A 71,328-nucleotide genomic window follows, 5' to 3' on the forward strand; every position below is an offset into this window, starting at 1 on the left:
TAAAGCAACTTTTTTCCACATGCGTAGACATGGCTGTAACTGGTGACAGGAAAGAGCTAGACCAGAAGTGCAAGCTCCATTTAGTCTCTCTCCTCAAAACACACCAAATGGAAAAAGAAATTTGGTACTAGGAGGCTCCCTTCATGTGTTAGCCCCCAATGCTTTTCTTTGACTCTGTGCAGTTTGTAAAGCAGCTTTTTTCCACCTCCTTAGACATGGCTGTAACTCGTGACAGGAAAGAGCTAGGCCAGAATTGCAAGCTCCATTTAGTCTCTCTCCTCAAAATACACTAAATGGCAAAAGAAATTTGGTGCTAGGAGGTTCCCTTCATGTGTTAGGCCCCCCATGCTTTTCTTTGTCTCTGTGCGGCTTGTAAAGCAACTTCTTTCCACCTGCTTAGACAGCCCAGTAACAGGTGACAGGAAAGAGCTAGGCCAGAATTGCAAGCTCCATTTAGTCTCTCTCCTCAAAATACACTAACTGGCAAAAGAAATTTGGTGCTAGGATGTTCCCTTGATGTGTTAGCCCCCATGCTTTTCTTTGTCTCTGTGCGGCTTGTAAAGCAGCTTTTTTCCACCTGCTTAGACATGGCTGTAACTGGTGACAGGAAAGAGCTAGGCCAGAATTGCAAGCTCCATTTAGTCTCTCTCCTCAAAATACACAAAATGGCAAAAGAAATTTGGTGCTAGGATGTTCCCTTGATGTGTTAGCCCCCATGCTTTTCTTTGTCTCTGTGCGGCTTGTAAAGCAGCTTTTTTCCACCTGCTTAGACATGGCTGTAACTGGTGACAGGAAAGAGCTAGACCAGAATTGCAAGCTCCATTTAGTCTCTCTCCTCAAAATACACTAAATGGCAAAAGAAATTTGGTGCTAGGAGTTTCCCTTCATATGTAAGCTCCTAATGCTTTTCTTTGTCTCTGTGACACTTGGAAAGCAACTTTTTTCCACATGCTTAGACTTGGCTTTCACTGGTGACTGGAAAGTGCTAGCCTAGAATTGCAAGCTCCATTTAGTCTCTCTCCTCAAAATACACCACATGGAAAAAGAAATTTGGTGCTAGGAGGCTCCCTTCATGTATTAGCCAACAATGCTTTTCTTTGACTCTGTGCGGCTTGTAAAGCAGGTTTTTCCACATGCTTAGACATGGCTGTAACTTGTGACAGCAAAGAGCTAGCCCAAAATTGCAAGCTCCATTTAGTCTCTCTCCTCAAAATACACCAAATGGAAAAAGAAATTTGGTGCTAGGAGGTTCCCTTCATGTGTTAGCCCCCAATGCTTTTCTTTGTCTCTGTGCGGCTTGTAAAGCAACTTCTTTCCGCATGCTTAGACAGCCCAGTAACAGGAGACAGGAAAGAGCTAGCCTAGAATTGCAAGCTCCAGTTTGTCTCTCTGCTCAAAATACACTAAATAGAGAAGAAATTTGGTGCTAGGAGGTTCCCTTCATGTGTTAGCCCCCAATGGTTTTATTATACTCTGTGCAGCTTGTAAAGCAACATTTTTCCACATGCTTAGACATGGCTGTAACTGGTGACAGGAAAGAGCTAGCCCAGAAGTGCAAGCTCCATTTAGTCTCTCTCCTCAAAATACACTAAATGGAAAAAGAAATTTGGTGCTAGGAGTTTCCCTTCGTATGTAAGCTCCTAATGCTTTTCTTTGTCTCTGTGACACTTGGAAAGCAACTTTTTTCCACATGCTTAGACTTGGCTGTAACTGGTGACTGGAAAGAGTTAGCCTAGAATTGGAAGCTCCATTTAGTCTCTCTCCTCAAAATACACCAAAAGGAAATAGAAATTTGGTGCTAGGAGGTTCCCTTCATGTGTTAGCCCCCAATGGTTTTATTATACTCTGTGCAGCTTGTAAAGCACCATTTTTCCACATGCTTAGACATGGTTGTAACTGCTGACAGGAAAGAGCTACCCCAGAAGTGCAAGCTCCATTTAGTCTCTCTCCTCAAAATATACTAATTGACAAAAGAAATTTGGTGCTAGGACGTTCCTTTCATGTGTTAGACCCCAACGATTTTCTTTGTCTCTGTGCAGCTCGTAAAGCAACTTTTTTCCACATGTTTAGACATGGCTGTAACTGGTGACAGGAAAGAGCTAACCTGGAATTGCAAGCTCCATTTAATCTCTCTTTTCAAAATACACCAAATGGAAAAAAGAAATTTGGTGCTAGGAGCTTCCCTTCATGTGTTAGCCCCCAATACTTTTCTTTGTCTCTGTGCGGCTTGTAAAGCAACTTTTTTCCACCTCCTTAGACATGGCTATAACTGGTGACTGGAAAGAGGTAGCCCAGAAGTGCAAGCTCCATTTAGTCTCTCTCCTCAAAATACTCTAAATGGAAAAAGAAATTTGGTGCTAGGAGGTTCCCTGCATGTGTTAGCCCCCAATGAATTGCTTTGACTTTCTCCATCTTGTAGAGCATCTTTTTTCCACATGCTACACATGGCTGTAACTGGTGACAGGAAAGAGCTAGCCTAGAATTGCAAGCTCCATTTAGTCTCTCTCCTCAAAATACTCTAAATGGAAAAAGAAATTTGGTGCTAGGAGGTTCCCTTCATGTGTTAGCCCCCAATGCTTTTCTTTGTCTCTGTGCGGCTTGTAAAGCAACTTTTTTCCACATCCTTAGACATGGCTGTAACTGATGATAGCATAGAGATAGCCCAGAATTGCAAGCTCCATTTAGTCTCTCTCCTCAAAATACACTAATTGGCAAAAGAAATTTGGTGCTAGGATGTTCCCTTGATGTGTTAGCCCCCATGCTTTTCTTTGTCTCTGTGCGGCTTAAAAAGCAACTTTTTTCCACATGCTTAGACTTGGCTTTCACTGGTGACTGGAAAGTGCTAGCCTAGAATTGCAAGCTCCATTTAGTCTCTCTCCTCAAAATACACTAAATGGCAAAAGAAATTTGGTGCTAGGAGGCTCCCTTCATGTGTTAGCCCCCATGCTTTTCTTTGTCTCTGTGCGGCTTGTAAAGCATCTTTTTTCCACCTGCTTAGACATGGCTGTAACTGGTGACAGGAAAGAGCTAGGCCAGAATTGCAAGCTCCATTTAGTCTCTCTCCTCAAAATACACTAAATGGCAAAAGAAATTTGGTGCTAGGAGTTTCCCTTCATATGTAAGCTCCTAATGCTTTTCTTTGTCTCTGTGACACTTGAAAAGCAACTTTTTTCCACATGCTTAGACTTGGCTTTCACTGGTGACTGGAAAGAGTTAGCCTAGAATTGCAAGCTCCATTTAGTCTCTCTCCTCAAAATACACCAAATGGAAAAAGAAATTTGGTGCTAGGCGGTTCCCTTCATGTGTTAGCCCCCAATGAATTGCTTTGACTTTCTCCATCTAGTAGAGCATCTTTTTTCCACATGCTACACATGGCTGTAACTGGTGACAGGAAAGAGCTAGCCTAGAATTGCAAGCTCCATTTAGTCTCTCTCCTCAAAATACACCAATGGCAAAAGAAATTTGGTGCTAGGATGTTCCCTTGATGTGTTAGCCCCCATGCTTTTCTTTGTCTCTGTGCGGCTTGTAAAGCAGCTTTTTTCCACCTGCTTAGACATGGCTGTAACTGGTGACAGGAAAGAGCTAGGCCAGAATTGCAAGCTCCATTTAGTCTCTCTCCTCAAAATACACTAATGGCAATAGTAATTTGGTGCTAGGATGTTCCCTTGATGTGTTAGCCCCCATGCTTTTCTTTGTCTCTGTGCGGCTTGTAAAGCAACTTTTTTCCACTGCTTAGACAGGCTGTAACTGGTGACAGGAAAGAGCTAGGCCAGAATTGCAAGCTCCATTTTGTCTCTCTCCTCAAAATACACTAAATGGCAAAAGAAATTTGGTGCTAGGATGTTCCCTTGATGTGTTAGCCCCCATGGTTTTCTTTGTCTCTGTGCAGCTTGTAAAGCACCATTTTTCCACATGCTACACATGGCTGTAACTGGTGACAGGAAAGAGCTAGGCCAGAATTGCAAGCTCCATTTAGTCTCTCTCCTCAAAATACACTAAATGGAAAAAGAAATTTGGTGCTAGGATGTTCCCTTGATGTGTTAGCCCCCATGATTTTCTTTGTCTCTGTGCGGCTTGTAAAGCAGCTTTTTTCCACCTGCTTAGACATGGCTGTAACTGGTGACAGGAAAGAGCTAGGCCAGAATTGCAAGCTCCATTTAGTCTCTCTCCTCAAAATACACTAAATGGCAAAAAGAAATTTGGTGCTAGGATGTTCCCTTGATGTGTTAGCCCCCATGCTTTTCTTTGTCTCTGTGCGGGTTAAAAAGCAAATTTTTCCACCTGCTTAGACATGGCTGTAACTGGTGACAGGAAAGAGCTAGGCCAGAATTGCAAGCTCCATTTAGTCTCTCTCCTCAAAATACACTAAATGGCAAAAGAAATTTGGTGCTAGGATGTTCCCTTGATGTGTTAGCCCCCATGCTTTTCTTTGTCTCTGTGCGGCTTGTAAAGCAGCTTTTTTCCACATGCTTAGACATGGCTGTAACTGGTGACAGGAAAGAGCTAGGCCAGAATTGCAAGCTCCATTTAGTCTCTCTCCTCAAAATACACTAAATGGCAAAAGAAATTTGGTGCTAGGATGTTCCCTTGATGTGTTAGCCCCCATGCTTTTCTTTGTCTCTGTGCGGCTTGTAAAGCAGCTTTTTTCCACCTGCTTAGACATGGCTGTAACTGGTGACAGGAAAGAGCTAGGCCAGAATTGCAAGATCCTTTTAGTCTCTCTCCTCAAAATACACTAATTGGCAAAAGAAATTTGGTGCTAGGATGTTCCCTTGATGTGTTAGCCCCCATGCTTTTCTTTGTCTCTGTGCGGCTTGTAAAGCAGCTTTTTTCCACCTGCTTACACATGGCTCTAACTGGTGACAGGAAAGAGCTAGGCCAGAATTGCAAGCTCCATTTAGTCTCTCTCCTCAAAATACACTAATTGGCAAAAGAAATTTGGTGCTAGGATGTTCCCTTGATGTGTTAGCCCCCATGCTTTTCTTTGTCTCTGTGCGGCTTGTAAAGCAACTTTTTTCCACATGCTTAGACATGGCTGTAACTGGTGATAGGAAAGAGCTAGGCCAGAATTGCAAGCTCCATTTAGTCTCTCTCCTAAAATACACTAAATGGAAAAAGAAATTTGGTGCTAGGAGTTTCCCTTCATATGTAAGCTCCTAATACTTTTCTTTGTCTCTGTGACACTTGGAAAGCAACTTTTTTCCACATGCTTAGACATGGCTGTAACTGGTGACAGGAAAGAGTTAGCCTAGAATTGCAAGCTCCATTTAGTCTCTCTCCTCAAAATACACTACATGGAAAAAGAAATTTGGTGCTAGGATGTTCCCTTGATGTGTTAGCCCCCATGCTTTTCTTTGTCTCTGTGCGGCTTGTAAAGCAGCTTTTTTCCACCTGCTTAGACATGGCTGTAACTGGTGACAGGAAAGAGCTAGGCCAGAATTGCAAGCTCCATTTAGTCTCTCTCCTCAAAATACACTAAATGGCAAAAGAAATTTGGTGCTAGAAGGTTCCTTGCATGTGTTAGCCCCCAATGCTTTTCTTTGTCTCTGTGCGGCTTGTAAAGCACCTTTTTTCCACCTGCTTAGACATGGCTGTAACTGGTGACAGGAAAGAGCTAGGCCAGAATTGCAAGCTCCATTTAGTCTCTCTCCTCAAAATACACTAATTGGCAAAAGAAATTTGGTGCTAGGACGTTCCCTTGATGTGTTAGCCCCCATGCTTTTCTTTGTCTCTGTGCGGCTCGTAAAGCAACTTTTTTCCACCTGCTTAGACATGGCTGTAACTGGTGACAGGAAAGAGCTAGGCCAGAATTGCAAGCTCCATTTAGTCTCTCTCCTCAAAATACACTAAATGGCAAAAGAAATTTGGTGCTAGGATGTTCCCTTGATGTGTTAGCCCCCATGCTTTTCTTTGTCTCTGTGCGGCTTGTAAAGCAGCTTTTTTCCACCTGCTTAGACATGGCTGTAACTGGTGACAGGAAAGAGCTAGGCCAGAATTGCAAGCTCCATTTAGTCTCTCTCCTCAAAATACACTAACTGGCAAAAGAAATTTGGTGCTAGGATGTTCCCTTGATGTGTTAGCCCCCATGCTTTTCTTTGTCTCTGTGCGGCTTGTAAAGCAGCTTTTTTCCACCTGCTTAGACATGGCTGTAACTGGTGACAGGAAAGAGCTAGGCCAGAATTGCAAGCTCCATTTAGTCTCTCTCCTCAAAATACAGTAAATGGCAAAAGAAATTTGGTGCTAGGATGTTCCCTTGATGTGTTAGCCCCCATGCTTTTCTTTGTCTCTGTGCGGCTTGTAAAGCAGCTTTTTTCCACCTGCTTAGACATGGCTGTAACTGGTGACAGGAAAGAGCTAGGCCAGAATTGCAAGCTCCATTTAGTCTCTCTCCTCAAAATACACTAATGGCAAAAGAAATTTGGTGCTAGGATGTTCCCTTGATGTGTTAGCCCCCATGCTTTTCTTTGTCTCTGTGCGGCTTGTAAAGCAGCTTTTTTCCACCTGCTTAGACATGGCTGTAACTGGTGACAGGAAAGAGCTAGGCCAGAATTGCAAGCTCCATTTAGTCTCTCTCCTCAAAATACACTAATGGCAAAAGAAATTTGGTGCTAGGAGGTTCCCTTGATGTGTTAGCCCCCATGCTTTTCTTTGTCTCTGTGCGGCTTGTAAAGCAGCTTTTTTCCACCTGCTTAGACATGGCTGTAACTGGTGACAGGAAAGAGCTAGGCCAGAATTGCAAGCTCCATTTTGTCTCTCTCCTCAAAATACACTAAATGGCAAAAGAAATTTGGTGCTAGGATGTTCCCTTGATGTGTTAGCCCCCATGCTTTTCTTTGTCTCTGTGCGGCTTGTAAAGCATCTTTTTTCCACATGCTTAGACATGGCTGTAACTGGTGACAGGAAAGAGCTAGGCCAGAATTGCAAGCTCCATTTAGTCTCTCTCCTCAAAATACACTAATTGGCAAAAGAAATTTGGTGCTAGGATGTTCCCTTGATGTGTTAGCCCCCAATGCTTTTCTTGTCCTGTGCGGCTTGTAAAGCAGCTTTTTTCCACCTGCTTAGACATGGCTGTAACTGGTGACAGGAAAGAGCTAGGCCAGAATTGCAAGCTCCATTTAGTCTCTCTTCTCAAAATACACTAATTGGCAAAAGAAATTTGGTGCTAGGATGTTCCCTTGATGTGTTAGCCCCCATGCTTTTCTTTGTCTCTGTGCGGCTTGTAAAGCAGCTTTTTTCCACCTGCTTAGACATGGCTGTAACTGGTGACAGGAAAGAGCTAGGCCAGAATTGCAAGCTCCATTTAGTCTCTCTCCTCAAAATACACTAATTGGCAAAAGAAATTTGGTGCTAGGATGTTCCCTTCATGTGTTAGCCCCCATGCTTTTCTTTGTCTCTGTGCGGCTTGTAAAGCAGCTTTTTTCCACATGCTTAGACATGGCTGTAACTGGTGACAGGAAAGAGCTAGGCCAGAATTGCAAGCTCCATTTAGTCTCTCTCCTCAAAATACACTAATTGGCAAAAGAAATTTGGTGCTAGGAGGTTCCCTTGATGTGTTAGCCCCCATGCTTTTCTTTGTCTCTGTGCGGCTTGTAAAGCAGCTTTTTTCCACCTGCTTAGACATGGCTGTAACTGGTGACAGGAAAGAGCTAGGCCAGAATTGCAAGCTCCATTTAGCCTCTCTCCTCAAAATACACTAATTGGCAAAAGAAATTTGGTGCTAGGATGTTCCCTTGATGTGTTAGCCCCCATGCTTTTCTTTGTCTCTGTGCGGCTTGTAAAGCATCTTTTTTCCACATGCTACACATGGCTGTAACTGGTGACAGGAAAGAGCTAGCCTGGAATTGCAAGCTCCATTTAGTCTCTCTCCTCAAAATACACCAAATGGAAAAAGAAATTTGGTGCTAGGAGGTTCCCTTCATGTGTTAGCCCCCATGCTTTTCTTTGTCTCTGTGAGTCTTAAAAAAGCAACTTTTTTCCACCTGCTTAGACATGGCTGTAACTGGTGACAGGAAAGAGCTAGGCCAGAATTGCAAGCTCCATTTAGTCTCTCTCCTCAAAATACACTAAATGGCAAAAGAAATTTGGTGCTAGGATGTTCCCTTCATGTGTTAGCCCCCATGCTTTTCTTTGTCTCTGTGCGGCTTAAAAGCAGCTTTTTTCCACCTGCTTAGACATGGCTGTAACTGGTGACTGGAAAGAGCTAGGCCAGAATTGCAAGCTCCATTTAGTCTCTCTCCTCAAAATACACTAATTGGCAAAAGAAATTTGGTGCTAGGATGTTCCCTTGATGTGTTAGCCCCCATGCTTTTCTTTGACTCTGTGCGGCTTGTAAAGCAGCATTTTTCCACCTGCTTAGACATGGCTGTAACTGGTGACAGGAAAGAGCTAGGCCAGAATTGCAAGCTCCATTTAGTCTCTCTCCTCAAAATACACTAAATGGCAAAAGAAATTTGGTGCTAGGATGTTCCCTTGATGTGTTAGCCCCCATGCTTTTCTTTGTCTCTGTGCGGCTTGTAAAGCAGCTTTTTTCCACCTGCTTAGACATGGCTGTAACTGGTGACAGGAAAGAGCTAGGCCAGAATTGCAAGCTCCATTTAGTCTCTCTCCTCAAAATACACTAAATGGCAAAAGAAATTTGGTGCTAGGATGTTCCCTTGATGTGTTAGCCCCCATGCTTTTCTTTGTCTCTGTGCGGCTTGTAAAGCAACTTTTTTCCACCTGCTTAGACATGGCTGTAACTGGTGACAGGAAAGAGCTAGGCCAGAATTGCAAGCTCCATTTAGTCTCTCTCCTCAAAATACAAAAACTGGCAAAAGAAATTTGGTGCTAGGATGTTCCCTTGATGTGTTAGCCCCCATGCTTTTCTTTGTCTCTGTGCGGCTTGTAAAGCAGCTTTTTTCCACCTGCTTAGACATGGCTGTAACTGGTGACAGGAAAGAGCTAGGCCAGAATTGCAAGCTCCATTTAGTCTCTCTCCTCAAAATACACTACCTGGCAAAAGAAATTTGGTGCTAGGATGTTCCCTTGATGTGTTAGCCCCCATGCTTTTCTTTGTCTCTGTGCGGCTTGTAAAGCAGCTTTTTTCCACCTGCTTAGACATGGCTGTAACTGGTGACAGGAAAGAGCTAGGCCAGAATTGCAAGCTCCATTTAGTCTCTCTCCTCAAAATACACTAAATGGCAAAAGAAATTTGGTGCTAGGATGTTCCCTTGATGTGTTAGCCCCCATGCTTTTCTTTGTCTCTGTGCGGCTTGTAAAGCAGCTTTTTTCCACCTGCTTAGACATGGCTGTAACTGGTGACAGGAAAGAGCTAGGCCAGAATTGCAAGCTCCATTTAGTCTCTCTCCTCAAAATACACTAATTGGCAACAGAAATTTGGTGCTAGGATGTTCCCTTGATGTGTTAGCCCCCATGCTTTTCTTTGTCTCTGTGCGGCTTGTAAAGCTGCTTTTTTCCACCTGCTTAGACATGGCTGTAACTGGTGACAGGAAAGAGCTAGGCCAGAATTACAAGCTCCATTTAGTCTCTCTCCTCAAAATACACTAATTGGCAAAAGAAATTTGGTGCTAGGATGTTCCCTTGATGTGTTAGCCCCCATGCTTTTCTTTGTCTCTGTGCGGCTTGTAAAGCACTTTTTTCCACCTGCTTAGACATGGCTGTAACTGGTGACAGGAAAGAGCTAGGCCAGAATTGCAAGCTCCATTTAGTCTCTCTCCTCAAAATACACTAACTGGCAAAAGAAATTTGGTGCTAGGATGTTCCCTTGATGTGTTAGCCCCCATGCTTTTCTTTGTCTCTGTGCGGCTTGTAAAGCAGCTTTTTTCCACCTGCTTAGACATGGCTGTAACTGGTGACAGGAAAGAGCTAGGCCAGAATTGCAAGCTCCATTTAGTCTCTCTCCTCAAAATACACTAAATGGCACAAGAAATTTGGTGCTAGGATGTTCCCTTGATGTGTTAGCCCCCATGCTTTTCTTTGTCTCTGTGCGGCTTGTAAAGCAGCTTTTTTCCACCTGCTTAGACATGGCTGTAACTGGTGACAGGAAAGAGCTAGGCCAGAATTGCAAGCTCCATTTAGTCTCTCTCCTCAAAATACACTAAATGGCAAAAGAAATTTGGTGCTAGGATGTTCCCTTGATGTGTTAGCCCCCATGCTTTTCTTTGTCTCTGTGCGGCTTGTAAAGCAGCTTTTTTCCACCTGCTTAGACATGGCTGTAACTGGTGACAGGAAAGAGCTAGGCCAGAATTGCAAGCTCCATTTAGTCTCTCTCCTCAAAATACACTAATGGCAAAAGAAATTTGGTGCTAGGATGTTCCCTTGATGTGTTAGCCCCCATGCTTTTCTTTGTCTCTGTGCGGCTTGTAAAGCAGCTTTTTTCCACCTGCTTAGACATGGCTGTAACTGGTGACAGGAAAGAGCTAGGCCAGAATTGCAAGCTCCATTTAGTCTCTCTCCTCAAAATACACTAATTGGCAAAAGAAATTTGGTGCTAGGATGTTCCCTTGATGTGTTAGCCCCCATGCTTTTCTTTGTCTCTGTGCGGCTTGTAAAGCAGCTTTTTTCCACCTGCTTAGACATGGCTGTAACTGGTGACAGGAAAGAGCTAGGCCAGAATTGCAAGCTCCATTTAGTCTCTCTCCTCAAAATACACTAATGGCAAAAGAAATTTGGTGCTAGGATGTTCCCTTGATGTGTTAGCCCCCATGCTTTTCTTTGTCTCTGTGCGGCTTGTAAAGCAGCATTTTTTCCACCTGCTTAGACATGGCTGTAACTGGTGACAGGAAAGAGCTAGGCCAGAATTGCAAGCTCCATTTAGTCTCTCTCCTCAAAATACACTAACTGGCAAAAGAAATTTGGTGCTAGGATGTTCCCTTGATGTGTTAGCCCCCATGCTTTTCTTTGTCTCTGTGCGGCTTGTAAAGCAGCTTTTTTCCACCTGCTTAGACATGGCTGTAACTGGTGACAGGAAAGAGCTAGGCCAGAATTGCAAGCTCCATTTAGTCTCTCTCCTCAAAATACACTAATTGGCAAAAGAAATTTGGTGCTAGGATGTTCCCTTGATGTGTTAGCCCCCATGCTTTTCTATGTCTCTGTGCGGCTTAAAAAGCAACTTTTTTCCACCTGCTTAGACATGGCTGTAACTGGTGACAGGAAAGAGCTAGGCCAGAATTGCAAGCTCCATTTAGTCTCTCTCCTCAAAATACACTAATTGGCAAAAGAAATTTGGTGCTAGGATGTTCCCTTGATGTGTTAGCCCCCATGCTTTTCTTTGTCTCTGTGCGGCTTGTAAAGCAGCTTTTTTCCACCTGCTTAGACATGGCTGTAACTGGTGACAGGAAAGAGCTAGGCCAGAATTGCAAGCTCCATTTAGTCTCTCTCCTCAAAATACACTAATGGCAAAAGAAATTTGGTGCTAGGATGTTCCCTTGATGTGTTAGCCCCCATGCTTTTCTTTGTCTCTGTGCGGCTTGTAAAGCAGCTTTTTTCCACCTGCTTAGACATGGCTGTAACTGGTGACAGGAAAGAGCTAGGCCAGAATTGCAAGCTCCATTTAGTCTCTCTCCTCAAAATACACTAATTGGCAAAAGAAATTTGGTGCTAGGATGTTCCCTTGATGTGTTAGCCCCCTGCTTTTCTTTGTCTCTGTGCGGCTTGGAAAGCAGCTTTTTTCCACCTGCTTAGACATGGCTGTAACTGGTGACAGGAAAGAGCTAGGCCAGAATTGCAAGCTCCATTTAGTCTCTCTCCTCAAAATACACTAAATGGCAAAAGAAATTTGGTGCTAGGATGTTCCTTGATGTGTTAGGCCCCTATGCTTTTCTTTGTCTCTGTGCGGCTTGTGAAGCAACTTTTTCCACATGCTTAAACATGGCTGTAACTGGTGACAGGAAAGAGCTAGCCACGAATTGCAAGCTCCATTTAGTCTCTCTCCTCAAAATAGACCAAATGCAAAAAGAAGTTTGGTGCTAGGACGTTCCCTTCATGTGATAGGCCCCAATGCTTTTGTTTGCCTCTGTGCGGCTTGCGAAGCAACTTTTTTCCACATGCTTAGACATGGCTATTACTGGTGACAGGAAAGAGCAAGCCCAGAATTACAAGCTCCATTTAGACTCTCTCCTCAAGAGAGCGGTAGTGAAAAAAGAAATTTGGTGCTAGGAGGTTCCCTTCATATCTTAGCCCCCAATGGTTTTATTATACTCTGTGCAGCTTGTAAAGCACCATTTTTCCACATGCTTAGACATGGCTGTAACTGCTGACAGGAAAGAGCTAGCCCAGAATTGCAAGCTCCATTTAGACTCTCTCCACAAAAGAGCCTATATGGAAAAATAAATTTGGTGCCAGGAGGTTCCCTTCATTTGTTAGCCCGCAATGATTTTCTTTGTCTCTGTGCGGCTTGCAAAGCACCTTTTTTCCACATGCTTAGACATGGCTATAATTCCTGACAGGAAAGAGCTAGCCAGGAAACGCAAGCTCCATTTAGACTCTCTCCTCAAAAGAGACCATATGGAAAAAGCAATTTGGTGCCAGGAAGTTCCCTTCATGTGTTAGCCCCCAATGCTTTTCTTTGTCTCTGTGTGGCTTCTAAAGCAAATTTTTTCCACATACTGAGACATGGCTGTGTGTCGGTGTGAGCTGAAATCCCCCCCCCCCCCCACCGACAAGTAACCAGGCTAGCCCAGTCTGGAAGCAAATGAAGGCTGTATTTACAAGCAGAGTCTAAAAAATACAATGAAATGCAATGAATATGTACAAATATACAAAATTCACAACCTTTACAAGTATATATGTGGTGGTTTGAGCTCTGAGTTTAGGAGCTCAAATGATAATAGATATAAATTCCTCCCCCAGCCCTTCTCCCTTTTTTCTCGGCAGGGTGGAGAGAGAGAGAAGAAGAAGAAAAAATAAACAAAAAAACAAAAACTCGTGAAAGAAATATTCTGAAGTCAGTTTGGAAGTAGGAGGAGTAATTTTTTTTTTTTTTCACACAAGGGATAGGAAAAAAAAAATTTAACATATAAATATATATATCAGTAACAGGGGGTGGTTCACAGAGGTGAGGGATGAGGGTAAGTGGGAAGAAAAATATACAAAACCAAGCCTGGGTGGCCTTGTGTTCCCCTGGATGTCGTTGGATTCAGTTGAGAGAGAGAAAGGGCCCCAGCCACATGGTTCGGTGCAGGAGACAGTGACAGCAACAGCAGCAGGAAGTACTCTCGAGCAGACGAGGCAGGAAAAAGGGAAGAGCAGCAAGATGTCCCCCCTTTTTATAGGCTTGCTGGACAGGAAGGGGAAGTGGAATAGACCACCTCTGAGTCAGGGGACCACCTTCTCCCAGCAGGGGAGGGGCCAAAGCCCTCCCCAGATTAAATTTCTTTTGTCCACCTGGGGCTGGGTTCTTCTCAGCCCCATCCAGGATGGGTGTGCCCCAGCACAGTCCACCCCTTCTATTTCACTTCCACTTTCCTGTCGCAGTTTCTTTATCCAGTCATGAGCTGTGGTATTAGAGTTCATGTTGTGAGACCCTCTTTATCCCAGCTGTGTCTCTCTCTGGTGCCAGTTGATGCAGGTGGTGCTTGAGCTGGGCAGGAACGTGGAGAAGAATAAGAGCAAACAGGAAACCATCTTCACCTCTGAAGGGGAGTCAGGAACAGTCTATTGCTGCATGGGAAGCAGGAGCAGGTGTAGGCGAGATCATGCAGAAGTCCTTTCGAGCTGATGCTTGTGTGCGGTGGGTTCGTGCTGGATCCTGGACGCCAGGTTGTTATCAAACTCGGAGAGAAAACTTACAACGACTTATAACTATTATACAGTGATTACATTACATTAATTGGTGCTACCTTCAGAGGCTATACCTTTTCAGCCAACGTCACGTTTCGTTGTGGCACACACTGAATAACCCCAGTCTCTAGCATGACCCAGTGTGTCGGTGTGAGCTGAAATTCCCCCCCACCAACAATAACCAGGCTAGCTCAGTCTGGAAGCAAATGAAGGCTGTATTTACAAGCAGAGTCTAAAATCTACAATGAAATGCAATGAATATGTACAAATATACAAATTCACAACACTTACAAATACATACAATCAATAGAAAAGCACAACCAATCTCCCTTTGCTTCCCCCAAAGGGGACCCTCCCAAAGGGGCCTCCCTCTCTCCCAGGAGCTTCCCCCCAGACCCCCTGGACAGAGAAGCAGAGTTTGTTAAGCAGAAAGTTGTTAGCTGCCAAGGTCAGTACGTGTTATCTTCAGCCAGAAGAGAAGAAGAAACAGCAACCAGACAGCCCAGCAACTGCCCCCACTGCCGAACGCAGAATGTGCAGAGTGCCTACTTTGTTTTGGGTAATAGTTCTTAAACATTTCTATCTATCCAATGGAAGTGTTTAGAACAATCGTTATTTTGCTTTCTTACACCCAATAGTGACTTATTTACATTCTTTCACTTTCTCTGTTCTGAACTTTGTAAGGAAAAATTAAAAAGACAGTTTCAAACCATCACAGTCCACCCCTTCTAAACAATTCCATTGGCTGCTACTATCATTTCTCTAATCTAAAATAATAGCTACAACAATAGGTGAATAAAGACCATAGTCCATTCCGGCTATCTCAGATGTAGATGATTCAAAAGAGTCAAATCACAGGAAGAACAGCAAACAGCTTGTTTCCTCGTAGATGGAGCGAAGGAAGGAACAGGGACTCTCAGGTGACTCAGGGCTCTCAGGGTTCGTGCACCGTAGATCTCATGAACTCTCCTCTTGGGCGCGATGCTGTATCTGCGCAACACTCTGAATTTAACCTCTCTCAGCCAAAGTTAGATTTCTTTGTGGAATACACTGAATTTCACCATTTTCTTGCATCACCCAATAGGTGTGACCAGGACCTTCAGCAGAAACCACCCCTCGGACAGGTTTGGCCTCTCCTGAAGGAGAAAATACCCAAACAGTTTTGCCTAACAGATTCTTTTCTCTGATAACAGGAACTCTATCACCTTCTTCCTTTCGCAACAAATCTGATTGGGCAGGTCCAGCTCGATTCACTGAACCTCTACTATTCACCAACCAGGTTGCTTCCGCTAAATGTTTCTCCCAGTTTTTCAAAGATCCACCCCCCATGGCTTTGAGAGTGGTTTTCAGCAAACCGTTGTAGCGTTCGATCTTCCCTGCAGCTGGTGCATAGCAGGGAATGTGGAAATCCACTCGATGCCGTGCTCTTTGGCCCAGTTTTTTACAAGATTGTTCTTGAAGTGAGTTCCATTGTCCGACTCAATCCTCTCTGGAGTTCCGAGTCTCCACAGGATTTGTCTTTCCAGACCAAGAATGGTGTTACGTGCAGTTGCATGAGGAACTGGATAAGTTTCCAGCCATCCAGTGCTCGCCTCTACCATAGTCAGCACATACTGCTTACCAGATCGAGAACGAGGTAGAGTGATGTAGTCAATCTGCCAGGCTTCACCATACTTGTACTTGGACCATCGGTCACCGTACCACAAGGGCTTGATCCGCTTTGCCTGCTTAATAGCAGCACAAATGTCACAGTCATGGATGACTTGTGTGATAGCATCCATGGAAATGTCAATGGATCTGTCACGAGCCCATCGGTAGGTTGCATCTCTGCCTTGATGTCCTGACGAGTCATGGGCCCACCGAGCTAAGAACAGCTCACCTCGGTGTTTCCAGTCAAGATCAGGATCAGGATCAGAGTTTGTGTCCACCTGGGAAACTCTTGCAGCTAGATCTGCCTGATGGTTGTGTTGTTGTTCCTCAGTAGCTTTGCTCTTAGGAATGTGAGCATCGATGTGTCTCACTTTCACTGGGATTCTCTCAATGCGAGCAGCAATGTCTTGCCACAGATCTGCAGCCCAGATAGGCTTTCCTTTCCTCTGCCAGCCATTCTTTTTGCAGTCTTTCAGCCAACCCCACAAGGCATTGGCTACCATCCACGAGTCAGTGTAGAGATAAAGCTTTGGCCATCTCTCACGTTCAGCTACGTTAAGAGCTAGCTGGACAGCTTTTACCTCTGCAAATTGACTGGATTCTCCTTCTCCATCTCTCGCTTCTGCAACTCTGCGCGTTGGACTCCACACTGCAGATTTCCATCTCCGCTTGTTCCCAACAAGACGACAGGAACCGTCTGTGAACAAAGCATATCTCTTTTCATCATCAGACAGATCACTGTAAGGAGGAGCTTCCTCAGCACGAGTTACTCTCTCCTCTGGAGGTTTTGCACAGCTTGTGCCTTCTGGCCAGTTTGTGATCACCTCCACCAAACCAGGCCTTTCGAGATTTCCCATTCGAGCTCGCTGTGTTATCAGAGCCATCCACTTAGACCAGGTAGCATCTGTTGCATGATGTGGTGAAGAACCTTTGCCTTTGAACATCCAATTCAGAACTGGCAATCTAGGAGCTAGAAGAAGTTGTGACTCAGTTCCGATCACTTCAGAAGCAGCTTTCACTCCTTCATAAGCAGCTAAAATCTCTTTCTCTGTTGGAGTGTAGTTTGCCTCTGAGCCTCTGTAGCCACGACCCCAGAAACCAAGAGGACGTCCTCGTGTCTCCCTGGAGCTCTTTGCCATAAGCACCAGGTTGGACCATTGTCACTCGCAGCCGTGTACAGAATGTTCTTAATGTCTGGACCAGTTCGGACAGGTCCCAGACCCATCGCTTGGACTACCTCTCGCTTGATCTGGTCAAAGGCTGCTTGTTGCTCAGGACCCCATTGGAAACTGTTTCTCTTTCGAGTCACATCATAGAGAGGTTTCACAATCTGACTGTATCCAGGAATGTGCAGTCTCCAAAATCCCACTATGCCTAAGAAACGCAGAGTTTCTTTCTTGTTGATGGGATTTGCCATGGTGGAGACTCTGTTTATCACATCCATTGGGATGTGACGGCGACCATCTTGCCACCGCACTCCCAGAAACTGGATTTCTCTGGCAGGTCCTTTCACCTTGTCTCGCTTGATAGCGAAACCAGCTTGCAAGAGAATGTCAATGATTTTGTTACCTTTCTCGAAGACTTCTTCAGCAGTCTCACCCCAGACGATGATGTCATCGATGAACTGAATGTGTTCTGGAGCTCCACCTTTCTCCAAAGCATCATGGATCACTGCATGGCAGATGGTTGAACTGTGAATCCACCCCTGGGGCAAACGATTGAATGTGTACTGAATGCCTCTCCAGGTGAAAGCAAACTGAGGCCTGCATTCCTCTGCTATGGGAATAGAGAAGAAAGCATTAGCAATGTCTATGGTAGCATACCATTTGGCCTGCTTGGATTCCAGCTCATATTGGAGTTCCATCATGTCTGGTACAGCTGCACTCATGGGTGGAGTTACTTCATTCAAGGCACGGAAATCAACTGTCAGACGCCACTCTCCATTCTGCTTTCTCACAGGCCAGATTGGACTGTTGAAAGGTGAATGAGTTTTGCTGATGACCTTCTGACTCTCCAACTGATGAATCAAGTTTTGAATGGGCACCAAAGAGTCACGGTTGGTTCTGTATTGTCTGTGATGCACAGTTTGAGAAGCAACCGGCAGCTTTACATCCTCTATCTCATGTTGTCCCACAACTGCAGATTCATCTGAAAGCTCAGGTCTAATAGACAACTTCAATTTTCCTCCATCAATTTCTACAGTTGCTATTCCAAAAGCCCATTTGTAACCCTTAGGGTCTTTAAAACACCCTTTTCTCAGAAAATCCATTCCCAAAATACAAGGTGCATTAGGACCTGTTACAATAGTATGTTTCTTTCACTGCTTCCCAGTTAAACTTATATGAACCTCTATCTTAAACAACTCTTGAGATCCACCAGTGACTCCCTGTCTGCCCGTGTACTCCTGTCTGCCTGTGTAATCGAGTCTGTCTGTGTCGCCGAGTCTGTCTGTGTAACTATGTTTGCCTGTGTACCCGAGTCTGTTATCTCAGATTCTGGCAGAGGTCCCGCAGCTACTGCTGCTGGCTCTGAGTCAAAACTATCGGCAGCTTTCTCACAAACGTGAACTGTAATTTCCTGGTCACCGTAATCAGGATCAGAAACCAATTCCGAACCTCTCTGAGCTTTTCTATGTTTCCTCTTACATCTACGCAGGTCGGAAGAGCAAGTAGCCTTATGTCTTTCTTGACACAGTGCTATCAGTAGCCACATGATTATTCCAAGAAGCAACAAAATTAAGGCTAGCACAAGGTATCTAGGGTACCACTGGTTCCAAAGACCCTCTGTAGTTGTAAGAGGAGTAACAAACTCAAATGTGTCTGCTAGCAGATTCATAGTTGAGTTACCATATCTTCTAAGACCAATAAAACCACAACGGAATCCAACAACATTTAGTAACTTGTTCTTAACCCAAAGAAATGACTTATATGCCAGATATCTCACAATCTTGTCTATCATGCAAGAAATGGCCCATCTGTAGACAATTGCACCAATAACAGATGAAATAGAATGACTCAAAATCCAAAACAGCTTCATTTTGCTTCCTAATCTGAGCAGGAATAAATCATACAAGCAATCGAGCCCCACGTTGGGCACCAAAAATAAAAAGTGTGTCGGTGTGAGCTGAAATTCCCCCCCCACCGACAATAACCAGGCTAGCTCAGTCTGGAAGCAAATGAAGGCTGTATTTACAAGCAGAGTCTAAAATCTACGATGAAATGCAATGAATATGTACAAATATACAAAATTCACAACACTTACAAATATATACAATCAACAGAAAAGCACAACCAATCTCCCTTTGCTTCCCCCCAAGGGGACCCTCCCAAAGGGGCCTCTCTCTCTCCCAGGAGCTTCCCCCCAGACCCCCCTGGACAGAGAAGCAGAGTTTGCTAAGCAGAAAGTTGTTAACTTAGCTGCCAAGGTCAGTACGTGTTATCTTCAGCCAGAAGAGAAGAAGAAACAGCAGCCAGACAGCCCAGCAACTGCCCCCACTGCAGAACGCAGAATGTGCGGAGTGCCTACTTTGTTTTGGGTAATAGTTCTTAAACATTTCTATCTATCCAATGGAAGTGTTTAGAACAATCGTTATCTTGCTTTCTTACACCCAATAGTGACTTATTTACATTCTTTCACTTTCTCTGTTCTGAACTTTGCAAGGAAAAATTAAAAAGACAGTTTCAAACCATCACACCCAGTATGTGTGACCAGGCCCCTCAGCAGAGACCACCCCTCGGGTTGGTTTGCCCCCACCAACAGCAGGGAAAACCCATACTGATTTTCCTAGTAGGTTTTTCTCATTGATCACAGGAACTCCATCTCCATCCACTGTTTTCAGCAGATTGGACTGGGCAGGACCAGCTTGGTTTACAGACCCTCTGCTATTGACTAACCAAGTGGCCTGAGCTAGGTGTTTTTCCCAGTTCCTAAAGGTTCCACCCCCCATGGCTTTTAGGGTGGTCTTCAACTAGCCATTGTAGCATTCAACCTTCCCTGCAGCTGGTGCACGATATGGGATATGGTAAATCCATTCAATCCCATGTTCCTTTGCCCAGTCCCTTGTGAGATGGTTCTTGAAGTGGGTTCCATTGTCCGACTCGATCCTCTCTGGGGTGCCGTGTCTCCACAGGACGTGTCTCTCCAGGCCTAGGATGGTGTTGTGGGCAGTGGCATGAGGTACTGGGTAGGTTTCCAGTCACCCTGTACTTGCCTCCACCATGGTCAGTACGTACTGCTTGCCACTGTGAGATCGAGGAAGGGTGATGTAGTCGATCTGCCAGGCCTCTCCGTACTTATACTTTGACCATCTCCACCCATACCATAAAGGCTTCATGCGCTCAGCCTGCTTAATGGCAGCACAGATGTCACACTCATGAATAACCTGGGAGATGGCTTTCATGGATATGTCCACTGACCTGTCCTGAGCCCACCGGTATGTGGCATCTCTCCCTTGGTGATCTGAAGTGTCATGGGTCCAGAGAGCTAGGAATAGCTCACCCTTGTGTTCCCAATCCAAGTCTGTCTGGGAGATTTTAGCAGCCAGATCTGCTTGGTGGTTGTGCTGGTGTTCCTCAGTGGCTCTGCTTTTGGGAATGTGTGCATCGATGTGCCGTACCTTTATTGGCAGCTTGTCCAAATGGACAGCAATGTCTTGCCACAGGTCTGCGGCCCAGATAGCCTTTCCCTTTCCTCTGCCATCCGTTCTTCTTCCATTCCTTCAGCCACCCCCATAAGGCATTTGCCACCATCCAGGAGTCAGTATATAGGTAAAGCACCAGCCAGTTCTCCCGTTTTGCTATATCCAGGGCCAGCTGGACAGCTTTTACCTCTGCATACTGACTGGATTCGCCTTCTCCGTCCCTTGCTTCTGCCACTTGCCTTGTTGGGCTCCAGACAGCTGCCTTCCATCTCCGCTTGCTCCCTACAAGACGGCAAGATCCATCTGTGAATAGAGCATAGCCCTTTTCATTATCAGGGAGGTCATTATATGGGGGAGCTTCCTCAGCACGGGTCACTGTCCTCTCTGGTGGCATCCCAAAGTCAGCACCCTCTGGCCAGTTGGTGATCACTTCTACTATGCCAGGGCATTCAAAGTTCCCCATTCGAGCTCGCTGAGTTATCAGGGCCATCCATTTACTCCAGGTGGCATCTGTGGCATGATGTGGGGTTGAGCCCCTCCCTTTAAACATCCAAATCAGGACTGGAAGCCTTGGAGCTAAAAGGAGTGGTGACTAGGTCCCAATTACCTCAGAAGCAGCTCGGACTCCCTCATAGGCAGCTAGGATCTCCTTTTCTGTTGCAGTGTAGTTGGCCTCAGAACCTTTGGACCCCTTACTCCAGAAACCTAGGGGCCTGCCCCTTGTCTCACCAGGAGCTTTCTGTCACAAACTCCATGTACGACCACTCTCACCAGCCGCAGTATACAGCACATTCTTGATCTCTGGCCCACTTTGAACAGGTCCCAGAGCCATAGCATGGACCACTTCTCGTTTTATCTGGTCAAATGCTACCTGTTGCTCAGATCCCCACACAAAACTATTTTTCTTCCGTGTTACATGGAAGAGGGGTTTCACTATTTGACTATACCCGGGAATGTGCATTTTCCAGAAGCCCACAAGCCCCAAGAAGGATTGTGTCTCTTTCTTACTAGTGGGTTGCACCATAGTGGCTACCTTATTCACCACATCCTGAGGCATGTGGCGACGGCCATCTTGCCATCAAACTCCCAGAAACTGGATCTCTCTGGCAGGCTCTTTTACCTTGCTTCTCTCTATGGCAAAGCCAGCCTCCAACAGGATATCGATTATCCTCTTATCCTTCTGATAGACCTCCTCTGCTGTCTCACCCCATACAATGATGTCATCAATGAACTGCAGGTGCTCAGGGGCTCCACCCTGCTCCAGTGTAGTTTGGATCACTTCATGGCAGATGGTAGAACTGTGTTTCCACCCCTGGGGGAGACAATTCCATTGATATTGGACACCTCTCCAGGTGAAAGCAAACTGTGGCCTACATTCTTCTGCAATGGGAATGGAGAAGAAAGCATTAGCAATGTCTATTGTGGCATACCACTTGGCCGCCTTCGATTCCAGTTCGTACTGGAGCTCCAACATGTCTGGCACAGCAGCACTCATTGGAGGAGTCACTTCATTTAGGCCACAGTAGTCCACAGTCAATCTCCATTCCCCGTTTGCCTTCCCCACTGGCCATATTGGGCTGTTGAAAGGCGAATGAGCTTTGCTGATTACCTTCTGGTTCTCCAGTCATCAAATCAGTTGATGTATGGGGTGCACAGAGTCTCGGTTGGTCCTGTATTGCCTGCGATGCACTATGCGAGAAGCAATTGGTAACTTCAAATCCTGCACCTTATGGCTGCCAACTACGGAGGAGTCACCTGACAGCTCAGGCATGGCAGACAGCTGTTCCCTGTCTGCAGTCCCTACAGCTGCTACCCCAAATGCCCACTTGTGCCCCTTAGGGTCCTTAAAACATCCCTCCCACAGAAAGTCAATGCCAAGAATGCAAGGTGCATCTGGACCAGTCACTATGGTGTGTTTTCCCCACTCATTCCCAGTCAGGCTTATCTCAGCCTGCAGTACAGTCAGATCTTGTGAGCCCCCTGTGACCCCTTGAATGGTTATGGGCTCGGTCCCTCTGTAGCTTGATGGTATTAGGGTGCATTGGGTCCCTGTGTCCACCAGAGCTCGGTACTTCAGGGCTTCTGAAGTGCCAGGCCATTTCACAAACACATCCCAGTACACTCTGTTGTCCCCGACCTCCGCCTGGCTGGAGGCAGGGCACCTCTAATGCTTGAGGCGATGCCCACATTTGTCACAGGGCCCTGTGTTACTGGGAGAAGGGTCTCTTGAATGGGAGGAACCACCCTGGGAAACTGGGGCTGCCCTTCTCCTGGGTGAGTTATTCCCATTGGGGCCACCTTGCAGTTCCCGTACTCTGGCCCAGAGTGCAGAGGTGGGTTGGCCATCCCAGCGGTTCATGTTTTCCCCATGGTCACAGAGAGCTCTCCACAGAGCCACCCTTGACATCCCCTGATTAGCTTGGGGTGATCTCCTAGGGGGAGGAGAATGACGTTTATTCCTGATGGCTGAAACATGGATCCACTCTGATGGAGAAGGTGAAGGGGGAGAAAAGCTGTCATCCCCTTCCCTCAGTTCAGGCTTGGAGGCCTTAATCTCTTTGATGATGTCTTTAGTCATAGCCTCTGTGGCTGAGATTACAGGCCTATGACTGACACTGTCCTCATATTCCCTCAGGTCACTAGCAAACTCACCCACAGTTTTAGGACTTCCATCCTGTCCAGTCAGAAGCATCCCTTCTAGTGTGTGTGCATATCTTTGAGGGGCACCCTGGGTGAGTTTCTTTACTAAGGACCATTTCATGGACACCTGATCTGGGTCCAAGGGGAGCTGGCCATTTCCATAGATGATCTCCAGCACAGCCATCTGTCTCAGGTACCGAATGCCCTGTTCCATAGCCGTCCATTTAATTGGGGCCCAAGGCAAATCCTCTCTGGTAGGGTACCTGCGCTTTATAGCATTAGTAATCCAGGCCCAGAGAGTGTGTGCTCCATCGAGTTTTGCTAATTCTTTATCCAGACCGGCATCATGAGACAGGGAGCCTAGAAGTTTTGCCTCCCTCTTATCTAGATCTACAGTTTCTGCACCCTCATCCCAACATTTTAGGGTCCAGTTTAGTATTGTCTCACCCTCTCTCCGTGCGTAGTCCAGACGAGTTTGCCTTAATTCTTTTCTGGGCAGAGATGTGATGGTTATGATCTCCTGATCTGAGTCCTCTCCATCTGCTGGTGGGTTCTGAGATGTGCTGGGTCCTGCTGAGGTGCCTTCTTCACCATCCATATTTGGAGCTGATTTTTGCATCTTTTTCCTGCGTGTGGTAACTGGTGCTAGGGAAACGACAGGTGGAGGAGCATCAGGGGTTATGTGTGAAGCTGTTGGTGGGGGGTCAAACCCACGGGGCTGGGTCTCAGGTTTGGCCAGCCTCCATCGGGCTGGACAGCATTCACAGCAGCCAGACCCCTCCCTCCTGTTTTCATAAACATTATCACAGTGCCTGCAGTGCTTACAGCTCTCCGCCTTTGGGCCATTAAGGCTTACAAAAGAATTCCCTAAACCGATTGTCCCTCCACAGACCTTAATTGTCCTTAATGGGTTGGGACACCTCCTTCCCCACATGGCCAGAGCGAGTATGATTATCAAGATTACATTTAAGCCTACAGAGCATATTTTTACATAGTCCCATTCTCCTTCAGCAATATTTTTATCCACACGTTTAGGTTCATAATAGGTTTCAGAGAAGTTCTTTATGTCAGAAAAGTTTGAGAAGTGCCCACCGCCAGTAAGATTGATGGAATTCAAAAGGTACATGCAAAACTGCATTGGCAGAGTTTTTATCCAGTCAAGCAGCATCTCTATAATTAACCAAAGCACATGGTAAGTCAGTAGTTTATACACATACGTCCAAAAGATCCAGCCAACAGCCCATCCAAAAACTTGAACCATAAGAATCTGTAAAATTACCATCTCTACTTCCAAATCCTTCTTTCCCAATCAGGTGTTATTTTCAAGCAAAAAAAAAATTATTTCCCAAGCCTCACGTTGGAAGCACCAAAAAGAAATATTGTGGTGGTTTGAGCTCTTAGTTTAGGAGCTCAAATGATAATAGATATAAATTCCTCCCCCAGCCCTTCTCCCTTTTTTCTCGGCAGGGTGGAGAGAGAGAGAAGAAGAAGAAAAAAAAAACAAAACAAACAAACAAAAAAAAAAAAACTCATGAAAGAAATATTCTGAAGTCGGTTTGGAAGTAGGAGGAGTAATTTTTTTTCTTTTTTCACAAAAGGGAAAGGAAAAAAAAACTTTTACATATATATATATCAGTAACAGGGGGTGGTTCACAGAGGTGAGGGATGAGGGTAAGTGGGAAGAAAAATATACAAAACCAAGCCTGGATGGCCTTGTGTTCCCCTGGATGTCGGTGGATTCAGTTGAGAGAGAGAAAGGGCCCCAGCCACATGGTTCGGTGCAGGAGACAGTGACAGCAACAGCAGCAGGAAGTACTCTCGAGCAGACGAGGCAGGAAAAAGGGAAGAGCAGCAAGATGTCCCCCCTTTTATAGGCTTGCTGGACAGGAAGGGGAAGTGGAATAGACCACCTCTGAGTCAGGGGACCACCTTCTCCCAGCAGGGGAGGGGCCAAAGCCCTCCCCAGATTAAATTTCTTTTGTCCACCTGGGGCTGGGTTCTTCTCAGCCCCATCCAGGATGGGTGTGCCCCAGCACAATATACAATCAACAGAAAAAGCACAACCGATCTCCCTTTGCTTCCCCTCAAGGAGACCCTCGCAAAGGGGCCTCCCTCTCCCAGGAGCTTCCCCCTCAGACCCCCCTTGGACAGAAAGCAGAGTTACTTAGAGCAGAAAGTTGTTAACTTAGCTGCCAAGGTCAGTGTGTGTTATCTTCGGCCAGAAGAGAAGAAGAAGAAAACAGCAGTCAGACAGCCCAGCAGCTGCCCCCACTGCAGAACGCACAGTGTGAAGAGTGCCCCACTTTGTTTTGGGTAATAGTTCTTAAACATTTCTATCTATCCACTGGAAGTGTTTAGAAAAATCAGTATTTTCCTTTCTTACACCCAATAGAGACTTATTTATACTCTTTCACTTTCTCTGTTCTGAACTTTGCAAGGAAAAATTAAAAAGACAGTTTCAAACCATCACAGGCTGTAACTGGTGACAGGAAAGAGCTAGGCCAGAATTGCAAGCTCCATTTAGTCTCTCTCCTCAAAATACACTAAATGGCAAAAGAAATTTGGTGCTAGGATGTTCCCTTGATGTGTTAGCCCCCATGCTTTTCTTTGTCTCTGTGCGGCTTGTAAAGCAGCTTTTTTCCACCTGCTTAGACATGGCTGTAACTGGTGACAGGAAAGAGCTAGGCCTGAATTGCAAGCTCCATTTAGTCTCTCTCCTCAAAATACACTAACTGGCAAAAGAAATTTGGTGCTAGGATGTTCCCTTGATGTGTTAGCCCCCATGCTTTTCTTTGTCTCTGTGCGGCTTGTAAAGCAGCTTTTTTCCACCTGCTTAGACATGGCTGTAACTGGTGACAGGAAAGAGCTAGGCCAGAATTACAAGCTCCATTTAGTCTCTCTCCTCAAAATACACTAATGGCAAAAGAAATTTGGTGCTAGGATGTTCCCTTGATGTGTTAGCCCCCATGCTTTTCTTTGTCTCTGTGCGGCTTGTAAAGCAGCTTTTTTCCACCTGCTTAGACATGGCTGTAACTGGTGACAGGAAAGAGCTAGGCCAGAATTGCAAGCTCCATTTAGTCTCTCTCCTCAAAATACACTAAATGGCAAAAGAAATTTGGTGCTAGGATGTTCCCTTGATGTGTTAGCCCCCATGCTTTTCTTTGTCTCTGTGCGGCTTGTAAAGCAACTTTTTTCCACCTGCTTAGACATGGCTGTAACTGGTGACAGGAAAGAGCTAGGCCAGAATTGCAAGCTCCATTTAGTCTCTCTCCTCAAAATACACTAATTGGCAAAAGAAATTTGGTGCTAGGATGTTCCCTTGATGTGTTAGCCCCCATGCTTTTGTTTGTCTCTGTGCGGCTTGTAAAGCAGCTTTTTTCCACCTGCTTAGACATGGCTGTAACTGGTGACAGGAAAGAGCTAGCCAAGAACTGCAAGCTCCATTTAGTCTCTCTCCTCAAAATACACCACATGGAAAAAGAAATTTGGTGCTAGGAGGTTCCCTTCATGTGTTAGCCCCCAATGCTTTTCTTTGTCTCTGTGCGGCTTGTAAAGCAACTTTTTTCCACCTGCTTAGCAGAACTGCAAGCTCCATTTAGACTCTCTCCTCAAAAGAGACCAAATTGAAAAAGAAATTTGGTGCTAGGACGTTCCCTTCATGTGTTAGCCTCCAATGATTTTCTTTGTCTCTCTGCGGCTTGTAAAGCAAGTTTTCTCCAGATGCTTAGATATGGCTGTAACTGCTGAGAGGAAAGAGCTAGCCCAGAATTTTTAGCACCTTTTAGACCCTCTCTTAAAAAGAGATCAAAAGGGAAAGAAATTTGAGGCTAGGTGTTTCCCTTTTAGTTTTAACCCCCCAATGTTTTTCTTTGTGTCCCTTCTGCTCATAAATCGTACTGTTTCAAGGTTCTTACAAATGACTGTAAGTGCTTACAGGAAAGAGCTAGCCCAGAATTTCAATCATTATTTAAAGTCTTTCGTAAAAAGAGACCAAAAGGAAAAGGAATTTGGGTCTAGGTGCTTCCCTTCAGGTTGTACCTCTCATTGTTTTGCATTCTCTTTATTTAGCTTAGAAAGCGTGTTCTTTGCGCATGCTTAGAAATGGCTGTAACTTCTGACAGGAAAGAGATAGCCCAGAATTTCAAGCACCATTTAGACTTTCTCGTAAAAAGAGACCAAAATGAAAAGGAATTTGGGTCTTGGTGTTTACCTTCAGATTTTTACCTCCCACTGTTTGTCTTTCTGTGGCTCAGAAAGTGTCTTCCTTCCAGATGATTTAAAAATGGCTGTAACTGCTGACAGGAAAGAGCTAGCCCTGAATTTCAAGCACCATTTAGACTCTCTCCTAAAAAGAGACCAATTGGAAAAAGAAATTTGGTGCTAGGTGGTTCCCTTCAGATTCATTTAGCCTCCCATGATTTGTTTTCTCTCTCTGCTGCTCAGAAGGCATCCATTTTCCATATGCTTACAAATGGATGTAACTGCTGACTGGAAAGAGCTAGCCCAGAATTTCAAGTCCGTTTAGAGACTCTCTTATGAAAAGTGACCAAATGGAAAAAGAAACTTGGAGCTAGGTGGTTCCCTTGAGATTTTAGCCCCCAATGTTTTGCTTCATCTCTCTGCAGCTCAGAAGTGTCCTGTTTCATGATGCTTACGAATGTCTGTAACTGCTGACAGGAAAGACATAGCACAGAAGTTTAAGCTCCATTTAGACTCTCTCCTGAGAAGAGAACAAAGGGAAAATGCAATTTGGGGCTAGGTTGTTCCCTGTAGATTTTACCGTTCCAATGTTTTGCTTTGCCTCGCAGCGATTCAGTAAGCGTCCTGTTTCCAGATGCTTATAGATGGCTGTTTCTGCTAACAGGAAAGGGCCAGCCCAGAATTTGAAACACCATTTCGACTCTCTCCTGAAAAGAGACCAAAGGGAAAAGAAATCTGGGACTAGGTGGTTCCCTTTAGGTTTTACCCCCCCAATGTTTTGCTTTGTCTCTCTGCGGCTCTGAAAGCATCCTGTTTCCAGATGCTTACAAATTGCTGTAACTTCTGACAGGAAAGACCTAACCAAGCACCATTTCCCTAAAGGGAAAAGAAATCTGGGGCTAGGTGGTTCCCTTTATATTTTTACTTCCCCTGCTCCAATGTTTTGCTTTGCCTCTGTGCATGTCAGAAAGCGTACTGTTTCAAAATTCATAGCAATGGGTGCAGCTACTGATGGGAAAGAGCTAGCCCTGAATTTATAGCAGCATTAAGACTCTTTTCTGAGCAGAGACCAAAAGGAAAAAGAAATTTGAGGCTTAGGCTGTTGCGTTTAGATTTTACCCCCCATTGTTTTGGTTTGTCTCTCTGCATTTCAGAAAACATCCTGTTTCCAGATGATTTGCAATGGCTGCAACTCCTGACAGGAATGTGCTTGCCCAGAATTACATTTAGACTCCTCTGAGTAAACCAATAGGGAACGCCTAGACCAGAATTACAAGCATTATTTTTACTCTCTGCTGAATATTCATCAAAAGGAGTGAGAAATTTGGGGTTAAGCTGTTCCACTTAGATTGTACCCTCCCCCCCCCCAAAAAATAATTTTCTTTGTGTCTATTCTTCTCAGAAATAGTAGAGTTTACAGATGCTTAGGAAAGATCTAGCCCAGAATTCCAAGCCTCATTCAGTCTCTCTCGTGGAAGTACACTGTATGAAAAAGAACTGTGTCCGGGTTCTTCCCTTAAGTTTTTACCCCCCACTGTTTTGCTGTGTATCTCTTTGGCCCAGGAAACATACTGCTTCCAGATGCTTAGGGATGTTTTCACCTCCCTCCAGGAAACTGCTAGCCATGTATTCACAGCATCATTTTGACTCTCATTTGGAAACACCCCAAGAGGAAAAATTTTGGACTAGGCAGTTTTCCGTATCTTTTACCCCACAATGCTTTACTTTGTGTCTATTCGGCCTAAAAAATTATCTCCTTCAAGCTGCTTAGAATAGTTTGAAGCCTCAGAGGACTGTGTCTGCACTAAGAGACTGCCACAGGCTGAGCTTTAACCTGCTGGTATTCAAACCAGCTCACCTCATGACAGCTGCAAAATGAAAGTGCTGGCTGCAGCAAAGTGTGATGGGGCTTGAAGTTCAGCTTGAACACAGGAGGCTTCCTGTTCTGGTTGCTGCTTTTGGGTTCTACTGTTGGATGCTGGCTCTTTCCTGCAGGGATGGGGCAGGGGCAGTTGGGCAGCTGCTGGGTTTGCTTCTCTGCTTTGTGCTTTTCTCATTTTCCTTTCCTGCTTGTTGTGGTCGAGGGGAGGAATATTTATTAATTACCCTCACAACAATAAACAATATGGCAAAGAGGTATTAATAAAAATAGTAACCCTTTATTAATAAAATATGCCAAAACTCATTAAAAGGATCTTTGTATGGTTGGAAGATATATTTACAATGGAATTATGCAGTCTTAGGGAAAATATAAACTATTCTATGCAAATTAGGAGGCAACAACTTGGAAAGAGAAGGTCCCCAAGTGCACGTAGCACTCAGTTACAGCAGGCGGGGGAGGTTCAAAACCCAAAGGGCAGTGATTTAGTTACTCACAGCTAGTTTTACCCATATAGGGATGCTGCTGCTGCTGTGTTAGCTTTGGGGTGCTCTCGTAAGGCATGGCAAGGCAGATTGCCGGCAAAAAGGGTTTACTGCGTGGTCCCAGGCTGATCTGGCTTCAGCGGACGGCGAGCAGTTAACAACACTCTTTGCAACAGGTGCTTGCTTGGTTTCTGAGTAAACTGAGGCACGGCATGATTCTGGTGGCAAGAGGAAGCAGACCAGGGTTGTGGCTTCTAGGCTCGTGGCTTTATCCCAGGCTCTGAAACAGGAACTCGAGGCAGGGCAGGGCAACTCAAGGCAGCTTTCACAAGACAGGTCCAAGTAGGCTTGAAGCAAGGCAAGGCAAGGCAAGGCAAGGGTGACTACCAAGTCACTTGTTTATAAACAAATTGCCAGAGATCGGTTGGTCCAATGGGGCACTGGAAAGGTGTTCTGCCAGGCTATAACCATAAAAGGCAGAAGCAAGGACCTTGTATCTGGGGGAGCAGTGATCAGCTTATGTGCTCTCATCCCAGATAAACATCTTGTTTACCAGACAGGCAGGAGTCCTGTCCCCTTTGTTCTTTTCCCACATTGCCCTGTTTTCCTGCAGGAGGGAGGGGAGAGAAAGGGACCCTGTCTAGGCATCTTAAGGTCTGTCTGGGTGATGTGATTTATGATCAAATTTATGAACTGGAAACATGATAAATTATTAATATGATTTATTAGATATAAAAAATTATTTTCTGCACTAATTTTATTCAGGTTTGTTTGCTCAGTCAGTGATAGGTTGATTACACACAATAGGACGCAAATGAAACTTGGAATACAAAGGAACAAACTGGAAACTCTTACAGTGCAAAAACAAACAGCTATGCCGCTTCAGGAGGCAGGACAGACCCTCCCGGCCTCACTGTGGAATTAAGCCACAGAGAAACAGTCTGTAAACTTTAGAAATAACCAAGTAAATTAGCTTTAGTTACTCATGAACCACTGAGCTTCTAGTCACCAAAACTTTGCCAAATGAAGAGATGCACAAAGCTGCAACTTGTAATCCAAAAGGCAAGGATAATCCAAAGACAGAATCTCAAATTGGAGGAAGTGAGGGAGAGAAAGAGAGCACACTGCTGTGGTGTGGCTCGGGACCAACATGCTGCTACTAGGACAATAGCAGGTAATCACCCTGAAGACAGGCACGAAGTGGGTGCTTGTCACCGCCTTGAATCCCATTAACGAACAGGGGGTAGGCTTTTGAATCATCCCCTATAAATTCCCTTTTTGAAAACTGAACGGCCCAACTGCAGATTACCTTTTCAAATATAGCCAATCAGTTCAAAGTGCTGTGTGGCAGGCAAACTGCACATGCCTTCTCGACTAGCCTCTGACACGTGCAGTTGTCTATGTAAAACGTGAGGCACAGGGTCCAACTTCCACCCCCCCAGGCAGCCTCAACAGCACCTGCCTATTGGCTCCTCGACCTCTAACCTGGACCCTGCAACAGGGAGGGAGGAGAAAGAACAGTGGCCAAACAGGTTTAGCTGGTTCACTAATGCCGCTTCCAGGACACTGGGTTTGTACTGGGCCATGTCATGGCCCTACCAGGACACTGCCTTTCAGGAAGAAGTCGGAATTCACACACAGATAATGACAGCCAAAAACGGTTGCAAAATACAGCTCAGGGGAAAAAACACAAACCCAGAAGAACCACATTTAATAACTCTTCTTTTGTTCCAGCTGAGTGCTCCTCGCTGCAGCAGTGGTGCAGTGCAGCTCTCAGGAGGTCACACTGCAACACAGCTGTGCTCAGAGAAAACTTGATCCTTCAATTCCATTTGCAGGGAGCTGAAAACAGAACCAGGAGCTTGTCTTGTCTGTTTCTTGTCCATCCTGCCGTTGCCTTTTTCACATAACAGGCACTGGAGAGCTCCTGGAGAGCTCTCAGCCGTCATTGGTTACCAAAGGACTGCTGATGGAAATCCCAGCTGCAGGCCACTCAGACACAGCCCAAGGCCTGCATTCCCCAGGACCCAGGGGATTGCTTCCTGCTGAGCTGCAGCACCACTGCTCTGTGCCAATGCTGTGCCATTGCTGTGCACTTGCTGTGCCACTGCTGCACCAGTGCTGCACAAGTGCTGTGCCATTGCTCTGCCATAGCTGTGCCATTGCTGTGTGCCAGTGCTGTGCCATTGCTGTGCCTCTGCTCTGTGCCACTGCTGTGCCACTGCTGTGCCATTACTGCATCAGTGCTGTGCCAGAGATGTGCCAGCACTGTGCCACTGCTGTGTGCCACTGGTGTGCCATTGTGGTGTCACTGCTGTGCCACTGCTCTGCTACTTCCATGCCACTGCTGCGACACTGTTCTGCCGCTGCTTACCCATTGCTGTGCCAGTGCTCTTCCACTGCTGTGCCACTGCTCTGCCAGTGCTGTGCCCACAGGTCTTTGTCTCCGGGTCTGTCACTGATGCCAGTCTCAGTGCTTGGCGTTTCCCTTAGCCGGTGCCAGTCTCACTCCACACAGCCACACTGGATGCCAGTGTCCAGAGGATTGCTAACACTGCTGTGAGGCCACAGAAAGAACCGAACCAAAGCTTCACTTTTCTCGTAAAAGAAAGAGGGAAGTAGTTCCTCAGCAAACTGCTGCCCCTGCCCACAGGAGTGGAGCAAAGCCTGTATCTCATGGGGGCTGGAGCACACTGCAGAGCTAAACTCTCCCTGATGTTCGTAGCACCATCTGCTGAAATATTCACACCACAAGCAAGGCTCACAGGAAGCAGTGCTGAGGAAACCCCAGGGCTCTGCAGCCAACAGTGCACATAGCAGGGACACTGCCTCTGGCTCAGCTGTGCCAGCTCCCACAAAGGTGGTGAGCCCAGCAGTGAGCAAGGAGAAGCCCAGTGCACACCACAGCCTGGCTGAGCCAGGAACATCCTGCAGCTCCTGGACTGTTTCCCCTTTTTTTGCTCCCTCAAATTCTCCAAGGCTGACACCAAAAGCTGCAGGTCCCCTTGGTTACAAGGTGAGGCCTGATCTTCTGCAAAGCCCTCAGCTGTCTTGGATTAGCCATCGAGATCTCCCCCTGCCCTCCCTCTCACTGCTCTGTGGCTCACCATACGCTGGGGGCTGCCTAAGTTCTTTCAATTGGAAGTCAGCGAAGTCTGGAACATCTTCCTTCTGCTCAGCAGCTTGCCCTTCAGCAGCTGGCTGGGCTGATGGTTCAGCCACATCTAAGAAAGCATAAAGATGTCATAGGTTCAACATTGCAGTGTCTCACCAGAAAGAGCTGGCAGCTCCTCGAGGTTGAGTCAAGTGTTCCTAATCATGACCTGACTCTGCTGGAGTACCAGTGCAGCACAGCTCAGGCACCACTGACCACCTGGCTGCTCTGCACAGGATGCAGCATGTGAGGGGCAACCAGGGGATCAGGCCTAGTAAGCAGGGGTTCACAAAGGGCAGGTCCTGCTTGAGCAATCTGATCTCCTGCCCCAAAAGGGTGAGTGGATGGGGGCTAGGCTGTGGCTGGTGTTTCCCTGGGCTTTAGCAAAGCCTTTGACACTGCCTCCCACAGCATCCTCCTGGAGAACCTGGCTGCACCTGGCCTGGGTGGGTGGACACTTGCCTGGGTAACAAGTGGCTGATGACCAAGCCCAAAGAGGATGCTCTCGGCCTGCCCCAGAAAGGTCCTTGGGTGCTGGCCGTGGGGGACTGCTCCCATAGCTTGGCCAGCAGCACAGCCATGTTGGAACCAATGGGTGGGCTCCTGGCAACGGCTGGCGAAGGCCTCAGAGCAGGACAGCAGGAGCTGGATCTCAGCAGGTTCAGGCTGCTGCTGGCTGTCCGTGGCCTTCTGGAAGTCCTTGGTGGAGATCAGCCCCCGTGAGTACATCACGTAGGTGCAGAAGGCATTGGAAGCCACAGTGTCCTTCAGCTTGAGGAACACTGCCAAAGAACTTGAGGGTCATGGGGACGCTGCTGGAGGACTCCACCAGCATGTTCCCCATCTGTGGAGTGATCGTGCCGGTCACCACACTGCCTACTGGAGAGCGGGGTGGGAAAGGGGTTAGGGGGCACCTTGGGGGGGCAAGAGACACCTCAAGTGCTCAAGGGCCACCCTGAAGAGCAAGAGTCCACCTTGGGTAGTCAAGGGACACCCTGGATGGTTAAGGGACACCTCAAGGTGTCCAGTGACACTTTGGATGGTCAAGGGACACTTCAAGTGTTCAAGGGCCACCACGGATGCCAAGAAGACCTTGTCTTGGGGTGACCACCCCCTGGAGATCCACGGACTTTGGGTGGCATCAAGTGCTCAAGGGATACCCTGGAGAGCAAGAGTTCACCTTGGGTGGTCAAGGGACCACCTCCATCAGTGGAGGTTCAGCCTCCTCCTTGGGGAGCTTGCACCAGTGTCTGAGAAGCCTATCAGTGGAGAGGTTTCCTCCAATATCCAACCTTATCGTCCCCTTGGCCAACTTGAAGCTGTTTCCTCTCCTCCTGTCAGTTATTGCTTGTCCCTTGGGAGAAGAGCTTCACCACCACTGGCTCCAAACTCCTTTTCAGGGGGTTGCAGAGTGCTAAGGGCTCCCCTCAGCCTCAATGCCATCTCCCACAGCACCCTCTTGGGCAAGCCTAGGAAGTGAGGGTTAGGGGAGTGGGCAGTGGGGTGGGTTGAGGACTGGCTGAAAGACAAAGACAGCTCAGTGGCCTGTGGTCATTGGTATGGACTCTAGTTGGAGGTCCATAAGGAGTGGTGTTCTCCAGGGGTCAGTACTGGGTCCAGTCCTGTTCAACATCTTCATCGATGCCCTGGACGAAGGCCTCAGCCAGTTTGCTGATGAAACAAAACTCATCTGCTGAGCCTGCCATGGTGTGGACCCTGGGGCCTTGTGTCTCACCAGGTGACAACGGCACAGAGCCTTCTCCAGGCTGCTGCTGCTCTCCCACATCAGCCCTGTGGCTTGGCTGGGGGCACAGGGAGTGCTCTCTGTCCAGCCAGCTGTCTGTCAGTCTGGAAAGAAAGGTGGTACCAGGGAAGCCCATGGGCATTGCTTCCTTCATCTGAGTCACTCAGAGCATAGATTCCTCTGCAGGTGCCACCTATGGCTCCTGGCACTGCTTTGGAGCCTGCCCACCACCCTGGGCAGAGCAAGGGACTGTGTTCCACCTCAATCAGTCAAACCTGACCAGCAGTTCAGTGTCTTTAAGGAGGTGTGAGGATGGAGGTCACAGGAGCATGACCAAGGTTTGCTCTTCTGCTTTAGGTCCTGGATGAGCTGGGCCCGGGTCCCCTCAGGGCCTCCCATTCCCTTTCACTGCTTTCTACTATGTGGTTCACTGCCCAGCCAAGCAGGAGGTCCCTGCAGCAGAAGTCCTCAAGCACTTTGTCCTTGTGCCAGAAGCTGCCACTGTGCCAGAAGAGAAGGAAAGTGTCATGGATGCCCCCGCAGTGCCCATAGTGAAGGTGCCAGGGCAGGGGCCATGCTGGATGGGGGCAGGGAGGCATGTGGGTTGGAAGGGCAGTGAAGATGTGGAAGGGCAGCGAAGGTGTGGCAGGGCCCCATGCCTGAAAGAACCCTTCCGGCTGTCCAGAAGAGGGAGCTCTGCTTGAGACACAGGGTGAGTCTGTGAGAGGAGAGATAAAACCTCAGCTGAAACCCTGCCCTGCACCTCAAACCTTCAGCTGGGAGGTGAAAAGATGGAGACGAGCTGGCACCAAGCACTGCCAGCCCTGTCCTGGGCTGATCCCCAGCAGCCTGGGCAGCAAGGGCAGGGAGAGGATTCTGCCCCGGTGCACTGCTCTGCTGAGACCCCCCTGCACTGCTGGCTCTCAGGGCAGGTCTCAGCTGTATCTGCCTTTGCTTTCTCCCTTGAGGTGAAGACCTCAGAGGAGCAGAGCACCCAAGCTGCTTGCACAGGGTGAGGTGTTCAGATGGGATCTCCAGGACCTTCTGCTTTTGTGGACATGTTCCCAAGGGCCCAGTTCAGGGCAGGCCCAGGCAGAGAGCTGGGAGTTTGATGGCTTTGAAGGGCCAGAGCTGTGGGAACTTGATCACATAGGCATAGGAGTGCTGGAAGAGCTGGGGAAGGATGGAGCTGATCTTCCTGCCTGCTGGGTACTTTGATAGCCAGAGTCATGCACTGCTTCCAGCCTGTGGGCAACTTGGGATGACTTGTCAACCCCATCTCAGCTTCACTGGCTAGGAGATGAGCTTTGTGGTGTTTAAGTGCTTGGAACTCTGTGTGCAGCCTGAAGGAGCAAAGGAGCAGTTTTCTGCTGATGGTTTGTGAACCCTCCATGAATCTGCAGTGTCAGCAAGATATGATGGTTGTGGATGTCAGTGTGGGACACTCACAGCTGCAGAACAGGAAAAACTGGTTTTACATTTTCCTGATCCTCACTGCTGGACAAAATCTGCCTGAAAATATTGTTTCTGTAGCTGCTGGCATCTTTCTATTTCTAACTTCTCTCTTTCTCAGGGTGCTTTAAACATCATTCCAGCATGGTGAAGGTTGGAATGGACCTCTGGAGATCATCCAGTCCAACTGTCCTGCTCCACCAGGGGCACCCACAGCAGCTTGCACATGATCCCAGTGTCCAGGCGAGTTTGGAATCTCTCCAGAGGAGACTCCACAACCTCTCTGGGCAGCCTGCTCCAGGGCTCCAGCACCCTCACACCAAAGAATTTTCTCCTTCTGTTCAGATGAAAGCTCCTCGGTTTTAGTTTGTGCTGTTGCTGGGCACCACTGGAAAGTGTCTGGCCCCATCCTCTTGGCCCCCTCAGGTCCTTTAGCTCTTGATGAGCATTGATCAGATCCGCTCTGGGGCTGCTCTTCTCCAGGCTTGTCCTGGAAGTGGCATTAATGAACCAGCTAAACCTGTTTGGCCACTGCCCTTTCTTCTCCCTCCCTGTTGCAGGGTCCAGGTTTGAGGTCCAGAAGCCAATAGGGAGGAGCCGTTGAGGCTGCCTGGGGGGTGGAAGTTGGACCCCGTGCCTCATGTTTCACACAGACAACTGCACGTGTCAGAGGCTAGTCAAGAAGGCATGTGCAGTTTGCCTGCCATACAGCACTTTGAACTGATTGGCGATATTTGAAAAGGTAATCTGCAGTTGGGCCGTTCAGTTTTCAAAAAGGGAATTTATAGGGGATGATTCAAAAGCCTACCCCCTGTTCGTTAATGGGATTCAAGGCGGTGACAAGCACCCACTTCGTGCCTGTCTTCAGGGTGATTACCTGCTATTGTCCTAGTAGCAGCATGTTGAGTCCTGAGCCACACCACAGCAGCATGCTCTCTCTCTCCCTCACTTCCTCCAATCTGAGATTCTGTTTTTGGATTATCCTGGCCCTTTGGATTACAAATTGCATCTCCATGTATCTCTCCATTTGGCAAAGTTTTGGTGACTGGAAGCTCAGTGGTTCATGAGTAACTAAAGCTAATTTACTTGGTTATTTCTAAAGTTTACAGACTGTTTCTCTGTGGCTTAACTCCACAGTGAGGCCGGGAGGGTCTGTCCTGCCTCCTGAGGTGGCATAGCTGTTTGTTTTCACATTGTAAGAGATTCCAGTTTGTTCCTCTGTATTCCAAGTTTCTGATTTTCTGGACTGTTTATTAGTGTCCTATCATGTGTAATCAACCTATCATTGACCGGGCAAATGAACCTGGGTCAAATTAGCTTGGAAAAATATTTTTTGATATCTAATAAATCATATTCATATTTTGTCAGATTTCCAGCTTATAAACTTGATCATAGACTATATCAAGGCTCAACAGCCCCAGGGCTCCTCACAGAGATCCTCCAGGCCCCTCAGCAGCTTAAAGCCTCCCCTGGACTCTCTCCAGCAGTTCCCATCTCTCTTGAACTGGGGAGCCTAGAAGTGAAGCCAGGACTCTAGCTGTGGCCTCCCTAGGGCAGAGCAGAGACAGAGGAGAACTCGACCTGCTGGCCACACTTTTCTTCATGCACCCCAGGATACCATTTGCCTTCATGGCCATGTGGACACATTGCTGGCTCATGGGGAACTTCTTGTTCCCCAGTAGTCCCATGTCCTTCTTCACAGGAGGTCCTTAAGTGGCAACCTGCTGTGGATTGGACTGGATGATCTCCAGGGGTCCCTTCCCACCCCCACCATACTGGGATGCTGTAATCCCCAGCCAGCACTGCCTCAGTACCAGCTTCAGCTCAGCAAGGCTGTAGGAGCACTGGTTTTGGTTTGGGGTTTGGTGGTTAGACTTGTTTGGTGATAGAACCTGGAGCCCTTGTGGCCTTCTACCTGTCTGAAGTTTGTCAGGAGAAAACGAGCACCAGGACCCTGATCCAACCTGGTTGGAGTTTCTCATCACCTGACAGGCTCTCAGTTCTCCTGAACCAGGTGTCCTCCTCCTTGCTTCAGATAGTTGTGGCATGATTGGGTTGTTTGGCCAAGTGCAATGTGTAGAAATTGTGTTTGTTGGAAAAGGAGATACTTAGATCCATGAGGCTCTGCTGTGAGAGGGCACTGAAGTGCAGCCTGGACTTGTCATGAAAACTTTCCTGAATGCTGGTGAAGGCGACCTCTGTTTGATCCTGGTTCCTCATTCTGGGAAGCAGCCTGTCAGAATGGATGCTTCTCAGGAGGTCTCTTGCCAGACGCCAAGGAGAGCTGCTCAGGTATTATGCAAAGCCAACCACAGCCAGTCACCAAGAGCTGAATTCTGAGCTCTGGATGTTGTCTCTCTGGACATCTATGAAGTCTTTGACTTAGTGCCCCACAACATCCTTCTCTCCAGACTGGAGAGAGATGGATTTGATGGGGGGGCTGTTGGGATGTGCACATCTGATGTCCCAATGGGGATGGGTGGCAAATGGTGACCCTCAGGGGTCTGTGCTGGGACTAGTGCTGTTCAGTGTCTTCATCAATGACATAGAGTGGGATCAAGTCCCCTTCTACAGGGCAGGTGGCACCAAGCTAAGTGGTGTAGGTGACATGCCTGAGGGATGGGATCCATCCAGAGGGCCCTGGACAGGCTGGAGATGTGGGAGCATATGAACCTCATCTTTCACTCCATCAAGACCTTGGTGGTTTTCCAGTTCTAAAATCATCCAGGAATCCAGGATGCAGGAGCTGCCTGTCCCTCCACAGGGCACAGATCCAGGTGGGATGAAGTCAAGCTGCCAAAGCAATTTTGGGGTCAGATTTTCTCATTTTGGCTCCATGTGACGATGAAGTCACTGTGGAAGTTTGCCCTGCAGCACTTTCACCTTGCTGTCCAAACTTGTTTGTTTAGAACAGCCCAGCCCATGAAAAATTCACCTGCTGCTCTCTGCCTCCTTCCCTGGAACATTCAGGTTGTGGCATTGAGATGGAGATAATGGAGAAAGCCTCTGAGAGATACCTCTTTGCACTTGTTAAAGCTGCACAGTGACAGGCAAGTGGGTAAAGTGCCCCAAATCTGCCCAGACAAGTCCTGATCCGTCAGTGCCGTGCTGAGTTCCCAACCAAGGGCTGTGGAACCACCTTCAGTGTTCACTGAACCTCTTAAAGTTCAAATCTAAAAGATTTTCCTTGCATGAAAATATGGTGACTGCTGATGATGGTGGAGATGCTGACACTGAAGCTCTGGAGCACAGAGATGGGTTACTCTTACAGATTGCCTGTGTCTCAAGTGTGCAATGTTCTCACCCGGACCAGAGCTGCCTTTTCTGAGGGCATGGAGGAATCTCCAGGAGTTCAAAATAGGAAGAAAAGGGCATCAGAGGCTTGGTGCAGGCTCAAGAGAGGAGCAGCAGAATCCTTTTGCAATCCTTAGCAGTTGCTCCTCTCTTGGCTTTTCTTAAAGACACCAAAAGCCCACCCTATAAATCCCATCTCTGGAATAGATGGAGGCAGGTGAAGGTGAAGGAGCAAAGCAGCACCAATATCTGGAATTTCTGGTTTGATTTGGACAAAATTAGCCACTAATGGTCATGCAGAAGGACCTGGAGAAGTGGGAATGTGTGAACCTCCTGAGGGTTAACAAGACCAAACACAAGTTTCTGCAGCTGGGTCAGGGCAATCCCAGTATCAGCACAGGCTGGGGATGAGGGGCTGCAGAGCAGCCCTGGTGAGATCCCCTCTGCAGTGCTGGGGCCAACTCTGGAGTCCTCAGCACAGACAGGGACCTGTTGGAGCAGGCCCAGAGGAGGCCACAGCAATGCAGAGGGCTGGAAGCCCTCTGCTGTGAGGCCAGGCTGAGAGAGTTGGGGTTGTTCAGCCTGGAGAAGAGAAGGCTCCAGGGAGACCTTCTGGTGGCCTTTCAGTGCTTCGAGGGGCCAGGAAGAAAGTTGGTGACAGACTTTTGAGCAGGGCCTGTTGTGACAGGACAAGGGGGCATGGTTTGAAACTAAAAGAGAGAGTTTCAGACCAGAGAGAAGGGAGAAGTTCTACACAAAGGGGGTGAAAAAATTGTGGCTTGAACCAAACCTGTGAGGTTTGTACCAATAGAGAAGCTTCAGCTGCTTTCAGTGCTTCCACCACTCACAGCATTGTCCCTGTTTGATCCTTTCTTACTCACTTTAACAGCTGGAAACTGCAATTTGCCCTTAGCTGGTGTTGAGCCCCTGGCACGGGTTGATTTCAAGGCATGTTTGAAATTTCATCTCAGCCAGTGTCAGGTTCCTGAGCTGCTCCTTCTCTTGAAGGTTTTGGTGCCAACTCCACTGGAAAGAGTTGGTTTGGAAATCAACCTGCCCCTGGGCCTCTGGTAACTGGCTATGGGACAGGCTTGGGAACGGGGAGGCAATGTAACCAGTTTAGTGGATATCAGCCCTAGTGCTCAGACTTGAGCAGTAAAAGAGCCTTGGACAGAAGACTGGAGATGTTTGAGCCTGAAGCCATGAATGAAAGCCAGGCTGGATGGGCCCAGAGCAACCTGGGCTAGTAGGAGCATGGCAGGGGGGTTGGAACTGGATGATCTTTGAGGACCTTTCCAAGCAAAACCATTGTGTGACTCTCTGACCTCAGTCTCCAATCAGAACCAAGCAGAGCTTGTGGAGATGGAGAGCCCTGTTAGAATCCTGGAGCCCTCAGGTTGTTTGGGTTGGAAAAGACATTTAAGAACACTGAGTCCAACCATTCTCCAGCTTTGCAAAAGCTGCTGCTAACCCATGTGCCTCAGCACCACATCTCTGCATCTTTGAAACACCTCCAGGGATGGAGATGCACCTCCCTGGGCAGCCTGTGCCAATGCTGAGAACCCTCTAACTGAAGAGTTTCTTCTAACGTCCAACCTAAACTTGCCCTTGGCAAACTTGAGGCCATTTCCTCTTCTCTCATCACTTATTCCTTAGGAAGAGACCAAACCTCACCAGGTTCCTGGCTCATTTCAGGGAACTGTAGAGAGCAATGAGGTCTTCCCCTCAGCCTCCTTTTCTCCAGGCTGAACAAGCCCAGAGAACAGGTCCCTCAGCTGCTCCTCACCAGCCCTGTTCTCCAGACCCTTCACCAGCTTCATTGCTCTGCTCTGGACCCTCTCCAAGACCTCAACATCCTTCTTGGAGTGAGGGGCCCAAAACTGAGCCCAGGATCTGGGGTGTGGCCTCAGCAGTGCTCAGCCCAGGTGTACAACCCCTGCCCTGGTCCTGCTGGCCACACTTCTGCTGAAACAAGGCAGGATGCTGGTGCCCTTCTTGGCCACCTGGGCACACACTGGCTGATCTTCAACTGCTGTCAACCAACAGCCCCAGGTCTTTCTCTACTGGGCAGGTTCCAGTCACTCTCCTCCAAGCCTGCCTGAGAGCGCACTCGATCCCCTCATTCAGATCATTGCTAAAGGTACTGAATAGAGCTCGCCCCAGTGCTGAGCTCTGGAAATCTCACTGGGAAATAAGTTAGTCTGAAATGTTGGGAATGTTAGGATGAAGTGACAATAAAGTCAAAACCCTCCAAAAATCTGCTTCTAGACTGGACAACCTTAAAGAACCCTCTTGAGACCATCTAAAGAGTCTGAAGCTGCATTAGTCCATGTGGCCTGAGAGGATCCATCCACAGGTCCTGAGGGAAATGATGGATGAAGTTGCCAGACCCCTGTCCTTCATATCTGAAAGGTGTAGTTCCTGCTGACTGGAAAAGGGGAAACATAACCCCCACCTACAGCAAGGGAAGAAAGGAAGGCCCCAGCTGCTCTAGGCCAGTCAGTTTGACCTCTATGCCTGACCAGAGGGCTGGAGAAGCTCTACTACGGGGATAGGCTGAGACAGTTGGAGCTGTTCAGCGTGGAGAAGAGAAGGCTCAGGGGAGGTCTTAAGAGCTGCAGTTCCCTATCTGCAGGGGACCTACAGGAAGGCTGGGGAGGGACGGTTCAGAAAGGCCTGTGGGGATAGGATGAGGGGCAATAGTTTGAAACTGGAGCAGGGCAGAGTTATGTTGGACATCAGGAGAAGTTCTGCTCAGTGAAGGTGATGAAATACTGGAACAAGTTGCCCAGAGGGGTAGTTGAGGCCCTGTCCCCTGTGACATTCAAGGTCAAACTTGCCGGGGCCCTGGGCAGCCTGATGTAGTTGGAGATGTCCCTGCTGACTGCAGGGGGGTTGGACAAGATGAACTCTGAGGGTTCCTTCCAACCTGGTGCATTCCACAGTCTTATCATTTCTGTCTCTCCCTGTCAGATGCTGGAGTGCTCCTGGTTCCACGTGGAGTGTCAGGAGGGGAAGCTCCTGGGCATGGGGGGAGTGATGGCAGGGGCCACTCCTCCAGCTGGGTGGCTCAGCTGGTGTCCCTAGAAGCCCTCCTCAGCCAGGGAGGGATCCTGGCTGGGTGTCAGTGCTGACCCGTGGGCCCCTGGGAATGGAGGGGAATAGAGGAGGAGGGGAGGAAAGGAGCTGCTGCAAGGCCACGTTCAGATCCCTCCCAGTCCCACTGCCCGCAGTGCCTGACAGGGCCATGGGCTGGAACAGGACAGGGCTAGAGCCCCCTGGCTGTGCTCTGGTGCCAACACACAGTGAGCATCACAGAGCCCAACAGCCACGCCCTGACAGGTCCCGCTCCCCCTTGGCAATCAGCAGCGTGGCTCTGCCTCAGTCTGTGCCAGGACAAGGAGTGCGACGGGCACGACAAGGAGGAGGGAGCTCAGTGGACTGGGACGGCTGAGTCGAGGCTACTGAGCATGGCCACATCATCCGCACCATGTGGAGACTGAAGAAGCTGGAGGAGGTGCTGGGGCTGGCATCCAAGAGGCGCCGGCTGGAGGTGGGTGAGGAAGGGGCTCTGGGCAGGCTGCTGGCTGCCTTGCCCAAGGAGTTGCGGCAGCAGAAGGCAGAGTCTGAGCCTGCCAGTCACGGCCTCTGCTGCAAGGGGAAACAGCTGTGGGGGAAGCAGCTCAAGCCCGGGGTCAAGGCTTCCAGCCACTGCTGCAGCCCCAAGGAGGAGCTGACCAGCAAGCAGGGTAGGTAGAGAGGGCCAAGGGGGCTCCTGGTGCTCCTTGAGGCCTGTGGCTCACCACCCCTCTCCCTGCAGGCAGTGACCAAGTGTGCTGAAGGCACCATATGACCAGAATTATGCCCCCAAATACCAGCAAAGTTGTCCCGACATGTTTTGTTTCTTTCAGGAGAGGGGTACAAAGGGCCAGGCACCAACCTGTCTCCTAAGGGGTAAACAACTGCATACACCCATCGCATGGCATGCTCATGCTCTTTCCATCTAAGGGCATAATTCTAGCTTCACCCTTTCCATAGGCTGAAAGCAGGTTGTTGACAAGTGTGCCCATTGGCCAGATCCAGCCTCGAGAAATCTGTAAGTACTACTCCCCTTGGTTACCAATTTGCTCTCTCCTTTTGCTTTCTCTCGCTTTGGCTGAGCTACAGAAGCTCGTAACCCCTAAGTCTTCTCACTCCCACATGCAAGCATACTAGAAGCCTCTGCAATATGGAAAGAAGCAGCTCCCCAAGCTGCTCAAGGAACCTGCATAGGAGATCCCTTCACTGAACCCAGCGTCGTAAGCCCAGTTGAGAGGTCTGGAAGCTCCGAGGGTAAGCTTTAGCTTTAGCTTTAGAAGGGGAGGGACTAGCCCAAGCCTGGCAGTCCAGAACAGCTGCAACCATAAGCAGCTAACTAAGCAGCAATGCATCTTGCATGACCCCGCTGTTTGTGGGAGATAAAGGAGCCACCCACCGTTGCCGTTCCGCAGCCCTGTGCCATCAGGGTAATGTAACCCGGGATTTTCCGAGAGAGGGAGAGAGAGAGAGAGAGAGACATTCTCTCCTTTAACATCCAGCCAAGGACTGCATTGTCACCTTAATGGAAAGCAGTTGCCGAGATCAGCATTGTCAGCTCACTTCGAGCTGAGGGGGAAGCGCTGTTTCACCGCACCCCTTCCCCGAAGCCTGTCTCTGGGATCAGAGACAGCTGACCCCGCCTACCAGGAACTGTCACCTCAATCACGAGGGCCGACTCTGAAGGACCCAACCCTGCTGCACCGGACCACTCCCCCGACCGGCCCTGCTGGGCTGACCTTGTTCAGGGAAGCCACCAATCAGTGGAAAGTCACCCCTCCCACGAGAGGAGAAAGCAAGCTTCGTCCCACTCATGGACACGGGAGGAGAAATAAAGTCACCACCCGGATGGACCAGACCCAGGCTGGCAGCAGCGAGTAGCCAGTGTAACTCATCAACTTGCCTTGCTACAAAGACAGAACGTATCTTTTCATATGTGCAACATTCAGTAACATTCTATACAAAGTGCCAACGCCTAGTTGTGTCAGATACCAGAATGACTTGCTTCGTGATAACATTATAAATTTTTCTATACATAGTTACAGCCACCAAGCGTCTTGTCGAATCGCCATCTAGTGGACAAGGAGCGGAACTGCACCCTTCGTTCCCTAAATAGAAATTGATTCTGTAAATGTTATAATTGGATCAAACTGTATATACTAAACCAGTTATGGAATGTATTTTTACAACCGTGCATTAGAATCAATATATATAAAGGTGATTAATCGGTTATTAATAATTTTAATAATTAATAAACAATAATTTTCATATTTCATAATTCGTAAATTAATAACCATCATCCTCCACCCGAATCACCACACCAAGCCCCGGCAGTATGAGAGGACAGGGTCCCTGTGCCCCAGAAGGTGCCCTTCCTCGTGGGGTGCCTCTCCATGCAGTGGGAGCAGCTCTGCGGGGTCAGTGCTGGGCTGCACAACCTGGGGCTCAGCTGCTTCCTCAACGCCACACTGCAGTGCCTGACCCACACGGCACTGCTCGCCAGCTACCTGCTCTCCGAAGAGCAGGACCACAGCTGTGAGTGGGGAGCCTTGGCTAGGCAGGTGGCAGTGCCAGGCTGGCAGTGCCAGGGAGGCCATGCCCGTGGGGATGCCTGCCCACCCTGCTGCCCATGCTGTGCTCATCACGTCTGCACGTGGCCCTGTCAGGGGCTGTGAGTGTTGGGCTATGCCCTCTCTGTTCCCTGATGCCCCTGTCTCCACCAGAGGCTCTTCTGGCTCTGTCCTTGACATCCTGTCCTCTGCTCTGCTGCTCCAGGTCATCAAGAAGGCTTCTGCATGCTGTGCATGATGCAGAACCACACGGTTCAGGTGTTTGCCAGCAGCAGGCAGGCCATAAAGCCAGTGTCCTTCATCCGGAACCTCAAGAGTAAGGGTGGCTGCCCTGCCCTGTGGCAGCTGTGCAGGAGAGCAGGAACTAATGCTGGAGCAGAACCTTTGGGATGGGGGCAGGTCTTGGCAGACAGCTCTTCTGAGATGACTCAGTGAGCCTGCCAGGGGCTGGGGGTTCCATGGGCTGTGGGGGGCTTCTCCCATGGCCAGCATGAGTCTGACACCAGGTTTGGGCTGAAGGGGCTCAAAGCCTGGAGTCCCTACCCCCAGGAGGGAGGGAGGAGATGCATATGTTGCAGCAGATGCTGAGGCTGGTTGCTGCCCCTCCTGCAGACATTGCTCAGCACCTCTGCTTCGGGAGGCAGAAGGATGCCCACAAGTTCCTGCACTAGACCATTAATGCCATGCAGCAGGCCTGCTGGAAGGCCTGCACCCAGTATGTGTGGCCCTCCTGCCCTGTGCCCACATCAGTGCCCCATGCCCTCACCAGTGCCCCATACCCATGGGAGGAGTGAACATGTATCCCAGGTTGAACTCCTAGAGGAAGGCACTGACTGCAGGGGCTGCACTGGATGGCCCAGCTCTCTGCCCCTCTGTGCCATAGCCCACCTTCTTCCGAATCCCCTGTCCCAGCATAGCTGTGGCCCTGTCCCCCCATCCTGAGGCTGCTCTGGGTCTGGATCCTGTGCCAGCTGCTGAGGAACCTGGGCATACAGCTGGCTCAGGCTGTGGGTGTGGGCTGTCACTGTGGGTGAGCAGCTTTCTTCTGGGCCCTGTGCTGCCTCTGCAGTGCGCAGCTCTGAGCTCCAGCCAGCAGCTTCTGCTCCTTCTTGAGGAAGATGCTCATGGGAGCCTGGTGCCAGCCCTTGAGCTGAGGCACTGGGAGAGCAGCCTGGCAGAGGCTGCGACTTCCCTCTGCCTCTGGAGCTCTGCAGCCTGTCTGCTGGCCAGAGCACACTGGGGAGATGTCCTGAGGACACAGGGAAGGGGGGGCCCTCAGGGGTGGCTGTGGTGGAGGGCAGTGTGCCTAGGTTGGATGGCCAGAGCCAGGCCCCGACACTGGTTCATCAGATGTTTGGTGGTTCCCTGCAGTCCTGTGGTGTTGGCTGCCAGCTCCTGGGCCTGGGACTCTCTCAGGGCTGCCTCACAGAAGAAATCTTTTGGGAGCACTGCTGAGCGTGTGCAAATGATCCCCAGCTGCAGCTGATGGGATTTGTGGTCCCTGCTGTGGTGACAGAAAAATCTGTTGGCTGTGGATCCCCAGCTCATTGCCACCAGCAAAGGAGCCCATGCTGCCACACTGGCTGTGCCAGGGCACAGTGAAATTGGCAGCCCTCCTCCTGGCCAGGCTGCGAACTCCTGGTGCTGACATCCTGGAGCCCAAACCCAGAAAGGGAGAAGCCTGGCACCGCCTGTGCTTATGCTGTGCTGGGGTGGGTGCAGGGCCATGCCAGGCTGTGCTCAGTGCTCTTTGGCAGTGACATGCTCGGAGTGCAAGAGCACCTCGGACACCTACGAGCCTTACCTGGACCTGGAGCTGGAGATCAGGGTACAGTGGCAGGGTGGGGGCTGGGGAGGAGCTCTGTTCTGCTGGGGCTGTTCCTGCAGCTGTACCATCGCTGCCCTCAGGGCTCCTGAACCTGCCAGTGCCAAGGCACAGTGCAGGCAAGAGGGAAGCAGCTGCCGTAGTTGCGCTGCCTTCTCTGTCTGGCAGGGCAGTGCCCTGTGCTTGAGTGTGAGGCTCTGTAGTGCTGGGGGCCTGGCAGCCATTCCTCGTGGTGCTGGGCAGTGCCCAGCTGGCGGGGCTCAGGGGTTTGCTGCAGGATGTAGCCCTGTGCCCCTGTGCCCATGCTCTGTGTGATCTCTTGGGGCTGTGGTGTGGACAGGTCACTCATGGCCTGACCTCTCCTCTGTCCTTGCAGGAGGCCATTAGCATGGTGCAGGCACTAAAGCAGTTTGTGAAGACAGAGCTGCTGTGCAGGGAGAACACCTACAAGTGTGCCAGGTGAGTGTGGGGGCTGCAGGCGGCCAGTGGCCCAGCTGTGCTGGTGGCAAGCAGGTGGGCACCCTGCTGCCCTATGGGAGGGCTTCTCTACCTGCTCCATGGCCCAGCCATGAGGGACGTGGCCCTGGAAGCCTGTCATGAAGGCTGCCTCCTCTCATGAGGAGGACCTGGGCCAGCAGCCGTGGCCGTGAGCAGGTGCCCTGGAGCAGTGCCTGCTGTCAGTAGGGTCAGTGCCACGGGGTTTGCTGCCTGGCCAGAGCTGGCAGGCAGCTGGCTGGTGGAACAGCTTGAAGAGCTGGAGCTCTTCCCATACAGGTGTCAGCAGCTGTTGGCCAGCAAATGCTTCAGCATCCACTGAGCCGCCAACATTCTCACAGTGGCACTGAAGTGCTTTGCCCACAGCAGGGGAGGGAAGATCACAAAGGTGAATGCTTGGCACCCCAGAGCTGAGGCTGTCTCCTGGCCCAAGGTCCTGCTGCCCAGAGCAGGCTGGGAGGTGCTCCTGTGCCCAGCGTGAGCTCTGCCACAATCCTGCAGCCCTTCCCCAGCTGTGCTGTGCAGGTGAAGTTTGGCTCCTCCTGCCACCTTCCTCAGCACCACCTCTGCACAAGGAGAGTGAGTCCCCTGGTCTGGAGAGGTTGCACTGCTAGGACAGCTGAGCTGCTCTTGCCCCAGCACAAAAGCCATGCCCTGTGCAGTCTCCTGAGCCCTCCTGTCTCTGCAGGATGTGCAGTTTCCCATGCTGCTGAACATCCACCCCTACATGTCTGCGCGGTGCAGGGACCCCGTGCTGTACAGCCTCTATTCGGTGCTGGTGCACTCTGGGCATGGCTGCCACACAGGGCACTACTACTGCTACGTGCAGGTGAGCCCGGGGAGCTGTCATGCCACCCTTTCAGGGCTGGCGGCTGGGGGGTGCTGGTGGGTCCCTGTAGGGCACAGCAAGGAGGGTGCTCAGCAGATGTGTGTGGTGGAGAGCACTGGCTGGGGGGTACAGGCTGTTGCTCTGCTGCAGGAAGAGGCCCCCTGGCCTGCCCTGGACCTCCTCTGCATTCTGGGGAGAGGAGCTCTGCCCATGGGCGCTGCTCCTGCTGCTCCTTGTGCCAGGAAGGTCCCTGGGAACAGCCCGGCCCCATTCCCTCTTCTCCTTCTGCAGGCCAGCAATGGGCAGTGGTATCTAATGAATGATGATCAGGTCGACACTGCAGACACCCAAGAGGTCCTCAAGCAGCGGGACTACCTGCTGTTCTACCAGAGGTGAGAGTGCCTGGTGCCTGCTGGTCCCTCTGCCTCCTGCTGTCCCCTCTGCTTCCTGCTCCCAGAATTTGGGATAAGGCTGGTACCACCGGGCTGGCTGTGGGAAGGAGCTTGGCCCAGGTAGCCCCAGTGCCCTGTGCATGCCCTGGCTCGGAGGAGGGTGGCAGGGATAGGGCCAGCCCCCCGGCAGTTTTACTCTACGTCAAGACCACCTCATCCCCTCAGAGCTTCTGGCTCCTCTTTCTTGTGTGCATCTCTGACAGAGGCTCAAATCCTGGCAGTTAATGCCAGCCCTTCTCTGCCTTCTCCAGGATCTCCAGCCTCAGGAAGAGCTCGAAGGGGCCCATTGCTGAGGCTGCCTCCAGCCTGCCCAGCCACACTGGCAGCATCCCAGACAAGGTCAAGAAAACTGCGACCAGTGGTCCCCTGCCTTCATCAGGGAGGGGCAAGGGGAGCCCTGAAGGCTGCTCTTGGCTGGTGCTCCTGGGTGCTGGGAGCTGCTGCCCTTCTGTCTGCTCTGCCAGGGCAGGGGGGCTGCAGCCTGACAGGGAGGCAGGCGCAAGGGAGGACGGTTTGCAGGAGGGCCAGCGTGGGGCTGGGGAGGGCAGGATCACTGTGTCCTTGGCTCCTGGACTTCTCACTGAACTCCTCTCTCTGTCTAGAGACCAGACCTGCTGCCAGGGAAGCAACTGCTGGGCTGGAAGAGGTCGGAGTCCCTGTAGCCCACAGCACATTTGGGATGGGGTCGGAGCTGTTGAGCAGAACCACCCTGCCAAAGCTTCCTGGTGTGTCCCCACCACCCAGGAGAGAGGTGTCAGGAGATGTGTGCCAGCATTATTGAGCACAGCTGCAGTGCCTGACATGCAGCAGCAAGTCCTGCATCACCAAGCTGACCGTCCTGGCACAGCAGAATGTGGCCTTCACCAGCAGCATCGTCTCCCTGGTAGAGCACAAGTGGCCAAGGTTTGGATGCTGCACTGCCTACTGCTCCTACCTGTGCTGCTGGGGGGGGCAGCTGGACCCAGTGGGCTGGGGTGGCCTCGAGGGCGAGGAGGGCCTGGGGAGATGTCCTGCTGTGAGGTGGGAGAGGGGCAGAGCAGGGCAGCAGTGGGCTGAGGACTGGTTTCCAGCGTGCCCTGAAGCATTGAGTTGAAAAGCTGTCTGCAAGCCTGTCCCAGGGGCTGTTTTTTGCCTGCAAGAGAAAACCTCAATGTTTCAACCCTACTGAAGTGCTGATTCTGTGATCCCCGAGGAGCTGAGCTTTGAAGCAGGGTGCAGTGCTGAGCTTCCCTTTCTGTGCTGTGGTTGCAAGCAGGCTTCCTCACGAGGCTCCATTGCTTCCACGTCTGATTCCTACTCACAGTCTGATGCACAGGGACGGTGACAGTGGCACTTGTCACAGAGCCTTCACTGCTAAATGATTCCCCTTCCGCTCTGAACTGAGCATCCATTGGCGAGATTGGGTTTTTGGATCAACAGGAAATCCCAGGCCCAGTCCATTGGTGTTTGCAATGGCAACCAAAAAGAGGTTTCTGAGCCTGGCAACCTCTGGGTTTGAAATCCTTCAGATGTGCTTTGGTTGTGCTAAACTTCTCCCTTTCTTCTCATGATTCCAGGCTTCTCCGTCACAGAAGCTCCCTGCTATGTATCTTATGGATTCCATCGTCAAGAATGTGGGAATAGCATACCTGAAGGCTTTTGCCCCAAACCTGGTTGAAATGTTTCTCTCTTTGAGAAGGTCTCTGCACTTCAGAAGAGTTCTGTAACCAAAATCTGTGCCTGGGGAATGAACACTGTGCCCAGGGTTGGGTTTACTTAGGTGGTGAGCCACAAAAAAATGCTTAGCTTTTCTAAATCTCTGCCCTGGCTCTGCACTGAGAGCCATGGTCCCTGCCTGCTGTTTGTTTGAAGCAATCAAGTGGGCACTGATCCTGCAAGGAGGTTGGATCTATGTCTCACAGATGGGTCTGATGGTGCAACTGAACTAAACCAGAACTGACTGAATTCTAGCTGATAGCCCTGGTCTGGCATCTGGTGGAAAAAATTCCTGCAGGGGCTGAAGAGCTGAGTACAACAAATACCTGGGCTCATTTCTTGTCTCAGAGGCTGTTGCTTTGCAAGAGTTTTGTCACTGCATTTTTTCCCACAGGAACTGGGCAAGTGAAATGAGAATTTTGGTAATGGAAAAGCGGTCAGGAAATGCTTATAGGAGGGTTGTGGACAGTAAAGCCTTCCAATGGCCTTGAAACTGCAGTTCCATGGCTGAGCCTCTCTGATTCCGTTGGCATGGGTGTATGACCTGCACTGCTGATAAATGCTGCATAGTGAGGCCAGTGTTTTAAAATGGCCAAGTGCTGAGAGAAAGAGGAGATAAATGCAACCTTCCTTCTGCCAGCAAAGCTTCAGGCACTGTTTGACAGGAGCTATGGAGCCCTGGGGTTGTTTTGTCATTGCAGGTGGATAGAGATACTCGGAAGAGTTTATTCCTCTTGCGCTTGACGTGGGACAGGATTTTCCCCTTGGAGAAGCTGCATGCACTGGATGTCAGAGTCAAGTCATTAGATCCTGCTTGGCCAGTGAAACCTCTGCCTCCAGATGGGAATGCTTCTTGCACCCCTGTGAGCCCTCAGCCGCATCTCCCTCGGTCAGTTTGTGTGCCTGCTGTATGAACACTGTCCTAGATGCAGCCATCCTTGTTTGTAGGCTGCTTTTTGACAATGCAGTGCATTAGGAGTGCAGGACCTGAGCTGTGAGGGCAGGGCAGAGGCACTCCTGAATGCAGAGCATTGGGGGGGCTTGGGCTGCCTATTTCAAACCTGTGCTCTGGAGTTTGGACATGGATGAATTTCTGTTAAGCGACGTCCCCCTGTCACAGCAGCAAATTCTAGTGGGGGCAAATGCTTTAAATTAGTTCAGTTCCATTTTGCATTAACAATGCAGCTTGTAACAGCTACACAGAGTGAGCTCCAGTACTGGATGGTGATACCAGTTAAGGGAGCTGGAGTTAGTTGACTGGTTCCTTGGCCATGGGGGTGTTAGGTTGAGGGTGGGGCTTGGTGACCTTGTTCTAACCAAAACAGCTCCAGGATTCCCTGACTCCATCAGGATTTTAAATGTAACAGGTTTTGTTCTGTTTCTAGCCAGAGGAATCCACTGCACCTACCTCTGCCACAGCTGGTGCCTCTGCTCCTCCAGCTGTTGCAAAAATACCACAGCCTTTGACACAGGAGCAGCTGCTGAGCCAGCAAGTGCTTGAGAAGGAAAAGCAGCTGTTAGAACTGTGGCAAAAGCTCTCAGAGCTGGAGCAGGCTGAATCACAGGTGAGTAGGACAGGTGGTGACACTTTTCTTGTGGGGTCTCAGGTTCTTCTGGATAGTTCTTGGCTGTCCTGGTAGCTGCCAGCCACCAGCTTGTGCTGCTGCTGCCCGGGAAGCAGAGCTCTGTGAGGAGTGGAGCAATGCGAGTTCATCTGGAGTGCTTGGCCAGTATTTGGTAACTTAAAAACTAAGAATTACACTCAAAATCAAGGCAAAAAAAGGTGAACTTGTTGGGGTTTGTTCTGAGTTTCCCTCCAAAATAATACCTGCCTGTGATCCTCGTCTTCCAGCCCTTCTTGTGGCTCACAGCAAGCCAGGCTTTCTCAAATATCTGTTCTGTGAAAGGACAAGGAGGCCTGGCTGCTGGAAATCAAGTCTATTTCCTCATTAGGTCAGGCTGGTTCGACACCACCCTCTGAAGATGGCAGCTAAGATGCAGGGTCTTGCCTTAGTAACTGAAAGTTTGCCATGCTGACAGCTGGAGGCAAACCCAAGCATCTTTGAAGGGTAAAAAGAGGGAAACTGTATCAGGTGCTGGCAGCTGAGGTGCCTTGAGCAGGTGGAATGGGGAGAAGCAGGAACACTGCAGTGAGGCCCTGTGTGAAGGGAGACAGCTTCCAGTGCTGCTTTGTAGCCCTGATTTTGCGTTTGGTTTGAACTGGATCTTTTGTAAGGGGGCTCCATTACTGCAGTGCTGGTAATTATCAGTGCAGGGCTCCTTAGCAGTGCAATGGTTAGACCTCACTGCTTTCAAGATGCTTCTGTACATGGCTTTGGTTTCCAGACAGGATCTGAGCAACTCAGAGTAAGAGCTGTGCCAGGCAGCCTAGTGGTGGATTTGTCTGTCTTGCAGGCTGCGTCTCTTTGTGTTCAGCAAGGATCATGTCCTGCAACTCCAGCTCCAACCCCAGCCCCTTCCGAGCAGCACACATCTGCCACAGCTCATCTGAAAGCTAAAGCCCCTGCTTAGACTGCTGTGCAATCTGAAGATAACAAACCATGGCCAAGTCCTCCACACTGTGGTATCAAAACAGTCAGCAGGGATCCCACACTTCATCGGATGGTCCAACACTCTTCTCATGCTACAGACCAACCTCAGAGGAAAGAATTTCCATGGGACACGAAGGGTCAGTCTGATGCCCAGGCAAAGAAAGCACCACAGGCTGATAAACAGGAGTCAGCCAAGCAAGAGAAAGTGCAAGCAAGGGAAAAAACACAGAAGCAAGCACTCGGCCGGTCCAAAGTGAAATCTAAATCTTTGAGAGAGAAACCAGCCAAGGGTAAAGATGCTGCACCCCAGGAAAGGGAAAGCACAAAAGTGGCTGAAATCAGTAGGCAGCATTCAAGGCAGAAAAGACATCTTCAGGATAAGTCAGAGGACAAAGAGAAGGAGGTGAAGGAAAAGAGGAGCTGCATAAAGAAGCAAAAGCAGAAGCCAAGACATGCAGAGGCAGAGCATGGGAAAGGGCTGAGTGGTGCTGGTCACAAAGGCTCAAAAGAAGGCTTAGAAGTTTGTCACCTACTTCATCAACTCCTAAAATTAGAAAGATGCATCAGATAGGCCCTGAGCAGTCTCAGGTGGAAGGTGGCAGGCAAGTGGCCAGAGCTGACAGAAATTCCAGAGAGAGCAGTGTCTGGGAAGAGCTGCAGGATCCAAGGACATCAAACAGAGCCCAAGGAGACAGTCTCCAAGAAGCAGCAAGGCAGCATCCTGCAAAAGCTTCTCCTGATGCAAAGGAGAATGCAGAAAACTGGGAATGACAAAACTGGACAAGTGGGAATCTGGTTGGGAGGAAAATCCGAAGTTCTTAGCTCTGAAACAACTCCTGAGTGCAGTGGGTGGAAGTTCTGCTGCTGCCTTCAGGCTTTGGGAGACAACATTCAGATTGATGAAACTGGGAACTTGACCTGATTGCGACTGGTGAAACATGGAAGGGAAACAGACTGAGAGCCCAAGGTGATGATGAGGTTTGGCCACGATCAGATCTGTCAGCAATGGAACAGCTCTGTCCTGAAGGAAGGAGCAATCCCTGTCTGAAATGTGTCCTTGCTTCCAGCTCACAGCAGGGTGAAGAGCACCAAGCACTTGCTACATGCCCTCGCTGAAGACACCAGGAAGACTGGCCTGCTGCTGGGGGAATGTTAGCACCACGAGCACCAAAGCAGCAGCACTGGTGAGGTCTCAGGTTCAAGAGACGGTAAGCCCATGGGGCCTCATAATCAAGCAAAGTGTGGCCGCAGGTTTGAGGAACCTCCTGGTCAGCACTTGGGGCCTTATTATCAATCAATGATCTCCATTGTTTTCCACTGATGCCCACTGACCTCCATTGGGCCCCATTGACTTCCATTGGCCACCATTGACCTTCACTGACCTCCACTGACCTCCATTGACCTCCACTGACCACCACTGATCTCCACTGACCACCACTGACCTCCACTGACCACCACTGATCTCCACTGACCACCACTGACCTCCATTGGGCACCATTGACTTCCATTGACCACCACTGATCACCACTGACCACCACTGATCTCCACTGACTACCCTTGACATCTGCTGCCCTCCCCTGAGCAGAAGGAAAAGCAGAAGCTGCTCTACCAGCAACCCTGGCTGCACATGCGTGGACCTACTGAGATGGTCCTGCAGATGAGCAGTGCCTGCAAGGGTGAGGGACCTTCACTTGTCCCCAGGGCCTCACCTCCCCTCCTGGAGGTTTCAGGTGTCCACAGAGCTACCTTGGCACGATGACAGTAGTGGCAGGGTGCTGATGGTGACTGATGTTGGCAGGGGAGCAAGGGGACATGGTGTTCTCCACCCTCAGGCTGGGCATTTCCATCCTCAACAGGGGCAACTCTGAGGTGCAGCAGGTGGGGAGACGTGGCCAGGTGTCCCCATGGCCATGTGTATCACCATGTCCCCATGTCTCCATGTCCAGGAGTCTCCATATCCCCACGTCCCTACTCACAGCCCCATTTCTCCCCCAGAAAATGTTGGACCACTTGAAGGACGAGCAAGAAGCTGGCTTCTTCCAGAGCATCCAGGCCCTGATGCAGACCTGCAGGTGACATCTTGGGATCCCACCATGGGCTTTAGTGTCGCACTATGGGTTTTGGGTTCTTTACATGGGTTTGGTGGGGGGTTAATTAGGGGCTGGAGTAATTAAGTCTGGGGGGTTAATGAGGGGTTAATAAGTGGTTAATTAACGCCCCCCCCCAGTGTCCTGGATCTCAATGCCTTCGAGAGGTAGAACAAAGCAGAGGGCCTGGGGATGGCAACAGAAGAAGGCACCAGTGAGTGGCTGGGAACCCTACATAGGGTCTATAGGAGCTACAAGGCTAGGGGGTGTTACAATAGGGCCTATAGGCTCTGTAGGAGCTCTAGGGCTGGGGGACATTACAATGGGGTCTCTATAGGGTCTCTAGGACTCTATAGGAATTCTATAGGGGCTCTACAGGAATTCTGTAGGGGCTCTATAGGGGTCTAGAGGGGCTCTATAAGCTCTGTAAGGTCCATAGCGGCTCTTTATGGCTCTGAAGGGGCTCTATAATCTCTATGAGCTCTAGAGGGGCTCTAAAGGGGCTCTATAGGCTCTATGGGGCTCTACAGGGTCCATAGGGCTCTATAGGGTGTGGGGCACTGGAGTGGGACTCCACCCTGCTTGACCTATACCCTGCTTGTCCCCAGCCACCCTGGCCCTGCTGGCTGTCACCACCCCCAGCTGGCTGCCGCCACCCCCTGCTAAATCCCACTGCCACCCACTGGGATCACCCTTAGGTGTCCCCTCTGCCACCCCCTGGTGTCACCCAGTGTCACCCTGGGGTATCCCTGTGCCACCTTGGTCCATCACTGTCACTCTTGGCTGTTCTCCTGCCAGCCTCAGGTGTCCCCACCATGTCCCTGTCCCCAGGGGAGAAGGTGATGTCCGATGAGTTCACCCAAGAACTCTTCCAGCTGCTGCAGCTTCTCTGTGAGGTGAGCAATGGTGAGGTGACACTAGGGGACATCAAGGGGGAGCATGGGATGGAGGACACTTGGCCACGGGGTCAAAGTTATGGGGCTCTAAGGGTGTGGAAGGGGCTTTGGAGGTCCATGGGGTAGGAGCTGTGGAGAAGACAAAGGTGTAGGGTGGTGGCGAGGACCATGGGGTGGTTATGGAGACCATGAGGTGGCCATGAGAACCATGGGGGCCGGTTGTCACCTCATGGTGTGTCCCCAAACCTACCTTAGACTTCCAGAACTCCCTGAGACAGGGGCCACCACCACCATCAACATAATCATCTGCACTATGGACTACCTGCTGTGCCTGCAGGTACCTGGACACCCAAGGCCACCCATGGGGACCCAAAGACAGCCCAACCCTACACGATGGCCTCCAGCCTGCACCCTGTCCCCACATCCACATCCCCAAGTTCTCCTGCTGCTGGTGGTCTTCATGTCCCCATCCCCATGTCCTCATGCTGCTGGTGGGTCCCCACGATGTCTCCTCAAGGCTAATGGTGCCCATCTGGTGGTGGCAGGACCCCATCAGTGACTTCTACTGGTACTACTCGGGCAAGGAGGTCATTGATGAGCAGGGCAAAGGCAAGTTCTCCAAGGCTGTGGCCATGGCCAAGCAGGTCCTCAACAGCCTCACTGAGTATATCCAGGTGAGACCCACCAGGGACCTCCCCAAGCATCTCCCTAGAAGGTCCTCAGAGTTCCCAGAAGCCTTGGTGTCCTGGAGATCCTGGTGTCCCTTGGAGGTCCTCCAAGGACATTGAAGTTCCAGAGGTCCCAATTTCCCTAGGTCCTCAAGGCCCTCAATATCTAAGACCTCCTGATGTCATGGTGGCCCCCAAGGACAGTCCCTGGACCTCCACCATCCCAGAGCAACTTGTACCAGCCCACAGCTGACTCTGGGATGCTGTCGTCGGCTTCCTCCGTGTGATGAAGTTGGCCCAGATGGGTGCTGGGAGGTCTAACTGGGAGCAGTGGGAGACCCCCCTGACCTCACCACCCAACGTTCTCCTTGCTGTCCCCACGGTGGGCATGCAGAGGCTTGGGGTGTGGTGGATGGGCCACAGAGGCCCAGGACAGACCCAGAACATGTCCCAGTAGATCAGGCCTCAGGCCCCCTCTTCCCCCTCCATCTGGGGAATTGTTCGGTGCCAGACAGACAATCGGGCTGGGACTCTGTAAGTCTGGTGGCCTGCACACGGCCCAAACTTGCCTGGACATACCCTGGGGTTTAGGAAAACCCCAGGGGTTTGCAGAGGGGGTCTGACCTGATGCCACACCTACAGCCTGTCTGTGTGTCTGGCCATGTCTGGCCAAGCTCCACTCCATAGCTAAGGGATCTTGTTTCTGTCTTCCAGTCCTTCCCATCAATTGTCTTCGGACGTTACTGATACAGCTGAGATGGGAAACAAGTTGCCTTGTTCTGCCTTCTTCTGTACCTGGGGAAGCAACAGGAGCCACTGCTGAGGTTACAGCTACAAAACCTCTCCTAGCAGGCAAGCTCACAGCCACTGAGCCAAGAGCTGCAGGGCCAAGAGCTGCTCCAGAGCCATGAGTCTCACCCTGGGCTCCGCTAATCTACCCCAGGCTGCAGCTCGCTGCCAACCACACAGCTGCTGCCTGTACCGTGCAGAAGGGACCTGTCCCTCGGAGAGAAGGAGCCAGCCGGTGAAGCCTGGTGCCAACGACCTTCCTGGCAATGCAGGCCTCTCAGAAGCAAAGCTCCAAACCCGGGAGACTTTCCCCCGGCAGCTGCGTCCAGCATGGGGGATGCCATCTGTGCTTGGCTTTCCCAAGCCGCTTCCGATCAGCCTGGGCAGATACCAGACTGTAAGCAGCACAGCCCTGAGCAAACCTTGAGTCTCTGCTTGCAACATTCTGTCACCTGCAGTCCCTGTGTGACTGAGCTGGCATTGTGCCGAGCAGTCTCTTGCCTGGTTTCAGCTGCTGTTGCATTTCTGGTTTCACTCCAGCTGTTTAAGTTGTCTGCTCCCTGTGTCAGTAACCAACCACAACCCAACACTGCCAATCTGTAACTAGGTTTGATTAACACTGTTGCAGGATTTGGGGGTTAATAAAGTTATTAATAAAGGTAGGCATATTTGTATTAATCATTCTGCCAATTCTTAAATATTAATAACCATAACATGGGGACACCCCAGTGGATTCAGTAGCTCCCTCCACGACCCTCAATCCATTCAATGGCCACAGGTAGACAGGAGACAGGAGTCTTCTTCTTGGACCTCTGTGGAGCCACTGACTACATGCTGTGTTTGTGTAGCAGTGGTTGTTTCCCAGGGGCACAGAGCAGCATAAATCCCCTGTGGCTGCACCAGATCTGCACCTGTGGGCATTGCAGTGATTGAGCAGAGCTGAGATGGGCGAAGCCTGGTCACGGACTCAGTGTTCCCACAGAGGGAGAGAGGAGAGCAAATGGCTTGGAGCTGACCTTTGCCATTCATCTCATAGAATCATAGAATGGTCTGGGTTGCAAAGGACCTCCAAAGGTCTCCAGTCCAACCCCCGTACAGTCAGCAATGACATCCTCCACTAGATAGGTTGCCCAGAGCCCTGTCGAGCCTCACACTGAGTATCACCAGGGATGGGGCCCCAACCACCTCCCACTGATGGAGGGGTTTCAAATCCCCACCATCTTTGACGTTGAGGGACACGGGGCAGCCTCAGCCTTAGCAGAGACAAACAATGGTTGGGCTCAATGCTCTCAGAGGGCTTCTCCGACCCAAACCATTCCGTGGCTCTGTGCGGCCAGGCTCAGCAGGCGCCGGCCGCGTAGGCACAGAAGCCGGTGCCTCTGGTCGCAGCTTCCCGCTCTGCGCTGCGGGGAAGCCGGAGCCACAGCGGAGCGGCTGAGAGGCCGCGGGGTGCGCCCGTAGCGGGGCTCTGGCCACGGAAGGTCCTGAATGTGGGACTCAGCTGCTGCAGCCTTTCTCTGCGGATCCGGGGGCCGCAGCGCCACACCCATCCGGCCCACAGCTGCACCTTGCTGCAGCCCTGCCGGTAGCGCTGGGGGAAAGGGCGGAAATGATATAATGATGTCGCGCCGGCTAGCACCATGGTTGCTGTGGGCTGCACTGAGCTTCCGTGCGGAAGCAAGAGTGGAAGTGACATCTGAAGGGGGCGCTGTGCAGCGCCGGGACTGTTTTGGGCCGCGCTGAGCTCCCGTGCGGAAAGGCGGGCAGAAGTGATGTCTGACGGCCAGTGCTGCCATGTAAACATAATTTTGTTACTTCATGGCTATTGTCAGATCTCTGTGATCTTTGAACTGATGTGGAATGGCCAAAACAGTTCCTATTCTGCATCTGAACAAACGACATCTCTGCGCTGATCCACCGGTAGGGCATTTTTTAGTTTGTCACTGAAAGACTTCTTCAGCGCCAGACTGAATAACCCCCCTGCCACAAGGCACATCAGCAGCTGTCAAGCCTTGAGATGGGCAGTTTCAAGTGTGCTTGGCTGTTTCTACAGCACATTTCAAGTTTAAAAAGCCCAAGGAAGTAGAGCAGACTCACCATTGGTGTCCCTACTGGTAAAGCAAGCACTTCAGCTAGTAAAACTGCCTGCCCTGACATGGATGTCGTGCCCGAATGCTGTGTCAAGGCAGCCAAGAGTGGCCCCTTGGCCTGCAAGCAGCTGCCCACAATGTGCTGCTGGAAGACAATGACTCCAAATATGGCTTCAGTTGCCCTCCAAGTGCCCAGCCATCACAGTGTGTTTCCTGCATGGCAGAGGCAGCTTTGTGGTCCTGGTGGCACCAGCACCATTGGGCTCAGGTGTGCCTGTGTCATCCCAGCAGGGAGGGAGGTGGGCTTGATCTCCAAAGGTCTAGGTGCTGATGTTGGCCCCCTGGGCAGCTGGCAGGGCACATGGCCGGGCCTGCTGGCACCAGGTACTGCCACTGCCAGCATTTACCAAGGCTTCTCAGATTGCGTCCTCAAGCTGGGGGCAGACAAGGCCATGTACAAGGAGGATGGCATCTTGCTGCAGGGCCTGCACAGAGCCTGTGTGTGAGTATGGCACCATGCTGGGACATCCTGCATGTGCCAACTCATAGAGGCACTATCTGCATCCTTCCATCCATCCATCCATCCATCCACTCATCCCGCCATCCTTCTCTCCATCCCTCCCTCCATCCATCCACCTGTTGCATCCCCTACAGCTCCAGCCTCAGGACTCACCTCACCCCCTCTGTCTCTCTGCCAATCCATTTGTTTCTCTTTTCCCATAAACATTTCTTGATGTTTTTGAGAGCCAGGCTCTGTTGGGCACAGGTGGAATTTGCCCACTGTGGTTTCCCCTTGCTCTGGTTCCCCAGCTGGAGGCAGCTGGGGGTGCTGGCACAGCCAGCCCAGGGGCAGGAGGACCTGAGCAGAGTGGGAAGGGTCCCATTTGGGGAAGTGTCCCCAGCTGGTACCTTGGCAGCGCCGCAGCATTGCAGGGTCCCGGGAGCGAGGCCGGGCCTGGGACAGGGCCCAAGTGCGAGCAGGGCAGAGCCTGGTGCTGGTCAATATTGGGAGGCTGCCTGATACTCTTGTGAGCAAAACACTAAGCAATGGTAAGTTAACAATCCTGGAGTTTCTGTTTTGTTGCATCCTTGACTTTAGTCACACAAAGGTGCCATTTCCCTTACCTGAGTTCAACTCTGGAGTTGGCTCAGATTTTTATCCATTTTGCATCCTTTGCCTTCCTTGGTTTTCCCCTTGCTCACACAGAAGGGGTAATGGCATCTTTACTGCAGTTGGGTAGCAAAGAACTTCCAGTGCTGGGCTTGCAGCTGCCCCAGCATTTCAGCTGTGCTGGGATAAGGTTTGTGTGAGGTCTATAGGAGGCGAGTGTCCCAATGCAAGTGAGGTTCACACATTTCTGCACCAGGTTGTTTGTTGTTTCTTGGTCATTTTCCAACATGACTGCACAACCTGTGTCCCATTTTAGCAGTGCCAGGATTATAATTCATGGGTTGCAGGCATACAGATCCCCTGTTGATAGTCCATGGCCATAAGTTGTCACCCATCAGTCCAGCAAGGACATTGCAAATCCTCCTGTGGCTCAAGGCCCCTTACCAGGGCCCAGCTATTGATCTTCTTGGAGGCATTTCCCCTTTTCTCTCTGCTCTTGCCTCATGTGGGTCTGAGGGGGACCTGTTGGTGTTGCCTTTGGTGTGTAGCCCCTGCTTGGCTTTCTCAGTGTTGGATTTCATAGCCAGGATGGTTTGCACAGTCCATAGATGAACTAAACCTTTGCAATAGCTCAGAATGACATTTCTAAGATGTATCAAAAGATGAGGGTCAGCATCTTTTCTTGTAGTTGTAGTAAGAGCAACTTCTTCATTCTTGTCACATGTTGCACCACTGGCTTTGGTAGCTTCTGCCTGGGAAATTACAAATGGGATTTAGCAACTGCTCAAAACTGAAAGCAAATGTTCTAAAAACATGGTGTGGTTAAAATTCTATCTTCAGGCTTATCTTATCTGCAGAGGCAGGGCTGGTTTCTGGGTACCAGGCACGTACACAAACACTACTGGATCCCACATCAGTGCTTACAGGTACCAGGCATGGAAGGATCCATTTCCCATTCACATCTGCCTGCATGTGCCAACCCATAGAGGAAGTATCTGCATCCTTCCTTCCTTTCATCCATCCTGCCATGCATCTTTCCATCCATTCATCTATCCATCCATTCATCCATCCTTCCATCCATCTGTGACACAAATCCTATCATGTGCCCTTTACCAGTTCTAATTTGATTTTTCCATGGTGTTCTAACTATGTCCTTACCAGAAATGTAGCTGGATATTAGATTGTGAACTGGGGATGGCTTCATCAAAAACACAGAGCAGAAGTCCTTAGTTATAAAAGCTTCACATCTTTAAATTAGCAGTAGGGGCTACTAGGTGCATGCAGCCAAGACTTCCTTTTAATGAAAGGACTTCTTGGACAAGACAGCAGTTTAGCACATTCATGAGTTTTTATCTCAGAATCAGAACATTTTTAAGTTCAGAGAGCAGCCTCTGAAGTAAGGATATTCTGCTCAGGAGAGTCATAAACTGCACCACCCACAAGAAACAACACCCGGTTAACAGCAATCAGCTCCCCACTGACTTGGGAAGTGAAGTACCTGAGTTCACTGCTCACTCTTGTTCGTTAAAGGCTAAGTAGAGAAAAGAAAGAGAGGACGAATAGAAATATGTTTTTTTTTTTCTTTCCTCTTTTTGCCCTTTCTTGAACAAGAATAAAGTAGAGAAAATAAACAGGAGGAGGAAAACAAATATCTTTTCAATTTATTTGAATATGTGTATCCAATTTATAGAGAAAGGAGAGGATGAGAATAAAGGTGCCTTAAGTTGAATATTTGCTGCTGCTTTTCATACCATCCTGCCACCATGTCAGTGAGTCCATTTCTCATAGCTTGATAAGCGAGGTAAGATTTTTGGTTTTTTTTCCTTTTCTGTGGTTTGTTCAATGTGTTGATATATTTGCTTTCCAGGGGCAGCTGGGGCTGATGAGCTTGCGGTGTTGCTTAGCAGAATGGCTTAGAGGTGTGCTGTTGCTGTGCTGTTTACTGGTGGGCCAGTTTGCTCTGATTTTTTCCAGAGCAATACACGGCTCTCCCAAGAATACCACATGGAAATCCACCCCAACACCAGATAATCGTGAGTGTTTGCGTAAATTCTTAGGGTAGTGGTCCCCTCCGGTGGTTTGGAATTTCATCCCTGAGCAAGTGCAAAATGATGACAAGCTGGTGAAATGTTTGGCAAAAGTCTGTTGTCAGCCTGGGAATTCCCAAATCACTGTGGTGTGTTGAGGCATGGCCCATGCCTATCGAGCCCTTCTCATCAGTGTTCAGAGTGCTCAGGAGCAAGGGAAGGTCCCTGGGCCAGCAGACATGGCAGCTGCAGCAGAGAACCAGCCTGTGCCAGTATCAGCAGCTCCTGTACATAAAAAGAAACATACAAGGGAAGCAGCTAGTCCTGCAAAAGATAAGGACAAACCAGGGCCATCACAGGAACAAGAGCCAGGGCTGCTTGCTCAGCTTTTCTCTGGTTTTGACAGAAGGCCAAGGACAAACAATGGATGAAACAAGCAGAAGGCCTCAGCAATGGGAGGAAAATCTCCTCTGTCCAGGCCTGTGTTTCAGCTGTGAAGGAACTGTCCTGTGAAGTCCATGAACTCAGGAAGATGTTCTACTCCTCACATGTATGGTTCCATGTTTCAGCCATGAGGAGCAGGTGCTCCCATCCGAGGGAGAGAATCTGGGAGGCACACACCAAAGCATACTCTGTGGTTTGTATTTGTGTGACCATGGGGAGGACATGAGGAAGTGGGACGGAGAACCCAGTCCTGTCCTAGCTGCACAAGTACATCAATTACAAGGGAATTCTCCCCTAAAGAACTGCTTCTGATCCTCCTGAAGGAACTCCCGAAGCATCTTCACAAGATGCAAGTGTCAGAATTAGAGGGGCCTCGCCTCCAACCAGATGGAGGAGAGGGACAGGTGGGACTATATGGAATCAATGGCTCGCAAGTTGAAGGGGTGGAACCCATCTATGTTTCTGGTGTAACCTGGATGTGTTGGAAGCTGAGCACCAGAATACAAGCCACAGTTTGCTTTCACTTGGAGGGCTGGAAAGAGTCACTGGAATCAACTGCCCCAGGGGTGGAAACACAGCCCCACCATTTGGACTGGTCATGGACTGATCTAGACTGTACTGGAACAAAGTGGAGCTCCAGAGCACCTGCAGTGAGCAGTCTTCTGTGTACTGTGAAGTGATCTCATTCAGAGTGAGAATGGACAGTGACTGATGCATGATGTCTGTTGTTTGATGTTGATTGCTGCTGGGCACAATGCAGATGGTATAGAATAAGAGGTGGAGAATGTCATGGATTAAGTTTTAATCTGCTGTTATTCAAACCACTCAGCCTCATGCCAGCTTCAAAATTAAAGTGCTGGCTGGAGCAAAGTATTGTGGGGCTTGAAGTTCAGACTGTAACATGAGAGGCTTCCTGTTACGGTTCCTGCTTTTGCGTTTGGGGTGTTTGCTCTCTTCTGCTGGGATGGCAGCCAGATGGGGAATCAGCTCCCTGGCTTGGGTTTTTAGCTTGATGGCTTTCTGCTTGCTGCTTTCCGCTGTACTTTTATCTGCAAACAGGCTAAGGTAATGGTGCATTATGTTATCTCAATTCTTTATCTCAGCCTGGAGGTGTTTGCTTCTGGGCTGTGAGCATGTGGTGCTGGCTCATATCCAGCCTTTTATCCTACAATAAGCCACATGCTTATGGTCTCAGTCAGAAGGAGCTTTTCAACAGGGCTTGATTTTCTTCAGCAGCTTTCTTAGCGAATTAGAAAACATCATGCCAGCTGTACTTTGGAGACATGTTGGTAACTGTCATGGGTTTAGCCAATTGAACCTACTAGTGGGTATTCAATGCCCATCATGCCAGCTTCCAAATGAAAGTGCTGGCTGGAGCAAAGCACCATGGGGCTTAAAATTCAGATTGGAACATGAGAGGATTCCTGGTCCTCTTGCTGCTTCCAATTTCTAGTCTTTGCCACTGGGCTGGCTGTGGGCTGTGGCAATCGTTTTGTCACTGGCTTCTGCTGCTGCTTCTGCTTTTCTGTAAAACAGGCTGAGGTAATTGTACATTGCATTATTTCCAGTAAACTTCAATTCTCAACCTCAGGGTTTCTTGCGTTACTTTCCCTCCCAATTTTTGTGTGGGAGGCTGGCTCGTGAGAGCCCAGGACAGTAACACCAAAGTGAAGAGAGTCACAAGTCTTCGGGAAAGCAGCAGCCAAAGACTTCAAGAAACTGCAAGTGTGTTTCCAGAAGTCAAGAAGAATGTAGCTTAGTAAAGGCAAGCTCATAGTGGTGGTCCAAGGAAAGGCCAAAATCGGCAGCACAAGCACAACTAGATCAGAGGGTGGGCAGGAGAGACAACAAAGTCCACACCCATCACCTATCATGGTACCTTATTTTTTGGCCCATGGAAAGCCAAAGGAACTGGGTTTAGATTTCAAGAGAATGGGCTGGCGAGAACATGCAAAGCTCAGAGACATAAAAGAATTCCTCTGATGTGTTAAAGAGGGAAAAAGATAAGAAGTTCTCCAGAGCTGTTACAAAAAGGACAAGAGCATATTGAAAACCAGACTGAGAAGTCTACCTGAACCACCAAATTCCAGAAATGTTAAACTTCTGTGTTTCAGTACATACCCACAAACTGCGGGAGGAAAAAGAGAGGAAGAAGTGGTTCCTGAACCAGATAGGAGGCATCAAATATTTTTATAATAATAGAATCTCTTGGTTGGAAAAGACCTTTAAGATTGCTGATCTCTACTTGGGAAAGAAATTGTTCCTCATGTCCAGCCTAAACTTCCCCTGGCACAACATGAGGCCATTTTCTCCTGTCCTATCACCAGACACTTGCGAGAAGACATGCAATTTACACCATTTTTGTTGCAAATTGTCCTCTTCTTAGAAAGCCAATACTCTCGCAACATTCAACGCAGAAGTTATGATGGCAAGTTCAGGACCATGCACTCTGCCTCATCTTTTTCAGAGAGAATGCTAAAGATTGCTGTTCAGCCACTCCCCACTCCCAAAAGCACTGCAAGAGGAAGATAATCTCCATCACAGGGCTGACAGTTTGGGAGATCAGCACTTCCTCCAAGACACCAGTCCCTTCTCTTGCTGTGCTATTTATCCTAGCAACAGCACAAGAAAGAGGAAAAAGTGAACATTTGATCATGAAGAAAAAGGTACCACCCTAAAGCATCTGCACATCACATCACTGATAAAAGAATAACTTTTTTATAAATTTTAGGTATTACATCTTTAAAAACAGAAAAAACTTAATGTCTATACTTGCTGCGTTACTGTCCAAAAAAACATTTTTCCATTAATTCATTCATTGAATGTTTTAATTTGGAAAAGACCTTGAAGATCTTCTAATTCCAGCCCTCCTGCCATGGGCAGGGTGTGGTGGTAGGGCCATATGGGCCCAACACAAACCCAGAACAAGTCCTGGCATGTCCAGGTGTGATTCCCCCTCTCCCCATCCCTGCAGGGTCTGGGGAACATAGGAAAAAGATAAAGAACCCAGGCATCAGGAAGTCTGCTAAAAAAGGGATGTGTCCTCCCTTTGTGGTAAACAGGCACTGCCTTGCCCATGCTTCACCTAGGCTAGGCTTATGTCTTTAACTTATATGGTCAGGGTGTGGCAAAATCCCATTCTATTGGTTGCCAGTTGGCCAAATTGATCCTCAGACAAATGATAAAAGCAAAGCCAAATTGTAAACAATGTGCTTTGCCAAGATCCGGGAGAGAAGGCCACAAGCTTTGCCTTGCCTTGCAACTCAGAATCTTTGCCGTGCTTCGTGTTGTAAAGCCCAGGAGCAGACAGAAGTGTCTTGCTGGGCAGAAGGGACAAAGCCCAGCTGAGCCAAGACCCAGAGAACCGTCCCCCTGCAGCGATAAGTCACTTCCAGCATAAGTGTCCACTTCTCGAACCTTGCCGCAAAGCACTGAGAGAAACAGCCTATTGTCCAAGAACCCCAGGACAGCCCACTAATCCCGGGAAACTTCGAGAGCTGCCTGCCGTCGTGCCACGGACACCCTGGCCATCAGACAGTGAGACAACCCTGCCAGCAACCAGTGCCCGAGAGCGCCCCAAAAGCCACTACTGGCTAATGTACAGCAGCAGCGCCTCTCCACGTGGTTATGTCTATAAAGCCTCTTTGCAAAAGGTTCTAACTGCTGCCGTTCGGGGAAGGTTTCCGTTGAGTCTCCCCCTAGTGGATAAGCAGCATAACCCTGCCGCAGATTCTCTTTCCCACTGTTATTTTCCCAGTATGCTTAATACTGTTTAAATTGTTAATATTGCCTATATAGCGGACATAGCCATTGTAAATATACTACAGCCATACACCTGTACCTATTAATAAATTTTGGGCAATTTTTCATATTAATAAATAAAATATTGAATCTTTTTATTCATATCATATTTGCCTTATTAATATTTCATAATTAATATATTCATAACACAGGGACACCTCATCCAGCCTGGCCTTGAACACCTCCCAGGAGGGGGCATTCACAACCTCCCTGAGCAACCTGGTTCCAGCATCTCCCCTCCCTCACTGTAATTTCTTCTTAATCTCCAGTCTCAATCTCCCCTCTTCCAGGTCAAAGCCATTGCCCCTTGTCCTCTTGCTCCCAGCCCCTGTAAAAGGTCCCTCCCCAGCTTTCTTGTAGGTGCCCTTCAGCTACTGGAAGGCCTGAAGGTACTAAGGTCTTGCAGGAGCCTTTTCTTCTCCAGGCTGAATAGCCCCAACTCTCTCAGCCTCTCCCCACAGGGGAGGTGCTACAGCCCTCTGATCATCTCTGTGGCCCTCCTCTGGACCCGCTTCACCAACTCCATGTCCCTCCTATGAATAGAACACCGCAGCTGAATGCAGTTCTCCAGGTGGGGTCTCTGCAGAGCAGAGGGGCAGAATCCCCTCCCTGTTCTGCTGCTGTCCCTGCTTTGGATGCAGCCCAGCACACTGCTGCCTGCTGGCTACCAGCGACCATTGCTGGCTCATGGGAAGTTTGTCACCAACTGATACTCCCAAGTCCTTCTCCTCCAGGCTGCTCTCAGCCACTCCTCACCCAGCCTGGATTTGTGCTTGGGATTGCCTCAACCCAGGTGCAGGACTTTGCATTTGGCCTTGTTGAGCTTCATAACATTTTTCCTGCTAACAAGGTTCATTTTGTTGTCTTATGCATTATTTAAACAAGCTGATCCTTTTTTGCTTTGGTTTGGTTTTTTGGCACATTCTTGGCTTTAAGACTTGGACTCTCCTTTCTGCTGTGCAGCAGAGCTCTTGTCCTAACACCCAACAGAGGCAAAACCAATCCCCAAGACATGTGTGGTCTTCAAAGTGCTGCATTATAAAGCCATAGAAGGGGCATTCAAATTGACAGCAGCATGATTGATAATTTCCATGCTCAAAGCATGAGCACCACACTTAGGTTGGAAAAGACCTTTAAGATCAAGTCCAACTGCTACCCAACACTGCCAGGTCACCACTAAACCATGCCCCTCAGCACCACATCTACATGGCTTTTCAATCCCTTCAGGGATGAGGACTCCACCACTTCAGTGGGAAGCTTGATTCAGGGCTTGGCAACTGTGTCGGTGTGAGCTGAAATTCCCCCCCCACCAACAATAACCAGGCTAGCCCAGTCTGGAAGCAAATGAAAAGCTGTATTTACAAGCAGAGTCTAAAATCTACAATGAAATGCAATGAATATGTACAAATATACAAAATTCACAACATTCACAAATATATACAATCAACAGAAAAAGCACAATCGATCTCCCTTTGCTTCCCCCCAAGGGGACCCTCCCAAAGGGGCCTCTCTCTCCCAGGAGCTTCCCCCCCAGACCCCCCTGGACAGAGAAGCAGAGTTGGTTAAGCAGAAAATTGTTAACTTAGCTGCCAAGGTCAGTGTGTTATCTTCAGCCAGAAGAGAAGAAGAAACAGCAGCCAGACAGCCCAGCAACTGCCCCCACTGCAGAACGCAGAATGTGCCGAATGCCTACTTTGTTTTGGGTAATAGTTCTTAAACATTTCTATCTATCCAATGGAAGTGTTTAGAACAATCGTTATTTTGCTTTCTTACACCCAATAGTGACTTATTTACATTCTTTCACTTTCTCTGTTCTGAACTTTGCAAGGAAAAATTAAAAAGACAGTTTCAAACCACCACAGTCCACCCCTTCTAAACAATTCCATTGGCTGCTACTATCATTTATCTAATCTAAAATAATATCTACAACAATAGGTGAATAAAGACCATAGTCCATTCTGGCTATTTCAGATGTAGATGATTCAAAAGAGTCAAATCACAGGAAAAACAGCAAACAGCTTGTTTCCTCGCAGATGGAGCGAAGAAAGGAACAGGGACTCTCAGGTGACTCAGGGCTCTCAGGGTTCGTGCACTGTAGATCTCATGAACTCTCCTCTTGGGCGCGATGCTGTATCTGTGCAACACTCTGAATTTAACCTCTCTCAGCCAAAGTTAGATTTCTTTGTGGAATACACTGAATTTCACCATTTTCTTGCATCACCCAATAGGTGTGACCAGGACCTTCAGCAGAAACCACCCCTCGGACAGGTTTGGCCTCTCCTGAAGGAGAAAATACCCAAACAGTTTTGCCTAACAGATTCTTTTCTCTGATAACAGGAACTCTATCACCTTCTTCCTTTCGCAACAAATCTGATTGGGCAGGTCCAGCTCGATTCACTGAACCTCTACTATTCACCAACCAGGTTGCTTGTGCTAAATGTTTCTCCCAGTTTTTCAAAGATCCACCCCCCATGGCTTTGAGAGTGGTTTTCAGCAAACCGTTGTAGCGTTCGATCTTCCCTGCAGCTGGTGCATAGTAGGGAATGTGGAATATCCACTCGATGCCGTGCTCTTTGGCCCAGTTTTTTACAAGATTGTTCTTGAAATGAGTTCCGTTGTCTGACTCAATCCTCTCTGGAGTTCCGTGTCTCCACAGGATTTGTCTTTTCAGACCAAGAACGGTGTTACGTGCAGTTGCATGAGGAACTGGATAAGTTTCCAGCCATCCAGTGCTTGCCTCTACCATAGTCAGCACATACTGCTTACCAGATCGAGAACGAGGTAGAGTGATGTAGTCAATCTGCCAGGCTTCACCATACTTGTACTTGGACCATCGGTCACCGTACCACAAGGGCTTGATCCGCTTTGCCTGCTTAATAGCAGCACAAATGTCACAGTCATGGATGACTTGTGTGATAGCATCCATGGAAATGTCAATGGATCTGTCACGAGCCCATCGGTAGGTTGCATCTCTGCCTTGATGTCCTGACGAGTCATGGGCCCACCGAGCTAAGAACAGCTCACCTCGGTGTTTCCAGTCAAGATCAGGATCAGGACCAGAGTTTGTGTCCACCTGGGAAACTCTTGCAGCTAGATCTGCCTGATGGTTGTGTTGTTGTTCCTCAGTAGCTTTGCTCTTAGGAATGTGAGCATCGATGTGTCTCACTTTCACTGGGATTCTCTCAATGCGAGCAGCAATGTCTTGCCACAGATCTGCAGCCCAGATTGGCTTTCCTTTCCTCTGCCAGCCATTCTTCTTCCAGTCTTTCAGCCAACCCCACAAGGCATTGGCTACCATCCACGAGTCAGTGTAGAGATAAAGCTTTGGCCATCTCTCACGTTCAGCTACGTTAAGAGCTAGCTGGACAGCTTTTACCTCTGCAAATTGACTGGATTCTCCTTCTCCATCTCTCGCTTCTGCAACTCTGCGCGTTGGACTCCACTCTGCAGATTTCCATCTCCGCTTGTTCCCAACCAGACGACAGGAACCGTCTGTGAACAAAGCATATCTCTTTTCATCATCAGACAGATCACTGTAAGGAGGAGCTTCCTCAGCACGAGCTACTCTCTCCTCTGGAGGTTTAGCACAGCTTGTGCCTTCTGGCCAGTTTGTGATCACCTCCACCAAACCAGGCCTTTCGAGATTTCCCATTCGAGCTCGCTGTGTTATCAGAGCCATCCACTTAGACCAGGTAGCATCTGTTGCATGATGTGGTGAAGAACCTTTGCCTTTGAACATCCAATTCAGAACTGGCAATCTAGGAGCTAGAAGAAGTTGTGACTCAGTTCCGATCACTTCAGAAGCAGCTTTCACTCCTTCATAAGCAGCTAAAATCTCTTTCTCTGTTGGAGTGTAGTTTGCCTCTGAGCCTCTGTAGCCACGACCCCAGAAACCAAGAGGACGTCCTCGTGTCTCCCCTGGAGCTCTTTGCCATAAGCACCAGGTTGGACCATTGTCACTCGTGGCCGTGTACAGAATGTTCTTAATGTCTGGACCAGTTCGGACAGGTCCCAGACCCATCGCTTGGACTACCTCTCGCTTGATCTGGTCAAAGGCTGCTTGTTGCTCAGGACCCCATTGGAAACTGTTTCTCTTTCGAGTCACATCATAGAGAGGTTTCACAATCTGACTGTATCCAGGAATGTGCAGTCTCCAAAATCCCACTATGCCTAAGAAACGCAGAGTTTCTTTCTTGTTGGTGGGATTTGCCATGGTGGAGACTCTGTTTATCACATCCATTGGGATGTGACGGCGACCATCTTGCCACCGCACTCCCAGAAACTGGATTTCTCTGGCAGGTCCTTTCACCTTGTCTCGCTTGATAGCGAAACCAGCTTGCAAGAGAATGTCAAGGATTTTTTTACCTTTCTCGAAGACTTCTTCAGCAGTCTCACCCCAGACGATGATGTCATCGATGAACTGAATGTGTTCTGGAGCTCCACCTTTCTCCAAAGCATCATGGATCACTGCATGGCAGATGGTTGAACTGTGAATCCACCCCTGGGGCAAACGATTGAATGTGTACTGAATGCCTCTCCAGGTGAAAGCAAACTGAGGCCTGCATTCCTCTGCTATGGGAATAGAGAAGAAAGCATTAGCAATGTCTATGGTAGCATACCATTTGGCCTGCTTGGATTCCAGCTCATATTGGAGTTCCATCATGTCTGGTACAGCTGCACTCATGGGTGGAGTTACTTCATTCAAGGCACGGAAATCAACTGTCAGACGCCACTCTCCATTCTGCTTTCTCACAGGCCAGATTGGACTGTTGAAAGGTGAATGAGTTTTGCTGATGACCTTCTGACTCTCCAACTGACGAATCAAGTTTTGAATGGGCACCAAAGAGTCACGGTTGGTTCTGTATTGTCTGTGATGCACAGTTTGAGAAGCAACCGGCAGCTTTACATTCTCTATCTCATGTTGTCCCACAACTGCAGATTCATCTGAAAGCTCAGGTCTGATAGACAACTTCAATTTTCCTCCATCAATTTCTACAGTTGCTATT

Source organism: Indicator indicator, chromosome 33 (genome assembly GCF_027791375.1).
Source record: "Indicator indicator isolate 239-I01 chromosome 33, UM_Iind_1.1, whole genome shotgun sequence".
Classification (NCBI taxonomy): domain Eukaryota; kingdom Metazoa; phylum Chordata; class Aves; order Piciformes; family Indicatoridae; genus Indicator; species Indicator indicator.